The 72,089-nt window shown below is 43.7% G+C and overlaps 1 protein-coding gene across 1 annotated transcript; it reads right to left on the bottom strand.

The window, feature by feature from the left end:
* Window positions 1-35,110: 35,110 nt before the first annotated feature.
* Window positions 35,111-58,589, bottom strand: mpped2 (metallophosphoesterase domain containing 2b). The gene is made up of 7 exons (XM_021575859.3): window positions 58,095-58,589; window positions 56,883-57,142; window positions 55,399-55,580; window positions 52,928-53,153; window positions 37,377-37,492; window positions 36,527-36,640; window positions 35,111-36,313 (listed from the first exon to the last, which is right to left on the bottom strand). Exons 2-7 carry the CDS (start codon window positions 57,062-57,064, stop codon window positions 36,204-36,206), a joined length of 930 nt encoding a protein of 309 aa, XP_021431534.2. The 5' UTR covers window positions 57,065-57,142; window positions 58,095-58,589; the 3' UTR covers window positions 35,111-36,203.
* Between the last annotated feature and the right edge of the window lie 13,500 nt (window positions 58,590-72,089).

Here is a 72,089-nt window from a genome sequence, read left to right as displayed (position 1 = left end):
GTACTTTACACCGCTGATACTAATACTGCTAGCTAAATTGCTAGCCATCAAGTTAAGATAGCTGCTTGGATTTTCCCGATTTGCAACTGCCTCTTTTCATGGAGGCCTCCCCTTTCAGAGGAAGAGGAGAACGTTTCCTGCATTATTGGAGTTGTGTTTACTATGCTCTTTTCGGGGACACTGTGGACAGACTTGATTTTCAATGCAACAACTGCCTGCTAGCGGAGAACTATAGGACCAAGCTGTCACAGCGTTGCATAATTTTCTGGGGAAACCACAGCCACCTACCTTCTCCTTCTCTCTACACCTCAGGCTGGACGTCGTTCCATTCTTTGACTGACTGGCCAGTGCTTCACAGGGACCTTTCACCAGGGAAGTCTCCCCCGCCTGTGGAAAATGGACCAACGCTTCTAGAGGACCTAGCGGATCCCGCTATCAATCAATGGATACATGTCACTTTGAGAAGTCCAATCCAGACAGCTTCAACCCCCTGGCCTTGGAGGTTGCAGCAGCATCATCCTTTACCCTGTTTCCAACCCATGGGGATCCTACCGACCTTCTGAGCTCCTCTCTCATGGGATCGTGAGGGTGTTTGAGACTCCGGCCCCTTCATCAGCCACGATGGTCCATTGGGCCCCATCTCCCATCGGTCCTCAGGGGTCTCCTAAACCACCTCCTCTGCAATTTTACCAGCTGTCATCAATGACAGCTCTATGGTGAGAAACATCTCGGTTCCCAGGGAAAGAACCCTGTGATATCCTGGAGCATGAGTACAGGACATTACAAGGCTGCTTCCTACCGTTCTACGACAGGTGCCATTGGCTTACGTTGTCGTAGTCCATGTGGGGTCAAACGACATTAGGAGGGCTGGCTCGGAACGGCTGAAACTGGATTTGATTCTAGCTCTGAAAGACTACAAAAAACAGCCGATTGCTTCAAGCCCTGTACCATTGAAAGATTCAGCAGGCTACTGGCATTACACATCTGGCTAAAAGTCTACTGTAGTTCTATTGACATAACTTTTATAGATAACTTTAACACCTTTTGGAAACAGAAGAAGATCTATTCTACAGGAATGATGGAGTCTATACAAATCATGTTGTTGCACGCATTTCAAGGCCACGTTGAGACAAAAACTTTTCAGTGACCAAAGTTCTGCTCAGATAATCTCTAACGTTGTGTCGCTGAGTTGTCGTAGTGCTGCTGCAAATGTATATTGTCCCAGGGTCGTTGGCAGTCATAATGTAAATAACCTAATTTATGTTTGTCTAACTCTAACTTTTGTCTAACTCCCCTGAATGCCTCTGTCAATCCAACAGCTATATAAAATAGCCCACATTAACATATGTAGCCAAAGTTTATGAAATCGATGACTTGCTGGTAACAGATAACATTCATATATGGGCTATCTCTGAAACTCACTTAGATAATACCTTTCATGATAAATTGATAGCAATAGATGGTTACAATATCTATAGAAGAAACAGACATGACAATGGGGGTGGTGTTGTTGTTTATATTCATATTGTTTATAGTCATAGTCATATTCCTGTAAAGCTTAGAGAGGATACATATCAAATCATGTTGAAGTAATATGGTTACAGGTTCACTTGCCTCACCTAAAGCCCATTCTGGTGGGAAGCTGCTATAGACCACCAAGTGCTAACAGTCAGTATTTGGATAATGTGTGAATTCTTGATAATGTATGTGATATCAACAGAAAGGTATATTTTCTGGGTGACCTAAATATTAACTGGCTTTCATCAAGCTGTCCACTCAAGAAAAAAATTAAAACTGTAACCAGTGCCTCATTTAACAGGATATTTACAAACATCAGAGGAATTAAATAATCCGTGCATTGACCACATCTTTGCTAATTATGCAGAAATCTGCTCTAAAGCAGTACCCACATCCATCGGATGTAGTGATTATAATATAGTAGCCATATCTATGAAACCCAAAGTTCCAAAGGCTGGGCCTAATATAGTGCACAAGAAATCATACAAGATGTATTGTAGTGATTCCTATGTTGACGATGTAAATAATATTTGCTGGTCTGTGGTGTGAAATGAGGAGCAACCAGACGCTGCACTTGATGCATGAATGAAATAGATTATTCCAGTTACTAATAACCATGAACCTATTAAGAGCGTGACTGTAAAACCGGTTCAATCCCTGTGGTTTGATGAGAAATTTAAAAATTGTATGGTTGAGAGGGATTTTATTTATTTTATTTAACTAGGCAATTCAGTTAAGAACAAATTCTTGTTTACAATGACAGCCTACCGGGGAACAGTGGGTTAACTGCCTTGTTCAGGGGCAGAACTACATATTTTTACCTTGTCAGCTTGGGATTCAATCCAGCAACCTTTCGGTTACTGGCCCAACGCTCGAACCACTAGGCTACCTGCCGCCCCAGAACAAATTATTATTTACAATGACGGCCTACCCCGGCCAAACCCGGATGACACTGAGCCAATTGTACGCCGCCCTATGGGACTCCCAATCACGGCCGGATGTGATGCAGCCTGGATGAGGCCAAGTAAATGGCAAATAGTCTGGCTACACAGCTGATTGGCAAACATACTGCAAATTGAGAAATCATGTGACTAATCTAAACAAAAATAAACTGTACTGTGAAACAAATACAAATGATACAAAGGATAATAGTAAAACACTTTGGAGCACTTTAAATGAAATGTTGGGCTAAAAGCTTCATCATTACTTGAATCATTCACTCATCACAAAACCCACTGATATAACTACTTCAATTACTTTTTAATTAACAAGATTAGCATGACATGGCAACAACAAATGCTGAACCTACACATCCATGCATAACTGACCAAATATGAAAGATTGGCATTGTATTTTTTGTTCTGTAAAGTAAGTGTGTAAGAGGTGAAAAAATGATTACTGTCTATCAACAATGACAAGTCACCTGGGTCTGACAACTTGGATGGAAAATTACTGAGGATGAAAGTGGATTATATTGCCACTCCTATTTGCCATACCTTCATTCTAAGGCTGTCCCGACCCAAAACAATCTTGGTCGACCAAAGCCGTCTTGTGCACTTTATCTAAATATTCTGTACTTTCGACTAATCGATTGATCGACATTTGAAAAGGTGTATTTTTACATATATATGCACACCCTAAGTGTTTTAATGAAATCAACTTCATGCATTGAGCTTGTCTGATGCGTTAAGCCTCTGTTTGATGAAATAAGACACAAATTACTCAAGAGGGAGCCAGAGATCAAGATAACCAGAAGAAAAAAACTTAACCTGACCCAACCATCCTCCTCCCGCTATTGCTGGCTTTTGCAGATTCTGCTGTTACTTTCCTGAAATTGCTGGTAATAGGACCACACGTGGAGTCGCAAACCTTTATCACATTGAATGCCACTTTATCTGACTATTTCTACCAATCCGCGTGGCAGTTATGGTTTTCATATGCACATTTTTGTGGAACAGTTTCATTTAATGTATAATAATGTCTTCGAATCTCAAAATCACATTGGCTACGCTGTCACACCCTCATCTGTTTCACCTGTCCTTGTGATTATCTCCACCCCCTCCAGGTGTCGCTTATTTTCCCCGGTGAATATATCCCTGTGTTTCCTGTCTCTCTGTGCCAGTTTGTCTCGTCTTGTCAAGTCAACCATTGTTTTTTTCCCATGCTCCTGCTTTTTTCTATTCTCTGTTTTGCTAGTCCTCCCGGTTTTGACCCTTAATTGCCCTGACTCTGAACCCGCTTGCCCTGACTCTGAACCTGCTTGCCCTGACTCGGAACCCGCTTGCCCTGACTCGGAACCCGCTTGCTCTGACTCTGAACCTGCTTGCCCTGACTCTGAACCCGCTTGCCCTGACTCTGAACCCGCTTGCCCTGACTCTAAACCCGCTTGCTCTGACTCTGAACCTGCTTGCCCTGACTCTGAATCTGCTTGCCCTGACTCTGAACCCACTTGCCCTGACTCTGAACCCGCTTGCCCTGACTCTGAACCCGCTTTCCCTGACCTTGAACCTGCCTGCCACTCTGTACCTCCTGAACTCTGACCTTGTTATGATCTTTTGCCTGTCCATGACCATTCTCCTGCCTGCCCCTTGGATACTAATAAATATCAGAGACTCGAACCATCTGCCTCCCGTGTCTGCATCTGGGTCTCACCCTGTGCCCGTACATATGCATGGCCTGTCTGCAACAAACTTGAAACATTGCATCAACTATTAACTTGGGTCCAGCCCAAAGCTTACGCTAGCAAACTTGCAATATTGTATAAAATATTCAGGGCCCTCAGAGTTTCCCGTGCCAGTTAGCTTGGGACAGACACAGCTGTAGACTATTTGCGAAAGGGATAAGAAGTAATTAGGTATGATGTTTTCACTGGATCAGAGCATTATATTGTTGTCTTTCTCGCTGAGTGGTTATTGAAAAAGGGAAAGAGCTGGAAAGATTTTTCAAATACATTGAGGAACTATTGTCATTCTCAATGGATGTAAAAACAGACTTTGTTAGCTTGCTGTTTGAGGTGAAGAAAACGTTACTTTGAGAAGCTACACAGCTCATTAGTGGTGGTGCGTTAAGCCAATCAGAAATACTGTCACGTTCTGACCTCTATTTCCTTTGTGTTGTATTTATTTAGTATGGTCAGGGCGTGAGTTGGGTGGGCAGTCTATGTTTGTTTTTCTATGTTGTGGGGCAGTTCTATGTTTTCGGCCTAGTATGGTTCTCAATCAGAGGCAGGTGTCATTAGTTGTCTCTGATTGAGAATCATACTTAGGTAGCCTGGGTTTCACTGTGTGTTGGTGGGTGATTGTTCCTGTCTTGTGTTTGCACCAGATAGGGCTGTTTTGAGTTCTCACGTTTCTTGTTTTCGTTAGTTTGTTCATGTATAGTGTCTTCATTAAAATACAATGAACAACCACCACACTGCGTTTTGGTCCGCCTCCACTTCACAACAAGAGAACCGTTACAAATACTATCAGATCCCCAAATGTGCACATTTATACGCTTATATTTGTGCACAGGCCAGGTAGCCTATAGGCCCACTTCTATGCATAATCAGGTGTGTGTCCTTACTCAACATTGACAGGAGCTTTCCAAACAAAATAAAATGACTAAATTGACAAATAAACCAAAACATATTTACTGTAGCATACAGTAGGTTGTGCACTCTGCAAAACAAGTGTCCACTCTGACAATGAGAACGGTAAAATAATGCAATAATAATATATTGAATTATAGAAATTATAATTATAGGAATTAACAACAAATGTACTACTGGTGATACATGTCATGGGGAATTGATAGACTAACAATCAAATAGAAACAATTCACACAATAAATGTATGAAACAATGAATGTCCACAAATTGCTTGACAAAAAAAATCTTGGTCGACCAACAGCCTATTGACCAAACAATCGACCAGTTGACTAATTGGGGTCAGCCTTAATTCCTTCTAAACCTACAGGAAAGTGTGTGCCCTCAGGCCTGGAGGGAAGCAAAAGTAATTTTGCTACCCAAGAATAGCAACTGGCTCAAACAGCCGACCAATCAGCCTGTTACTAATCCTTAGTAAACTTTAGGAAAAAATTGTGTTTGACCATACTATTTCACAGTAAACAAATTAACAACAGACTTTCAGCACGCTTACAGGGAAGGGTACTCAACTTATACGGCACACAAGTTACTAATTATTGGCCAAAAGAAATTAATAAGAATATTGTGGGAGCTGTTTTGTTAGTCTTCAGTCATAACCATAATCTGCTGATGGAAAAAATCCTGTGTTATGGCTTTACAATTATCGTGGATCGAAAGTTACCCGTCTAAAAGAAAACAGGGGGTGTTCTTTAATGCAACCCCCTCCAACATAATCTAGGTAGCGTCAGGCATTCCCCAGGGCAGCTTTCTAGGCCCTTTACTTTTTTCAATCTTTACTAATGACCTGCCACTGGCACTGAGTAAAACCTGCGTGTCTTTGATCACTCAATAGGATACACATCAGCTATCACAGCAAGTGAAATCACTGCAACACAAAGAGCTGCAGTCAGTTTTAGAAATGGTGGCAAGAAATAAACATACAAAAATGAAGAGCATTGTATTTGGGACAAATCATTCACTAAACCCTAAACCTCAACGGAATCTTGTAATGAATAATGTCGAAATTGAGCAGGTTGAGGAGACTAAACTGCTTGGTGTAACCCTGGATTGTAAACTGTCATGGTCAAAACATATTGGTGCAATGGTAACTAAGATGGGGAGAGGTCTGTCTGTAATAAAGCGCTGCTATGCTTTCCTGACAAGTCCTACAGGCCCGAGTTTTGTCGCACCTGGACTACTGCCCATTCACATGATCAAGTCACGTTTCTTGTTTTCGTTAGTTTGTTCATGTATAGTGTCTTCATTAAAATACAATGAACAACCACCACGCTGCGTTTTGGTCCGCCTCCACTTCACAACAAGAGAACCGTTACAGAATCACCCACCACAACAGGACCAAGCGGTGTGGTAATGGGCAACGGAAAAAGCAGCAGCAGGAGCAGCGCGAGGAGGTATGGACATGGGAGGAGGAATTAGACGGAAGAGGACCCTGGGCTCAGCCAGGAGAATATCGCCGTCCCAAAGAAGAACTGGAGGCGGCGAAAGCGGAGAGGCGCTGGTATGAGGAGGCAGCGCGGCGTCGTGGATGGAAGCCCGGGAGTCAGCCCCAAAAATTTCTTGGGGGGGGGGCTAACAGGGAGTATGGCTACGCCAGGTAGGAGACCTGAGCCAACTTCCTGTGGTTACCGGGGGGCTGGAGAGACCGGGCAGGCACCGTGTTATGCTGTGGAGCGCACGGTGTCCCCAGTGCGGGTGCACAGCCCGGTGCGGTACATTCCAGCTCCGCGTATCGGCGGGCTAGAGTGGGCATCGAGCCAAGTGCCATGAAGCCGGCTCTACGCATCTGGTCTCCAGTGCGTCTCCTTGGGCCGGCTTACATGGCACCAGCCTTGCGCACGGTGTCCCCGGTTCGCCTGCATAGCCCAGTGCGGGCTATTCCACCTCGCCGCACTGGCAGGGCGACCGGGACCATTCAACCGGGTAAGGTTGGGCAGGCTCGGTGCTCAAGAGCTCCAGTGCGCCTGCACGGCCCGGTCTATCCGTCACCACCTCCACGCACCAGCCCTCCGGTGGCAACTCCCCGTACCAGGCTGTCTCTCCGGCCCATCCTTGCAGGGGCTCTCTCCTCTCCAGCGCTGCCGGAGTCTCCCGCCTCTCCGGCGCTACCAGAGCCTTCCTCCTCTCCAGCGCTGCCGGAGTCTCCCGCCTCTCCGGCGCTACCAGAGCCTTCCTCCTCTCCAGCGCTGCCGGAGTCTCCCGCCTGTTCGGCGCTAGGAGAGCTACTCAGCCCAGCGTTGCCGGAGCTTCCCGTCTGCCCAGCGCCGCCAGCGCCGCCCGTCTGCCCAGCGCCGCCAGTGCCGCCCGTCTGCCCAGCGCCACCAGTGCCGCCCGTCTGCCCAGCGCCGCCAGTGCCGCCCGTCTGCCCAGCGCCGCCAGTGCCGCCCGTCTGCCCAGCGCCGCCAGTGCCGCCCGTCTGCCCAGCGCCGCCAGTGCCGCCCGTCTGCCAGGAGCCGCCAGTGCCGCCCGTCTGCCAGGAGCCGCCAGTGCCGCCCGTCTGCCAGGAGCCGCCAGTGCCGCCCGTCAGCCAGGGGCCGCCAGTGCCGCCAGTCAGCCAGGGGCCGCCAGTGCCGCCAGTCAGCCAGGGGCCGCCAGTGCCGCCAGTCAGCCAGGGGCCGCCAGTGCCGCCAGTCAGCCAGGGGCCGCCAGTGCCGCCAGTCAACCAGGGGCCGCCAGTGCCGCCAGTCAGCCAGGGGCCGCCAGTCAGCCAGGGGCCGCCAGTGCCGCCAGTCAGCCAGGGGCCGCCAGTGCCGCCAGTCAGCCAGGGGCCGCTAGAGCCCCTCCGCCCGGAGCAGCTGCCCCTCTGTCCCGAGCAGCTGCCCCTCTGTCCCGAGCAGCTGTCCCTCTGTCCCGAGCAGCTGTCCCTCTGTCCCGAGCAGCTGTCCCTCTGTCCCGAGCAGCTGTCCCTCTGTCCCGAGCAGCTGTCCCTCTGTCCCGAGCAGCTGTCCCTCTGTCCCGAGAAGCTGCCCCTCTGTCCCGAGCAGCCCCTCTGTCCAGTGGGGTCATTGAGAGGGGTGGGCATGGTGAGTAAGCCACGGAGGCGGACAATAAGGCGGACTAAGACAATGGCAAAGTGGGGTCCGCGTCCCGCGCCAGAGCCGCCACCGCGGACAGACGCCCACCCAGACCCTCCCCTATAGGTCAAGATTTTGCGGCCGGAGTCCGCACCTTTGGGGGGGGGTACTGTCACGTTCTGACCTCTATTTCCTTTGTGTTGTATTTATTTAGTATGGTCAGGGCGTGAGTTGGGTGGGCAGTCTATGTTTGTTTTTCTATGTTGTGGGGCAGTTCTATGTTTTCGGCCTAGTATGGTTCTCAATCAGAGGCAGGTGTCATTAGTTGTCTCTGATTGAGAATCATACTTAGGTAGCCTGGGTTTCACTGTGTGTTGGTGGGTGATTGTTCCTGTCTTGTGTTTGCACCAGATAGGGCTGTTTTGAGTTCTCACGTTTCTTGTTTTCGTTAGTTTGTTCATGTATAGTGTCTTCATTAAAATACAATGAACAACCACCACACTGCGTTTTGGTCCGCCTCCACTTCACAACAAGAGAACCGTTACAAATACTATCAGATCCCCAAATGTGCACATTTATACGCTTATATTTGTGCACAGGCCAGGTAGCCTATAGGCCCACTTCTATGCATAATCAGGTGTGTGTCCTTACTCAACATTGACAGGAGCTTTCCAAACAAAATAAAATGACTAAATTGACAAATAAACCAAAACATATTTACTGTAGCATACAGTAGGTTGTGCACTCTGCAAAACAAGTGTCCACTCTGACAATGAGAACGGTAAAATAATGCAATAATAATATATTGAATTATAGAAATTATAATTATAGGAATTAACAACAAATGTACTACTGGTGATACATGTCATGGGGAATTGATAGACTAACAATCAAATAGAAACAATTCACACAATAAATGTATGAAACAATGAATGTCCACAAATTGCTTGACAAAAAAAATCTTGGTCGACCAACAGCCTATTGACCAAACAATCGACCAGTTGACTAATTGGGGTCAGCCTTAATTCCTTCTAAACCTACAGGAAAGTGTGTGCCCTCAGGCCTGGAGGGAAGCAAAAGTAATTTTGCTACCCAAGAATAGCAACTGGCTCAAACAGCCGACCAATCAGCCTGTTACTAATCCTTAGTAAACTTTAGGAAAAAATTGTGTTTGACCATACTATTTCACAGTAAACAAATTAACAACAGACTTTCAGCACGCTTACAGGGAAGGGTACTCAACTTATACGGCACACAAGTTACTAATTATTGGCCAAAAGAAATTAATAAGAATATTGTGGGAGCTGTTTTGTTAGTCTTCAGTCATAACCATAATCTGCTGATGGAAAAAATCCTGTGTTATGGCTTTACAATTATCGTGGATCGAAAGTTACCCGTCTAAAAGAAAACAGGGGGTGTTCTTTAATGCAACCCCCTCCAACATAATCTAGGTAGCGTCAGGCATTCCCCAGGGCAGCTTTCTAGGCCCTTTACTTTTTTCAATCTTTACTAATGACCTGCCACTGGCACTGAGTAAAACCTGCGTGTCTTTGATCACTCAATAGGATACACATCAGCTATCACAGCAAGTGAAATCACTGCAACACAAAGAGCTGCAGTCAGTTTTAGAAATGGTGGCAAGAAATAAACATACAAAAATGAAGAGCATTGTATTTGGGACAAATCATTCACTAAACCCTAAACCTCAACGGAATCTTGTAATGAATAATGTCGAAATTGAGCAGGTTGAGGAGACTAAACTGCTTGGTGTAACCCTGGATTGTAAACTGTCATGGTCAAAACATATTGGTGCAATGGTAACTAAGATGGGGAGAGGTCTGTCTGTAATAAAGCGCTGCTATGCTTTCCTGACAAGTCCTACAGGCCCGAGTTTTGTCGCACCTGGACTACTGCCCATTCACATGATCAAGTCCCACAAAGAGTAACATAGGCAAATCACAGTTGGCACAGAACAGAGCCCTTAAATGTATACAGAGAGCTAAAATCAATAACAGGCATGTCAATCTCTCCTTGCTCAAAGTAGAGGAGTGATTGACTGCATCACTACTTGTCTTTGTGAGAGGTATTGACATGTTGAAAGCACCAAGCTGTCTGTTTAAACAACTAGCACACAGCTCGGACACCATGCATACCCCACAAGACATGCCACCAGAGGTCTCTTCACAGTCCCCAATCCAGAACAGACTATGGTGGAGCACAGTACTACATAGAGCCATGACTACATGGAACTCTATTCCACATAAAGTATGCAAGCAGTAGAATCAAAAAAAAGAGATAAAACTACACCTAATGGAACAGTGTGGACTGTGAAGTGGGTTGAGTCACTGATGTGATCTTCCTGTCCAGGTTGACGCCCCCCCTTGGATTCGTGCCATGGGGGAGATCTTTGCGGGCTATACTCGGCCTTGGATAGTAAGTTGGTGGTTGAAGATATCCCTTTAGTGGTGTGGGGGCTGTGCTTTGGCAAAGTGGGTGGGGTTATATCCTGCCTGTTTGGCCCTGGGTATCATTGATCGGGGCCACAGTGTCTCCTGACCCCTCCTGTCTCAGACTCCAGTATTTATGCTGAAATAGTTTATGTGTCGGGGGGCTAGGGTCAGTCTGTTATATCTGGAGTATTTCTCCTGTCTTATCTGGTGTCCTGTCTGAATTTAAGTATTGAGGACCTGAGCCCTAGGACCATGCCTCAGGACTACCTGGCCGGATGACTTCTTGCTGTCCCCAGTCCCCCTAGTCGTGCTGCTGCTCCAGTTTCAACTGTTCTGTTCTACTATGGAACCCTGACCTGTTCACCGGACGTGCTACCTGTCCCAGACATGCTGTTTTCGACACTCTAGAGACAGCAGGAGCGGTAGAGATACTCTTAATGATCGGCTATGAAAAGCCAACTGACATTTACTCCTGAGGTGCTGAGCTGTTGCACCCTCTACAACCACTGTGGTTATTATTATTTAATCCTGCTGGTCATCTATGAACATTTGAACATCTTGGCCATGTTCTGTTATAATCTCCACCCGGGAACAGCCAGAAGAGGACCCCGCCTCCTCATAGTCTGGTTCCTCTCTAGGTTTCTTCCTTGGTTCTGGCCTTTCTAGTGAGTTTTTCCTAGCCACCGTGCTTCTACACCTGCATTGCTTGCTGTTTGAGTTTTTAGGCTAGGTTTCTGTACAGCACTTTGTGACATCAGCTGATGTAAGAAAGGCTTTATAAATACATTTGATTGATTGATTGATTGATTGAAGAGACACACACACACAGGCACACACACCCATATAGGTCCATTATCATTGTTTTTACTTTTTGTACATAGGAGGCCCGCAAAACACTTCGGCGGACCGTACAATACATTTCGATGCAGAAAAAACCCTGGCAAGACCTCAGTTTCACACACACATTACCTGCGCATGTGCAGGGGACCAAAACAGTGGAGAAGTTGAGCCTCACGCTTCTACGCTCTTAGTTGTTGAGGAAATGTATCCACTATGCCGTTTACTTTCTACATCTACATCAGATTTCTGAGTCTACCTTTATGGTTGAAACATTATCATACACACGCATACACACACTTTCGCATTCTGCCCTTTAGCATTCACCACTACATGTCGCTTTTTTGTTCTTCAGAATCCAAAGTAAGCCATAGCAGAACTAGGACATGTACTGTAGTAGTGGGGTGTAAGGATTACTCCTGCCCTCCCCCAGGTTTCACAGCTCTTCACCACCACCTGTTCTTCAGCCCACGTCCACAGAGAGATGGAGTGAACGAGAGAGGAGAGCAGGAGAGGGACAGATGGTGCTGGGGCCTAGAGGAGGACCGAATTGAAACAAGTGGCCTCCATTCTCCCACCTATCCTCCTCTCCAACCCACAGACAGTACCAGTGGGTCCCTCCCTTCAGTGGCTTGTTAATGGGGTGGCCCTGCTAAGGCATTACTGGGGGTTCCTATTATGAGAAGAGCATGATTTAAGTTCTGTCCAAAATGTTTGAGTGTGTGTGTGTTTGTGTGTGTGTGTGTGTTACCCCTGCAGCATGGTAGGTAAAGATGAAATTGACAGCATCAAGGAGAACACGTCTAATCACATTTACAACCACAGAATCTGAGTGATCCACAGTTCATAGGCAATCATCAGGATGGCTTACAGTCTTCATACACACAATTTCATAATCATACCATTGATCATCTTACAGGCTTTCGTATCTGTAATCTATTTTTTTATTTATTCTTTGGGCAGAAAATCTCCCGAGTGGTGCAGCGGTCTAAGGCTCTGCATTTCAGTACTAGAGGTGTCGCTACAGACACCCCGGTTTGAATCCAGGCTGTATCACAACCGGCTGTGATTGGGTGGCGCACAATTGGCCTAGCATCGTCAGTGTTCGGCTGGGATAGGCCGTTATTGTAAATAATAATTTGTTCTTAACTGACTTGCCTGGTTAAATAAAATGTTTATGCAGCAGACAGAGGATGTATGCACACTCTCTCATTTCTGCAGGAGAGCAATTTTCTCCCTTAAATAGTAGATCAAATTGTTATCCATTAAAGAGTGGAGAATGATATTCATACTCAAAATGCAACGGCATAACTCTCCCCAAATATTTTTTTTTGTCACGTGCCGAATACAACAGGTTCACCTTACAGTGAAATGCAATGCTTACTTACGATCCCCTAACCAACAATACAGTTTAAAAATATATATGGATAAGAATAAGAGATAAAAGTAACAAGTAATTAAAGAGCAGCAGTAAAATAACAATAGTGAAACTATATAGAGGTGGGGTACCAATACAGAGTCAATATGCGGGGGTAGAATGTACATGTAGGTAGAGTTATTAAAGTGACTATGCATAGATGACAACAGAGCGTAGCAGTGGTGTAAATAAGAGGAGAGGGGAGAGGGGGGAGGGGGGCAATGCAAATGGTCTGGGTAGCCATTTGACTAGATGTTCAGGAGACTTATGGCTTGGGGGTAGAATGTGTTTAGAAGTCTCTTAGACCAAGACTTGGCACTCCGGTACCGCTTGCCGTTCGGTAGCAGAGAGAACAGTCTATGACTAGGGTGGCTGGAGTCTTTGAATTTTTAGGGCCTTCCTCTGACACCGGCTGGTATAGAGGTCCTGGATGGCAGGAAGCTTGGCCCCAGTGATGTACTGGTTCGATGGGAGACTGAAACTGTGGTGACAGGGTAACCCAAAACCACTAGATAAGAGGCTAACCACTGAAAAATATGACGAGGGACTGAAATATGATGCACAGATAGATTACGGATTAATATGAATGAAAAGGTTAAACTAATCGGAGTAACCTTCTTGAATAGTACTCCTCATCCTCAATCACATCATCTAACAGCACTCTTAACCTCCTACTTTAGGCTGAACTTTTTCAAACGATCATGAAGTCAAAGTCAAAGCTAAACCTGGCTGTGTGTAGAATCTAACATCTTATGACAGGATCCCTTGATGGCCCTCCATAACTATGGACAATACACCATTCTTTCCTGGACATACACACTCATTAGGGTCAATGTCAATGGCTACGGCTAATGCGCTTGACAGGAACCTAGTTCCGACAGAAGTCCTCTCTTCCCACTCCATTCAGCCATAGTGAGAGTAGGCAGAGGAGGGAGAGCTCTCTCCAACACTACGTAGGATCAGCACGAGACTTCACATCAACTCCATCACACCATCTTAAAAACTTTTACTGCAGTGGGCTAAATCAGGGTCACATAGAGTGCTTCTTGGTAGTCTTAAACAAATCTACTTTGAAACAAAAGTATACAGCTCACACTCATGGTTATGGGCTTTAAAAAAGAAGACACGTGTACCATGTCAGATATTAAGTAGAAATGTATTTCATTTTGAGTTTGCACCCAAATACTATACTTTATATACATCACAGAAGACTGAAATATAACAAAATCTTTGAAATAGAAATAACGGATTTCCAGCGTAAAAAAAAGAAACGTTTATTAATGATGAAATTATTAACTATTTTAATAGCATTCCACCCATAAGGCCACTAGGTCATTTGACTGCATGAGAGGGCTACCCTTCCTTTCCAGAGCTTGCCGAATGAAACAAAATAATCATGAATAGACATGTACCAAAGTTAGAACACACAAAGACAAACAAATGCTAAATGGGAGACTTTATGACAACTTTCAACCACATTGCTATGAAATGTTTGCTTTGTTGGAAAAGTGCCAATAAGACTGCATTTACACAGGCAGTGTCACGGCTGTCGTAAGAAGTGGACCAAGGTACAGGGTGGTGAGCGTACATTTTCCTTTTTATTTTGGAATGACGCCAACAAAACAAGAAACAAAAAGAACAACCATGACGCTTACAGGGCTTTAGTGCCACAAACAACGTTAACTACCCACACTGAAGGAGGGAAAAAGGGCTACCTAAGTATGATTCACAATTAGAGACAACGATAGACAGCTGTCCCTGATTGAGAACCATACCCAGCCAAAACATAGAAATAAAGAAACATAGATCACAAAACATAGAATGCCCACCCCACTGTCACACAGGGCGTGACAGGCCGACACATTCTGATCTTTTGCCCAGTTATTAGTAAAAGAGCTGATCTGATTTGTCAAAAGGACAATTAGTGGAAAAATATCTCAGACTGGGATGCCTGTGGAAACACAGTTGGAGCATAGGTGGGCTGTGAATACAATTGCCTAATTTGACTAACTTTGCAACAAAATTACAAATAATCTAGTTAGAACAATAATCAAGCTTCAGTAGGGGCAGCAGATAGCCTAGTGGGTAGGAGCGTTGGGCCAGTAAGCTGTCGTTCTGCCCCTAAGCAAGGCAGTTAACCCACTGTTCCCTTAATGCAGATGATGTGGATGTGGATTAAGGCAACTCTCTGATTCAGAGGGGTTGGGTTAAATGCGGAAGACACATTTCAGTTGAAGACATTCGGTTGTACAACTGACTAGGTATCCCCCTATCCAGTAGTACTCACTGTAGCTTTGTAGGTAGCCAATGTCATACCAGATGGATTACTAATATGGAAATCAACATGGTGCATTGTAGGAATTATTGGTCTAAAAGATGTTAGAGCAGGTTAGGAGGCCATTAATTAATGATACTACCATCACAATCAGAGATGATTAAAATCACTGCTCCCGAACCTATCAATAATTCAGTAAGGGGATAAACCAAAGCATCAAGTCACAGAAAACAACTCTTTTGACTATTGAAGGACAATGATGAGTTCACAAGCAGCCTTCTTTTACCTGTACCTCTCAAGAACCCAGGAACACTGAATCATAGAAATCACAGGTCTGAACAAATAGAACATGAAATTATCCTAAAATGAAATACACATCTGATGACAAATGAGGGTGGGCTAAATGAGGGCCAACAATGAGGCAAGAGTACAAGGCAATCAGGCTGCCATAAGGCGTGAGAGAGGGGGCTGACATGATAAGACCCAACACTGAGCTTTACATTGTTCAAAAGGAGACTTTCACTTGGGGAGTCATTGAAAGCAATCGCACGTACTTATCAAGGCAAATTACCTAATCTCTACGACAGCCCCACAGTTCAGTGTAGAAGCTTCACCAAAGCCAAAGCATGACCAATATATGCCGCCCCAGCTGCCAGCCATGGGGGGTGGGGGGACAACCTAGCTACCGTAGAGAACCCTCTTATAACATCCTGGTATGAAGCCTGAACAGATGGGGGACGGGATCCCCAATAACTCTCTCATAATAGATACATAAACTACCTAACTCTGCATGCATATTGAATCTAGCCAAGAGTAAACATACTTTTGTTACTGTCATTTTCACCACCGGCATCATGCATCATTTATATTCGTACATACCATTTTTAAAGTTGTCCAACAGATTACAATAAAACTTACTTTTACCACTATGTAGTACATTTTGTTCTGTTCAGTTTCAAAGCATTCCAAAACTGCTGTGACTTGTACACAGAAAGAAACTGTAGCCTCTGATTGGATCAACCACACCAGCAGGATAACAATCACATAACAGTAACGTAAAAACATTTTGGGGTGAATCAAAAAGATGTTCCCCTCAAGCTCCTGTCTGTGAAGCAGTGGTCATAATTGTAAAGAGGTCATTAGCGGACAAACAGAGAGACAGACAGCGATGGGCTCCATTTACCTTTTTCTGCTCCTCCAGTGCATGTCTCACAGGTTTCCTCCTCTGGTGCTGGTGCTGATGCTTGCTCCCCTCAGCTCCCAGTTCCATAGCAGGCTGAATGCCAGATACCCTCTCTCTTCCCTGCTCAGTCCCAACTCCACAATATCCACAACCCAATAATCCCTGAGGGGAAGGGAAATCCCAGATATTTCACATGTGATATCCTACTTCCTTCCCAGGTTGTCAATACGGATACACCACTTCTCCAAAAGAATGATCACATCCGATACCTCCCAAAGGATTCTGGGGCTCTGGCGGAGAAAAGGTCAACAATAGTTCTGCTTCTTCAGTCTCAAACCAGAGGGAATGGGCCACGGGGCTGACCGGAGAGACTGGGTCCCAGGGGCCGCTGGTCTCTGAATCATGGTGGTTAGTTAGGGATGCAGCCTGCAGCAACGATGCACTGCCTTCATTGGAAGTGATAGGATTTAACACAGTGATAATGAAATCTGATAAGCATGGTTCAGTCCAAGGGGTTCCAAGTGTCCCATCATGCTTGATCTGAGCGAAGAGCTTGAGTTACCCACCATGTACCCAGTTACCCACTATATCAAGTTTGGACACACAAACTCAAGGGTTTTTCTTTATTTTCACTATTTTCAACATTGTAGAATAAGAGCAAAGACATCAAACTATGAAATAACACATATAGAACCATGTAGTAACCAAAAAAGTGACCTGGAAAGCTTTTCCAACAGTCTTGAAGGAGTTCCCAAATATGCTGAGAACTTGTTGGCTGCTTTTCCTTCACTCTGCGGTCCAACTCATCCCAAACCATTTCAATTGGGTTGAGGTTGGGTGATTGTGGAGGCCAGGTCATCTGATGCAGCACTCCATCACTCTCCTTCTTGGTAAAATAGCCCTTACATAGCCTGGAGGTGTGTTGGGTCATTGTCCTGTTGTAAAACAAATGATAGTCCCACTAAGAGCAAACCAGATGGGATGGCGTATTGCTACATAATGCTGTGGTAGCCATGCTGGTTATGTGTGCCTTGAATTTGAAATAAATCACCAACAGTGTCACCAGCAAAGCACGTAATGGAGTGCGTAACTCGCTGCAGGGAAATCAGGCGCAGGAGAGCAGAAATGGTTGTAAAACAAATGATAGTCCCACTAAGAGCAAACCAGATGGGATGGCGTATTGCTGCATAATGCTGTGGTAGCCATGCTGGTTATGTGTGCCTTGAATTTGAAATAAATCACCAACAGTGTCACCAGCAAAGCACGTAATGGAGTGCGTAACTCGCTGCAGGGAAATCAGGCGCAGGAGAGCAGAAATGGTTGTAAAACAAATGATAGTCCCACTAAGAGCAAACCAGATGGGATGGCGTATTGCTGCATAATGCTGTGGTAGCCATGCTGGTTATGTGTGCCTTGAATTTGAAATAAATCACCAACAGTGTCACCAGCAAAGCACCCCCAAACCATCACACCGCCTCCTCCATGCTTCACGGTGGGAATTACACATGCGGAGATCATCCGTTCACCTACTCTGCGTGTAATGGCGTGCGTAACTCGCTGCAGGGAAGTCAGGCGCAGGAGAGCAGAAATGGGTAGCAAACTGAGACCTTTATTGAGGCGAACAAAAACACAGCACTCAGAAAACGAAACACACCCGGGTTACAATAACCCGGCGCAAACCAGCCTGGAGTACACATACATTCACATATAACAATTCCACACACAGACATGGGGGGAAACAGAGGGTTATATGCAAGACAAGTAATGAGGGAATGCAAACCAGGTGTGTGGGAAAACAAGACAAAACAAATGGAAATGAAAGTTGGATCGGAGATGGCTAGAAGACCGGTGACGTCGGCCGCCGAACGCCGCCTGAACAAGGAGAGGGACCGACCTCGACGGCAGTCGTGACACTGCGTCTCTCAAAGAAACGGCGGTTGGAACCAGAAATCCAAAATTTTGATTGATTAGACCAAAGCTCAGATCATGTTTCTTGGTCCAAGCAAGTCTCTTCTTCTCATTGGTGTCCTTTAGTAGTGGTTTCTTTGCAGCAATTTGAAGGACTGATTCTCGAAGTCTTCTCTGAACAGTTGATGTTGAGATGTGTCTGTACTTGAACTCTGTGAAGCAATTATTTGGGCAATTTCTCAGGCTGGTAACTCGAATTAACTTGTCCTCTGCAGCAGAGGTAACTCTGGGTCTTCCTTTCCCGTGGCAGTCATCATGAGAGCCAGTTTCATCATAACGCTTGATGATTTTGGCGACTACACTTGAAGAAACTTTCAAAGTTATTGACATTTTCCTGATTGACTGACCTTCATGTCGTTTAGTAATGATGGAATGTCGTTTCTCTTTGCTTATTTGAGCTGTTCTTGCCATAATATGGACTGGGTCTTTTAGGGCCAAATAGGGCTATCTTCTGTATTCCACCCATACCTTGTCACAACACAACTGATTGGCTCAAACACATTAAAAAGGAAAGAAATTCCACAAATTATCTTTTAACAAGGCACACCTGTTAATTGAAATGCATTCCAGGTGACTACCTCATGAAGCTGGTTGAGAGAATGTGCAACGCTTCATCAAGGCAAAGTGTGGCTACTTTGAAGAATCTCAAATATAAAATATATTTTGATTTGTTTAACACTTTTTTGGTTACTACATGATTCCATATGTGTTGTTCAATAGTTTAGACATACATTTCTAGTAAAATAGTCAAATGAAGAAAAACCCTTTAATGAGTATGTGTGTCGGAATATATATATATGCAAGGTTGCATTAAATTGATACATCATTGTCATCATCATTCTCATTATGATCGTTTGGGAACACCGATGATTTTTAAAACTCCACTGTAAAACTATCACTCTCACTTAACTAAAGAAACCCAAATAGGTTACATACTGCAGTAGATATAAACGTATTTCAAGTTTAACCATTAGACTTAGCCTACAATATGAATATAGAATGTGACTGACTGAAACCGGGATGTAGAAAATACAAAATAAAAAATTATACGAATGCATCAAAATTAGCCTAGTCCATCTAACATGATATCATATAACTGTATGGGGGAAAAAAATGGTCAAATATAAAATACTCACCCAAATAAAATGTTTTTTTGTGTGCAGAATATCCATGCACAGAGGCTGCAAATTGGTTACTCCGCGTGCACACCGTACACCAGCACAGACCACACTTTCCATTCCCATCCCCACAGAGAGCGCTTCTTTTCAGTAGCTTTTTTTGGACACTGCTTTCTTGTCCCAGTGTTAAAGCTCATTCTCATTGAAACTTTTAGGAATGAATTTTCTGCCATCTAGTGTGAAAAAATGGAACATCTCTTATTAGTCATTCCACCCATGATCGCAAGAGCATCGAACTTTACGAGGCTACAATTACATGAAAAGGCTCCACTTTTCGGAATTATACATCATTGAACTTTTCATATATTATAATTAGAGGTAGGTTATAATATCATGCAAGAAACAGGTGACAGTCAGTCCATTTAGTGATATACAGTATAGTTACATTGTATTCACCTGGTTATTGCATGATGTTGCCACTATGCCAAACTCTGTATAGAAAAAGCATTACATGTTGTGTTGTCCCTATTCTATCCACTATATCAAAAGCAGATGCCATGTTTACTGTCAGAGAGAAACCACATCAGTCCTAGACCAGGAGGTGGAAACACCAAAGTGACCATCTTGGGTGTGGGTAATGTCAGTATGGCATGTTCCCTCAGTATCTTACAGTGAGTTACACTGTGCATATTCCACTGTGCAGAGCGAGCACCAAAGACTTTAGATTTTTTTTCTGAGCTTGTATACAGTGCCATGCCATTCCAACAAACAAACAACAATTCCTATGAATACTGATGATAAACAGTCTAGTATAGCTTATCACTTACCCCGTGACTTGCTGTGAAGGGTGTGGCTGAAGACCTCAGCCGCCAGAGGTCAGCTATAGCCTGGCTCAGTCCCCGTGTGTGTGTGTGTGTGTGTGTGTGTGTGTGTGTGTGTGTGTGTGTGTGTGCGTGCGCGCGCGCGCGTGCGTGCCTGCGTGTGTGTGTGTGTGTGTGCATGCTTGCGTGTGTGTGTGTGCGTGCGTGCCTGCTTGCGTGTGTGTGTGTGTGTGTGTGTGTGTGTGTGTGCATGCTTGCGCGTGTGTGTGTGCGTGCGTGCCTGCTTGCGTGTGTGTGTGTGTGTGTGTGTGTGTGTGTGTGTGTGCATGCTTGCGTGTGTGTGTGTGTGTGCGTGCCTGCTTGCGTGTGTGTGTGTGTGTGTGTGTGTGTGTGTGTGTGTGTGTGTGTGCATGCTTGCGTGTGTGTGTGTGTGTGTGTGTGTGTGTGTGTGTGTGTGTGTGTGCGTGCCTGCTTGCGTGTGTGTGTGTGTGTGTGTGTGTGTGTGTGTGTGCATGCTTGCTTGCGTGTGTGTGTGTGTGTGTGTGCGTGCCTGCTTGCGTGTGTGTGTGTGTGTGTGTGTGTGTGTGTGTGTGTGTTTGTGTGTGTGTGTGTGTGTGTGCATGCTTGCGTGTGTGTGTGTGTGCATGCTTGCGTGTGTGTGTGTGTGTGTGTGCATGCTTGCGTGTGTGTGTGTGCCTGCTTGCGTGTGTGTGTGTGTGTGTGTGTGTGTGTGTGTGTGTGTGTGTGTGTGTGTGCATGCTTGCGTGTGTGTGTGTGTGTGTGTGTGTGTGTGTGTGTGTGTGTGCGTGCCTGCTTGCGTGTGTGTGTGTGTGTGTGTGTGTGTGTGTGTGTGTGTGTGTGTGTGTGTGTGTGTGTGCATGCTTGCGTGTGTGTGTGTGTGTGTGTGTGTGTGTGTGCATGTACGTGTGCTGACTCCTTTAAAATAATACAGTGATGCAGCAGAACGATGAATGCTTTTTGTATTTCAAACTCTTGTGGGAAAATGTGTCCAGAGTGACAAACTATGAAATCCCTAGATGTAAAAACGTGGAGTTTGGGATATTTTCCCACTTCGTTGTAACATATTGTAATATATCACTCTCTGTTCCTCTTATTCTACTCAGACACAGCCAACTCCAAGCTGTGCGTCATCACTGCAGGCGTGCGTCAGAGGAAGGGGGAGAGTCGTCTGGATCTGGTCCAGAGGAACATTTAGGTGTTGAAGCAGATCCTCCCTCCACTGGCCCAGCACAGTCCTGATGCCATCCCCCTGGTCATATAAACCCCTAGTAACTCACTACACCATGTCCACTTCTTATATTCATATAGGGAGAAGTGAGTAGGATATTATCAGACTGATGAGAAGAGTCAAGTCAAACTTAGTTACATGACTTATTTTCGCTAAGTAAATGTTTCTTCCTAGCGTGGATAAACCCTGTCCAATAGTAATTGAGCATATATATATTTGTTTCTAACCCTGGCTGGTGGCTAACCCGATGGTACTGAACTCTGTGGCACTCTGGTGGATGTGCTGACCTATGTGGCATGGAGGCTGAGTGGGTTCCCTCAGAACAGGGTCAGCAGAACCAATCTGGACTACTTGACAGGGGAGAGACTGCAGATCCACTCTAGCAGTGTCCAGGGACACATCATAGGAGAGCACGGGGACTCCAGTGGTGAGACACTCCCCTGTATTAGGTCAAAAACAGCATCACAATCAATCCATACAAAAAATATACATCACCCGAGACCTAGAGGCTGGGCAGGATTCAGAGGGCTGGGCAGATGTTTGGCAACTCCATTACCCGCAGTATTAGACTTAAAATGAATCATCCAGCGATCATACACTGTTTACCAGGGGGCAGAGCTACCAACGTTAAGGATAATCTGAAGATGATGCTGGCTAAAGCTAAAACTGGTGAGTGTAGAGAGTATAGGGATATTGTTATCCACGTCGGCACCAACGATGTTAGGATGAAACAGTCAGAGGTCACCAAGCGCAACATAGCTTCAGCGTGTAAATCAGCTAGAAAGATGTGTCGGCATCGAGTAATTGTCTCTGGCCCCCTCCCAGTTAGGGGGAGTGATGAGCTCTACAGCAGTCACACACCTCAATCGCTGGTTGAAAACTGTTTTCTGACCCTCCCAAAATATAGAATTTGTAGATAATTGGCTCTCTTTCTGGGACTCGCCCACAAACAGGACCAAGCCTGCCCTGTTGAGGAGTGACAGACTCCATCCTAGCTGGAAGGGGGCTCTCATCTTAGCTACGAACATAGACAGGGCTCTAACTCCCCTAGCTTCACAATGAGATAGGGTGCAGGCCAGGCAGCAGGCTGTTAGCCAGCCTGCCAGCTTAGTGGAGTCTGCCACTAGCACAGTCAGTGTAGTCAGCTCAGCTATCCCCATTGAGACCGTGTCTGTGCCACGACCTAGGTTGGGCAAAACTAAACATGAAGGTGTTCGCCTTAGCAATCTCACTGGAATAAAGACCTCATCCATTCCTGCCATTATTGAAAGAGATTGTGATACCTCACATCTCAAAATAGGGCTACTTAATGTTAGATCCCTCACTTTCAAGGCAGTTATGGTCAATTAACTAATCACTGACCATAATCTTGATGTGATTAGCTTGACTGAAACATGGCTTAAACCTGATGAATTTACTGTGTTAAATGAGGCCTCACCCGCTGGTTACACTAGTGACCATATCCCCTGCGCATCCCGCAAAGGTGTTGCTAACATTTACGATAGCAAATTTAAATTTACAAAAAATCCCCCGGCTTTCACTTCAGCAGTGATAAAATCATGAACTTCTTTGAGGAAAAGATCATGATCATTAGAAAGTAAATTATGGACTCCTCTTTAAATATGTGTATTCCTCCAAAGCTCAGTTGTCCTGAGTCTGCAGGACAACTGAGCTTTTTTTCTGAGTCTGCCAGGACCTAGAATCAAGGGAGACACTCAAGTTTTTTAGTACCATATCTCTTGGCACATTGATGAAAATAATAATGGCCTCTAAACCTTCAAGCTGCATGCTGGACCCTATTCCAACTAAACTACCGAAAGAGCTGCTTCCTGTGCTTGTACTTGTCCTATGTTGATCATAACAAATGGCTCTCTATTTAGCGGATGTGTACCAAACTCACTAAAAGTGGCAGTAATAAAGCCTATCTTGAAAAAGCCCAACCTTGACCCAGAAAATAAAAACTATCGGCCTATATAGAATCTCCCATTCCTCTCAAAAAAAATTGAAAAAGCTGTTGCGCAGCAACTCACTGCCTTCCTGAAGACAAACAATGTATACAAAATGCTTCAGTCTGGTTTTAGACCACATCACAGCACTGAGACTGCACTTGTGAAGGTGGTAAATTACCTTTTAATGGCGTCAGACCGAGGCTCTGCATCTGTCCTCGTGCTCCTAGACCTTAGTGCTGCTTTTGATACCATCGATCACCACATTCTTTTGGAGAGATTGGAAACCCAAATTGGTCTACATGGTCAAGTTCTGGCCTGGTTTAGATTGTAACTGTCGGAAAGATATCAGTTTGTCTCTGTGGATGGTTTGTCCTCTGACAAATCAACTGTAAATTTCGGTGTTTCTCAAGGCTCCGTTTTAGGACCACTATTGTTTTCACTATATATTTTACCGCTTTCATTGCTATGCGGATGACACACAGCTGTACATTTCAATGAAACAGGGTGGAGCCCCAAAATTGCCCTCCCTGGAAGCCTGTGTTTCAGACACAAGGAAGTGGATGGCTGCAAATGTTCTATTTTTAAACTCGGACAAAACAGAGATGCTTGTTCTAGGTCCCAAGAAACAAAGAGATCTTCTGTTGAATCTGACAATTAATGTTGATGGTTGTACGGTCGTCTCAAATAAAACAGTGAAGGACCTCGGCGTTACTCTGGACCCTGATCTCTCTTTTGACGAACATATCAAGACTGTTGCAAGGACAGATTTTTCCCATCTACGTAACGTTGCAAAAATCAGAAACTTTCTGTCCAAAAATGATGCAGAAATATTAATCCATGCTTTTGTTACTTCTAGGTTAGACTACTGCAATGCTCTACTTTCCGGCTACATGGATAAAGCACTAAACTTCAGTTAGTGCTAAACACGGCTGCTAGAATCTTGACTAGAACTAAAAAATGTAATAATTTTACTCCAGTGCTAGCCTCTCTACACTGGCTTCCTGTTAAGGCAAGGGTTGATTTCAAGGTTTTACTGCTAACCTACAAAGCATTACATGGGCTTGCTCCTACCTATCTTTACGATTTGGTCCTGCCGTACATACCTACACATACGCTACAGTCACCAGACGCAGGCCTCCTTATTGTCCCTAGAATTTCTAAGCAAACAGCTGGAGGCAGGGCTTTCTTCTATAGAGCTCCATTTTTATGGAATGGTCTGTCTACCCATGTGAGAGACGCAGACTCGGTCTCAACCTTTAAGTCTTTATTGAAGACTCATCTCTTCCGTAGGTCCTATGATTGATTGTAGGCTGGCTCAGGAGTGTGAAGGTGAACAGAAAGGCCTGGAGCAATGAACCACCCTTGCTGTCTCTGCCTTGCCGGCTCCCCTCTCTCCACTGGAATTCTCTGCCTCTAACCCTATTACAGGTGCTGAGTCACTGGCTTACTGGTGCTCTTCCATGCCGTCCCTAGGAGGGGTGCATCACTTGAGTGGGTTGAGTCACTGACGTGATCTTCCTGTCCGGGATGGCGCCCCCCCTTGGGTTGTGCCGTGGTGGAGATCTTTGTGGGCTATACTCCGGCCTTGTCTCAGGATGGTAAGTTGGTGGTTGAAGATATAGTGGTGTGGGTGCTGTGCTTGGCAAAGTGGGTGGGGTTATATCCTGCCTGTTTGGCTCTGTCTGTCCAGGGGTATCGTCAGACGGGGCCACAGTGTCTCCCGACCCCTCCCGTCTCAGTCTCCAGTATTTATGCTGCAGTAGTTTATGTGTCGGGGGGCTAGGGTCAGTTTGTTATATCTGGAGTACTTCTCCTGTCTTATCCGGTGTCGTGTGTGAATTTAAGTATGCTGTTTCTAATTCTCTCTTTCTCTCTTTCTTTCTTTCTTTCTTTCTTTCTTTCTTTCTTTCTTTCTTTCTTTCTTTCTTTCTTTCTTTCTTTCTTTCTTTCTTTCTCTTTCTCAGAGGACCTGAGCCCTAGGACCATGCCTCGGGACTACCTGGCCTGATGACTCCTTGCTGTCCCCAGTCCACCTAGCCGTGTTGCTGCTCCGGTTTCAACTGTTCTGCCTGCGGCTATGGAACCCTGACCTGTTCACCAGACGTGCTACCTGTCCCAGACCTACTGTTTTCAACTCTCTAGAGACAGCAGGAGCGGTAGAGATACTCTTAATGTTTGGCTAGAAAAGCCGACTGACATTTACTCCTGAGGTGCTGACCTGTTGCTCCCTCGACAACCACTGTTATTATTATTATTTGACTCTGCTGGTCATCTATGAACATTTGAACATCTTGGCCATGTTCTGTTATAATCTCCACCCGGCACAGCCAGAAGAGGACTGGCCACCCCTCATAGCCTGGTTCCTCTCTAGGTTTTTTCCTAGGTTCTGGCCTTTCTAGGGAGAGGATCAGCATTGTCCCTGTCAAAAGTAAATGTGTATCACCAACTAATCTCTAGAAACATGGGCATAGATTACAGTTAGAGTATTATCAGTATTATCTTGAGTCTGTATACACACTCAAGTGTAAAATGTATCTTCAGTGCTTATGAGGTGATTCAGCTGAAGGGGCACACCCCCTGGGTCATTGGTCTGAGTGTGTCCAGCCTAGCACAGGTCAAACTGAAGAACCTCAGCACCATTCACCCTGTGTCCACCCTCGTCAAGGTGGGTAGATCTGCAAAGAGCATACAGAAAAATATTACAGTGTTAATCTTTTTTTATTTTTTACGTTGTGTGTATTGTTATAATGTATTTTCTGTACAGTATGTGTGTTCGTGTGTGTGTGTTTCCCAGGGCATGTGTGGGATAGAGGAGGACGTGTACTCACCCAGCCCCTGAGTGATTTTTTTTCTGAGCTTGTATACAGTGCCATGCCATTCCAACAAACAAACAACAATTCCTATGAATACTGATGATAAACAGTCTAGTATAGCTTATCACTTACCCCGTGACTTGCTGTGAAGGGTGTGGCTGAAGACCTCAGCCGCCAGAGGTCAGCTATAGCCTGGCTCAGTCCCCGTGTGTGTGTGTGTGTGTGTGTGTGTGTGTGTGTGTGTGTGTGTGTGTGTGTGTGCGTGCGCGCGCGCGCGTGCGTGCCTGCGTGTGTGTGTGTGTGTGTGTGTGCATGCTTGCGTGTGTGTGTGTGCGTGCGTGCCTGCTTGCGTGTGTGTGTGTGTGTGTGTGTGTGTGTGCATGCTTGCGCGTGTGTGTGTGCGTGCGTGCCTGCTTGCGTGTGTGTGTGTGTGTGTGTGTGTGTGTGTGTGTGCATGCTTGCGTGTGTGTGTGTGTGTGCGTGCCTGCTTGCGTGTGTGTGTGTGTGTGTGTGTGTGTGTGTGTGTGTGCATGCTTGCGTGTGTGTGTGTGTGTGTGTGTGTGTGTGTGTGTGTGTGTGTGTGCGTGCCTGCTTGCGTGTGTGTGTGTGTGTGTGTGTGTGTGTGTGCATGCTTGCTTGCGTGTGTGTGTGTGTGTGTGTGCGTGCCTGCTTGCGTGTGTGTGTGTGTGTGTGTGTGTGTGTGTGTGTGTTTGTGTGTGTGTGTGTGTGTGTGCATGCTTGCGTGTGTGTGTGTGTGCATGCTTGCGTGTGTGTGTGTGTGTGTGTGCATGCTTGCGTGTGTGTGTGTGCCTGCTTGCGTGTGTGTGTGTGTGTGTGTGTGTGTGTGTGTGTGTGTGTGTGTGTGCATGCTTGCGTGTGTGTGTGTGTGTGTGTGTGTGTGTGTGTGTGTGTGTGTGTGTGTGTGTGCGTGCCTGCTTGCGTGTGTGTGTGTGTGTGTGTGTGTGTGTGTGTGTGTGTGTGTGTGTGTGTGTGTGTGTGTGTGTGTGTGTGTGTGCATGCTTGCGTGTGTGTGTGTGTGTGTGTGTGTGTGTGTGCATGTACGTGTGCTGACTCCTTTAAAATAATACAGTGATGCAGCAGAACGATGAATGCTTTTTGTATTTCAAACTCTTGTGGGAAAATGTGTCCAGAGTGACAAACTATGAAATCCCTAGATGTAAAAACGTGGAGTTTGGGATATTTTCCCACTTCGTTGTAACATATTGTAATATATCACTCTCTGTTCCTCTTATTCTACTCAGACACAGCCAACTCCAAGCTGTGCGTCATCACTGCAGGCGTGCGTCAGAGGAAGGGGGAGAGTCGTCTGGATCTGGTCCAGAGGAACATTTAGGTGTTGAAGCAGATCCTCCCTCCACTGGCCCAGCACAGTCCTGATGCCATCCCCCTGGTCATATAAACCCCTAGTAACTCACTACACCATGTCCACTTCTTATATTCATATAGGGAGAAGTGAGTAGGATATTATCAGACTGATGAGAAGAGTCAAGTCAAACTTAGTTACATGACTTATTTTCGCTAAGTAAATGTTTCTTCCTAGCGTGGATAAACCCTGTCCAATAGTAATTGAGCATATATATATTTGTTTCTAACCCTGGCTGGTGGCTAACCCGATGGTACTGAACTCTGTGGCACTCTGGTGGATGTGCTGACCTATGTGGCATGGAGGCTGAGTGGGTTCCCTCAGAACAGGGTCAGCAGAACCAATCTGGACTACTTGACAGGGGAGAGACTGCAGATCCACTCTAGCAGTGTCCAGGGACACATCATAGGAGAGCACGGGGACTCCAGTGGTGAGACACTCCCCTGTATTAGGTCAAAAACAGCATCACAATCAATCCATACAAAAAATATACATCACCCGAGACCTAGAGGCTGGGCAGGATTCAGAGGGCTGGGCAGATGTTTGGCAACTCCATTACCCGCAGTATTAGACTTAAAATGAATCATCCAGCGATCATACACTGTTTACCAGGGGGCAGAGCTACCAACGTTAAGGATAATCTGAAGATGATGCTGGCTAAAGCTAAAACTGGTGAGTGTAGAGAGTATAGGGATATTGTTATCCACGTCGGCACCAACGATGTTAGGATGAAACAGTCAGAGGTCACCAAGCGCAACATAGCTTCAGCGTGTAAATCAGCTAGAAAGATGTGTCGGCATCGAGTAATTGTCTCTGGCCCCCTCCCAGTTAGGGGGAGTGATGAGCTCTACAGCAGTCACACACCTCAATCGCTGGTTGAAAACTGTTTTCTGACCCTCCCAAAATATAGAATTTGTAGATAATTGGCTCTCTTTCTGGGACTCGCCCACAAACAGGACCAAGCCTGCCCTGTTGAGGAGTGACAGACTCCATCCTAGCTGGAAGGGGGCTCTCATCTTAGCTACGAACATAGACAGGGCTCTAACTCCCCTAGCTTCACAATGAGATAGGGTGCAGGCCAGGCAGCAGGCTGTTAGCCAGCCTGCCAGCTTAGTGGAGTCTGCCACTAGCACAGTCAGTGTAGTCAGCTCAGCTATCCCCATTGAGACCGTGTCTGTGCCACGACCTAGGTTGGGCAAAACTAAACATGAAGGTGTTCGCCTTAGCAATCTCACTGGAATAAAGACCTCATCCATTCCTGCCATTATTGAAAGAGATTGTGATACCTCACATCTCAAAATAGGGCTACTTAATGTTAGATCCCTCACTTTCAAGGCAGTTATGGTCAATTAACTAATCACTGACCATAATCTTGATGTGATTAGCTTGACTGAAACATGGCTTAAACCTGATGAATTTACTGTGTTAAATGAGGCCTCACCCGCTGGTTACACTAGTGACCATATCCCCTGCGCATCCCGCAAAGGTGTTGCTAACATTTACGATAGCAAATTTAAATTTACAAAAAATCCCCCGGCTTTCACTTCAGCAGTGATAAAATCATGAACTTCTTTGAGGAAAAGATCATGATCATTAGAAAGTAAATTATGGACTCCTCTTTAAATATGTGTATTCCTCCAAAGCTCAGTTGTCCTGAGTCTGCAGGACAACTGAGCTTTTTTTCTGAGTCTGCCAGGACCTAGAATCAAGGGAGACACTCAAGTTTTTTAGTACCATATCTCTTGGCACATTGATGAAAATAATAATGGCCTCTAAACCTTCAAGCTGCATGCTGGACCCTATTCCAACTAAACTACCGAAAGAGCTGCTTCCTGTGCTTGTACTTGTCCTATGTTGATCATAACAAATGGCTCTCTATTTAGCGGATGTGTACCAAACTCACTAAAAGTGGCAGTAATAAAGCCTATCTTGAAAAAGCCCAACCTTGACCCAGAAAATAAAAACTATCGGCCTATATAGAATCTCCCATTCCTCTCAAAAAAAATTGAAAAAGCTGTTGCGCAGCAACTCACTGCCTTCCTGAAGACAAACAATGTATACAAAATGCTTCAGTCTGGTTTTAGACCACATCACAGCACTGAGACTGCACTTGTGAAGGTGGTAAATTACCTTTTAATGGCGTCAGACCGAGGCTCTGCATCTGTCCTCGTGCTCCTAGACCTTAGTGCTGCTTTTGATACCATCGATCACCACATTCTTTTGGAGAGATTGGAAACCCAAATTGGTCTACATGGTCAAGTTCTGGCCTGGTTTAGATTGTAACTGTCGGAAAGATATCAGTTTGTCTCTGTGGATGGTTTGTCCTCTGACAAATCAACTGTAAATTTCGGTGTTTCTCAAGGCTCCGTTTTAGGACCACTATTGTTTTCACTATATATTTTACCGCTTTCATTGCTATGCGGATGACACACAGCTGTACATTTCAATGAAACAGGGTGGAGCCCCAAAATTGCCCTCCCTGGAAGCCTGTGTTTCAGACACAAGGAAGTGGATGGCTGCAAATGTTCTATTTTTAAACTCGGACAAAACAGAGATGCTTGTTCTAGGTCCCAAGAAACAAAGAGATCTTCTGTTGAATCTGACAATTAATGTTGATGGTTGTACGGTCGTCTCAAATAAAACAGTGAAGGACCTCGGCGTTACTCTGGACCCTGATCTCTCTTTTGACGAACATATCAAGACTGTTGCAAGGACAGATTTTTCCCATCTACGTAACGTTGCAAAAATCAGAAACTTTCTGTCCAAAAATGATGCAGAAATATTAATCCATGCTTTTGTTACTTCTAGGTTAGACTACTGCAATGCTCTACTTTCCGGCTACATGGATAAAGCACTAAACTTCAGTTAGTGCTAAACACGGCTGCTAGAATCTTGACTAGAACTAAAAAATGTAATAATTTTACTCCAGTGCTAGCCTCTCTACACTGGCTTCCTGTTAAGGCAAGGGTTGATTTCAAGGTTTTACTGCTAACCTACAAAGCATTACATGGGCTTGCTCCTACCTATCTTTACGATTTGGTCCTGCCGTACATACCTACACATACGCTACAGTCACCAGACGCAGGCCTCCTTATTGTCCCTAGAATTTCTAAGCAAACAGCTGGAGGCAGGGCTTTCTTCTATAGAGCTCCATTTTTATGGAATGGTCTGTCTACCCATGTGAGAGACGCAGACTCGGTCTCAACCTTTAAGTCTTTATTGAAGACTCATCTCTTCCGTAGGTCCTATGATTGATTGTAGGCTGGCTCAGGAGTGTGAAGGTGAACAGAAAGGCCTGGAGCAATGAACCACCCTTGCTGTCTCTGCCTTGCCGGCTCCCCTCTCTCCACTGGAATTCTCTGCCTCTAACCCTATTACAGGTGCTGAGTCACTGGCTTACTGGTGCTCTTCCATGCCGTCCCTAGGAGGGGTGCATCACTTGAGTGGGTTGAGTCACTGACGTGATCTTCCTGTCCGGGATGGCGCCCCCCCTTGGGTTGTGCCGTGGTGGAGATCTTTGTGGGCTATACTCCGGCCTTGTCTCAGGATGGTAAGTTGGTGGTTGAAGATATAGTGGTGTGGGTGCTGTGCTTGGCAAAGTGGGTGGGGTTATATCCTGCCTGTTTGGCTCTGTCTGTCCAGGGGTATCGTCAGACGGGGCCACAGTGTCTCCCGACCCCTCCCGTCTCAGTCTCCAGTATTTATGCTGCAGTAGTTTATGTGTCGGGGGGCTAGGGTCAGTTTGTTATATCTGGAGTACTTCTCCTGTCTTATCCGGTGTCGTGTGTGAATTTAAGTATGCTGTTTCTAATTCTCTCTTTCTCTCTTTCTCTCTTTCTTTCTTTCTTTCTTTCTTTCTTTCTTTCTTTCTTTCTTTCTCTTTCTCAGAGGACCTGAGCCCTAGGACCATGCCTCGGGACTACCTGGCCTGATGACTCCTTGCTGTCCCCAGTCCACCTAGCCGTGTTGCTGCTCCGGTTTCAACTGTTCTGCCTGCGGCTATGGAACCCTGACCTGTTCACCAGACGTGCTACCTGTCCCAGACCTACTGTTTTCAACTCTCTAGAGACAGCAGGAGCGGTAGAGATACTCTTAATGTTTGGCTAGAAAAGCCAACTGACATTTACTCCTGAGGTGCTGACCTGTTGCTCCCTCGACAACCACTGTTATTATTATTATTTGACTCTGCTGGTCATCTATGAACATTTGAACATCTTGGCCATGTTCTGTTATAATCTCCACCCGGCACAGCCAGAAGAGGACTGGCCACCCCTCATAGCCTGGTTCCTCTCTAGGTTTTTTCCTAGGTTCTGGCCTTTCTAGGGAGAGGATCAGCATTGTCCCTGTCAAAAGTAAATGTGTATCACCAACTAATCTCTAGAAACATGGGCATAGATTACAGTTAGAGTATTATCAGTATTATCTTGAGTCTGTATACACACTCAAGTGTAAAATGTATCTTCAGTGCTTATGAGGTGATTCAGCTGAAGGGGCACACCCCCTGGGTCATTGGTCTGAGTGTGTCCAGCCTAGCACAGGTCAAACTGAAGAACCTCAGCACCATTCACCCTGTGTCCACCCTCGTCAAGGTGGGTAGATCTGCAAAGAGCATACAGAAAAATATTACAGTGTTAATCTTTTTTTATTTTTTACGTTGTGTGTATTGTTATAATGTATTTTCTGTACAGTATGTGTGTTCGTGTGTGTGTGTTTCCCAGGGCATGTGTGGGATAGAGGAGGACGTGTACTCACCCAGCCCCTGAGGGAGACAGAGGTTCAGGGGCGGCTGGAGAGGGCATGGTTCCTGGGAAAAACCAACAGCGAGCTGAGCCTCTGAGCCACAGAGCTCCAGGACAAAGAATGAATCAAGCTCATACATTAGTTTACACTGAGGGTAACTGATGTTGTCATGTGTACAGTAACAATGTCTAAACACTCAACATGAACCGTCAAGCTCATACATGTGATTTGTATATATTTGTGTTGTATCATCAATAGTGATGTCTGTATCGCAAATCAAATATACAGACTGCGTGTGATGAATAAAGAGAGTTATTGGAAACTGTTTTGCCCCATCTTCAATACATAAAGGAGGGTCATCAAATCATGGTTGTCCTTCTTACACATGAAGTAGCATGTTAGATGTATGTCCAGAAGGGGGCAGGATCCCACTTCCTGAGCAGGATTGGGTAGGTGGCAGCAAAGTGGCTTGAAGACAGACAGGGTGGGTAGGGAAGGTTCAGTAACTCTCTCCCCCTGGTCTCTTCTACTCTTCTTGACTCAGTATTAAATCAGCAAGCTCAGGATTTCTGATGGCTGTCTCTCTCTCATATGGTCCATCTGTTTGTGTAGCAATGTTTTCCATGCATCCTTAAAATCCCCTATTTGTTTTCATTAGTTCACTGTTGATACAGTCCCAAAATGTTTTGCATGTCAGGAGACACGTTTTCAAGAAGCAACATGTCACCGGCCACATCGTCATGATGATGTAAAATGATTCATAGTTGGTGAAACTGCCACGTGTTTGTGATATTACAAAAACAAAGAAGCTACTTCAAACAACAAACAGTTTTGTCCCCAGCGGACATCATTGCACGTGCGATAAATAGCAGTATATGTACTGAGACTTTTACAAACCACGATGCTAGATGCTCCTCTCCTCCACTTCATCAACATAACTTGGGCAAACAGTGGCGCCTATTCCCCCTTTACGGATTTCAACTTTAATCAGGGTGACATAGGGACAAGTAGTGAATGGATGAATACCAGACGTGTTGTGTAGTCCAGGGGTTCTTAAAGTGGGGTCAGCAGAGGGTCCACCACCAGATATGAAATAATTTAAAAATAATAATCTTAATTTTTTTAATGAATATTACTAACAGATGAAATTACTTTGGGCAAGGGATCTGTGGAGTAAGTTTACAGTGTGCAATACAATACAATACAATATTGTTCATCTACCATGTACTGTATGTTCTTAACCCTAGGCAACACGGGCCTGGGATGCTCAAAGGGATATTGTTATTAAAGAACTCCACCAATTATACATTTTTCAACTAAATACTATTCCCACCAAATGTTACTTTATTTTTTACATAAATGCACTTTAATTTACTCTTTAAAACGGCAAAGTTTTCTCTCTGCCTAATGTCATAATGTTTAGAATTATAGGATATTAGCTTTAAAGCCACAACAACAACAAAATATGAAAAAATTATTCAGGGACCCTCTCATAATCAAAACACAACTCGAGTTCACTAAAAATTGTCTACAGGGATTTTGACATCTGCAGCACATGGCTGGATGAACCAAGTCTCAGGTCCGGGAAATAACATTTAAAAGGACTGCCTCTTGGGAATTGGATAGAAAATGTTGCTGTTTTCAAGCAAATTGGGGCAGGACAAAATGTGTAGAATTGCAGGAAATTTTCTCATAGTAAAACGTCATAACAATAAAAATCCATGTAGGCTATTTTTATCACACTCGAGTTGTGTTCTGATTATGAGGGGAGTCCCTGATGAATTTGCTAACACAAAAAGGGTCCCGGCCCCAAAACGTTTGAGAACCCCTTGTGTAGTCAAAGTACTCTATATTACTCCTATAGTAACTGTGATATAATCTCTTTGACAATGCCAAGAGCACATAGGTCTAGGCTTACTAGAGATGGGTCGCCTGGAGTCACCACTAATGAAAATAAATGGACTTGAGATGTCCAGCTGGTTTCAACAACATTAAAACATATCCACAGTGATGAGTGGTAAGTTACAGTATATCTGTAATAGTGAGAGAGGAAACACCAGAAAGACTAACTTCAGAAAGTAGCCGGTGGCCGGTGTGTTAGCGACCAACTACTGGGTGTCTACGAACGGGGGAGAATCGATATGACATCCATCAGGGCCAGGACCAAGGCCAGCCTGACAAGTCTCTCCAATCAATAGGCTGCCAGGACAGCATAGGGCCACAGTCACCCGTATCAAGAGCACCTCAGTCAGGGGATAATTAATGAGTTAATCAGTCTGGCCCAGGGAAGACCGGTGGGGGTGGTGACATATACCTTTACCTCTATCCAAGGGATTATATTATTATTATGTACTGTACTTTCCTTAGTGTGCATGACCACTTCTACAGTAACAACGTGAGGACAATGTACAGGACACGTGTCAAACTCATTCTACGGAGAGCAGAGTGTCTGCAGGTTTTTTGCTCCTCCCTTGTACTTGATTGCTGAATTATGATCACTAATTAGTAAGAAACTCCCAACACCTCGTTGTCTAGGGCTTAACTGAAAACCAGCCTGCAGACACTAGGCCCTCTGTGGAATGAGTTTGACACCCCTGGTGTACAGTATTAGGGACTATTTGTCATTTCCCAGACAAGTGGTAAAGGTTTTAGGTTTTAGAAATCATTTGGCAAATAAGACTTATTGATGATATGAATTCACTAAGGTCAAATACAAAACAATTTATAGCTATTCAACAGGTAAAAATCTTGCAATTTTATTTGCATATAAAGGCAACTAAATTCATCAAGTTAAAAAAGGTTCATAAACCAGGAAACTAAACAGGCATTTACAATGACAGAAGACTACCGTTGGCAACTTGTTTTGTGCTAGCAAGATAGCATTTTCACACAGTGCAAAAATCAGAAAAAAAACAAAACAATTAGCAAAATTGTACTTTAGAGGGCATCCCAAATATTTTACAGCTGTTGAATATCGATACAAATCTTAAAGTGAGATGAAAATGCCTGATTCGGGCATGTTGAAAACTCACACAAGCACCAGCTCACATGTACTCCATGGAAGATGGGGTCATTTGAGAATATGCAGCATCTGTTTTCAATTAACATCAAGTGAAAGTGTTCTTTACAGCTGATTATTCATAAGATGGGAATGAACGGTTTGATGTCAAACGGTACCACAAGACTGGCCAGTCAATCAATGACCTTGACTAGAGAAAAACACGGCCAAGTTCAGTAGCCAAATGTGATTGAACGTTGCAGATAGGTCCACATAGCATATTTCTCTCTGAACATTCCAAAACGTTGCGCCACAGATCAAGGGAGATGATGCACCAGTACACAAAGCTCCTAAACAAGTGTGAGAGCACAAGAGATTCATCTATACTGGGTATAGAATAATTGGACCAATTTCATACAAATGTCAACATACAATTTCATTTCAAAGGCTTCATTTTTAACAATACACAGGCCTTTAACAGAGACCAAATAACTTAAGTTACAATGCCAAATGCATGTTCAATCATCATCATGAGGTCAAGTATTGCTTATGTAAAGAGTCCTGTTACGGTCAGGCAGTGTACTTGCCGGTGAGGCAAGGCGCTTATCCATCTTCATAGAGGAAACAAAAAAAACAACGATACAGAAAACCAGCCACTTCAGCAAATGCAAACGAATGGAAAATATGGAATATTTTACAAAGATCATTTCATTACCAGAATACGATTTTCATGCATTTTTACAAGCAGTTTACAAAAGACAAATATCTTGAAGATTAGCATTTCGTACAACTGAATTAAAAAAATTCTGGTTTATTTTACGATTCTCTATGCATTGGGCAGGTCAAATACGATGGGGGGGTTTGTGGGCTGGAAACTGGCTGTACAGGTGGAGGAGTTGATGAAAGTTGTGCATCCATCCGTCATAATGCCGTACCCTGCAGACAGAGGACAAAGATATTAGACACCAGAGTCAAAACAGAGACAATAACAGACACGGGTTATCCCCAACTGATTCAGGATTAACTGCCATTCTTTAGAACAGTATCCATGTTAAGAAGCGTTTTGCCTGAAATCTGACGACTTCCTAACATGTATGTTCAGTCCTTTATAGAACCAGGACCATGGAGGTCAGTGCACAGAACTCTCACCCTCATGGATGCCCCCAAAGGCGTGGAGCTTGGGTCGGACCCTCTGCTGTACTGTGTTCAGCAGCTCCACACAGCCCACTCTCTGCAGCTCCTTGGGAACCCAGTCCCGGAAACCTGTCCCAAACCACAACAATAGACTGATTAACACACTTGATTAACCTTTGCAAAAGACAAATGAACATAACGGAAATAAATTGAACATTAGCATTTTCATTCATAACATAGTGAGACAGGTCAGACAAACTAAGGGCGACAGTTTCCATATCTTAACGTTTTTGTATAAATGCACAGATAAACGCAAAGTTTTAGACACAATCTGTGAAGTTTGCCATTATCCTCAAGCACTTTATCAGGAAGTGAAACTCTCTGCGAGAGTAAATGGATGGAATATTTGAATAACTAATCTCAATGATTTAATGTAATGAAGGCGTGCTGGAGAAGCCGAATTACACTATAAAACAATGATGCGGTATTACCGTTATATGTGCTGTGAATGTTTGAATGGATCATATAGGTGATCTCAGTGCTGTAAATTAATTAGAATTTGTTGATGGTCACAAAGAAAACCTGTTCAGTTGGACCTGATGTTACTCTCCCATTCCTCAGCTACACCGACACACCATTTTAAACAGACGAAAAATACCAAACTCGTCATTGAACAGTCTTTGTAGTTTGTTGCTCATTTTAACATAAGAAAAATGTCGCCCTATCTCTGCTTCCATTTCTTCCAGTAGTTCAATGAATGAGTGACAGTAACTATACTGGCAAATTCATAAGTGCAAGCTGTTTTAGCAGTCTTTGGGAAAGGCTGTAGAATGGGGTGTTTTGGGGTTCTATGAAGTCAACTCACCGAGGGGAGGTCCGTGGGTCATGAGAACATCTATGCCCTCTGGAACCTGATTCCACTTATCCAATAGAGACTGGCCGCGGGGAAGGTTAAAACCCCAGCCATTAAACCACGGTGTCCTGTAGGAACACACAGTAGAAACAGTTATATAAAGAAATATACATCACACACACCTGCACACAAGAGACAGATCTAGGGGGGAGAGGGGGGGCAGAGAGTGAGGGGGGGAGAGAGAGGGAGAGCAGGGAGGCAGAGTGCCCAGGGGGGGAGACAAGGAGCGCGAGGGGGAGAGAGAGGGAGAGCGCGAGCGGGGAGGCAGAGTGCCCAGGGGGGAGACAAGGAGCGCGAGGGGGAGAGAGAGGGAGAGCGCGAGCGGGGAGGCAGAGCGCCCGGGGAGTGGGGGGGACAGGAGACAGCCAGCCATTGAGGCAGATAGAGGGTTATCATACGACTAGGACATTCATTCTGGCCCGTGCCACAGCATAACAGAGGTCATCCAAACACTGGAAATGGATTAAGCTGTCAGCACCAATGAGAAGAAGCATGTTAATAAGAGTTTCATGTCTCCCCTGGGACCCTGGCCTCCTGACACTCCTCACACAGCAGTATGGGCAGCACTGTCCTGTCTGACTACTGCCTTTATTTACCGACAGCCGGGGCACATGGAGGTAAAGAGATTGTCCCGGCCATAATGGGCAGACAGAAAGGCACACGTCAGGCCAAGGTCACGGCTAATTCTGGCCAGAGCTAACTGGAAGAGGTTGGGGAGATGGGGGGAGGAGGGAGGGGTTGAAGTGGAAGCTATTTGGTCTGGACTAAATGAACGCTGATAGCTGCGGTTATATGACTGATATGGCCCGCAGTGCATTCATCAACCTGTCTGAACAGTCTAGGCTACACCGTGATGCATGGGGGAGATCTCTCTGGAGGGTTCAACACAGGGCTGCTGCTGCCTAGGGGGACATTATTAACCACATACAAACACTGCCGATTGATACTTCCCTTCAGATCAACTATGTATTTCACTCCAAGAGCCATTCCAGTGCAGGTGAGGCTCTGGGCCAAGTTTGAGACTCACACACTGTCTGATTTCCTATTGTATAGCTTTAATCAAGATGAAAACAGAACTCATACCATGCCACTATTGCCAAGTTCATTTCAAATGTGCATAAAGATTTTGATGGTCTTGTGTTACATACAGTATCAGCATTTCTGATACAGCCCCCACTGTGCGGTAGCAAGGGTCTGACACAGCCATGCACGGAGTAGCTCACAAACAGCCCCTTCATATTGACTGCACCTTTAAACACTATATATACACACAAAAGCATGTGGATACCCTTTCAAATATGTGGATTCGGCTATTACAGCCCCACCCGTTGCTGACAGGTATATAAAATTGAGCACACAGCCATGCAATCTCCATAGACAAACATTGGCAGTAGAATGGCTTTACTGAAGAGCTCAGTCTTTCAAAGTGGCACCGCCATAGGATGCCACCTTTCACCAAGCCAGCTCTTCAAATGTCTGCCCTGTTGGAGCTGCCCCAAACAACTATAAGTGCTGTTATTGTGAAGTGGAAACGTCTAGGAGCAACAACGGCTGAGCCGCGAAGTGGTAGGCCACACAAACTCATAGAATGAGATCCCCAAGTGCTGAAGTGCGCAGAAATAAACCGTCTGTCCTTGGTTGCAACACTCACTACGGAGTTCCAAACTGCCTCTGGAAGCAACGTCATCACAAGAACTGTTCGTTGTGAGCTTCATGAAATGGGTTTCCATGGCCGAGCAGCCGTACACAATCCTAAGAACACCATGTGCAATGCCCAGCATCGGCTGGAGTGCTGTAAAGCTCACCACCATTGGACTCTGGAGCAGTGGAAACACGTTCTCTGGAGTGATGAATCATGACGAATAATGGTCCGTGGCTGTTTTTCATGGTTTGGGCAAGACCCCTTAGTTCCAGTGAAGGGAAATCTTAACACTACAGTGAGCCAGGCCTAATCGTCCAACATCAATGTCCGACCTCACTAATGGTCTTGTGGCTGAATGGAAGCAAGTCCCCGCAACAATGTTCCAACATCTAGTGGAAAGCCTTCCCGGAAGAGTGGAGGCTGTTATAGCAGCTAAAGAGGGGAAACCAATTCCATATCAATGCCCATGATTTTGGAATGAGATGTTCGACTAGCAGGTGGTGTCCACATGCTTTTGGTGATGTAGTGTATTTTCCTCCAGGCTGGGCTACACTGCCTTCTCCAACCCTGTGATTCAAAGCAGATCTGTTCTGTGTTAGACCTGGATCCCACTGCTGACACCAGCGGGTAGATAAATCCTGCGTTTCCCCGATGTCTCTCGTCGCTCTCCAACCCAGCAGAGCAGACATAGACGAGATATGAACAATGAGCTGTGCTGCTCAATATGGAAGCCAGTAATAGCCAGGATGTGGTGGGGGGAGGAAAGGGGGAGGGGCATGCTCCCCAGGACCCGAGGGCGCTATTATCTTCCCATGCTGTGAGGGAGGGGGAGTAGGAGAAGAGGGAGCAGGAGAGGGGGGAGTAGGAGCAGAAGGAGCAGGAGGGGGGGAGAAGATGGAGCAGGAGAGGGGGGGGGGGGGAGTAGGAAAAGTGGGAGCAGGAGGGGGGGAAGAGGGAGCATAAAAAAGTGGGATTAGGAGGGGGTGGGGAGGAGAGGGAGCAGGAGAAGGGGGGGAGAAGAGGGAGCGAAGGGGGGGAGAAGAGGGAGCAGGGGGAGAAGAGCAGGAGAAGAGGGAGTGGGAGGGGGGAGGAGAAGGGGGGGAGAAGAGGGAGCGAAGGGGGGAGAAGAGGGAGCAGGGGGAGAAGAGCAGGAGAAGAGGGAGTGGGAGGGGGGAGGAGAAGGGGGGGAGAAGAGGGAGCAGGAGAAAAGGAATAGGAGGGGGGAGGAGAAGATGGAGTAGGGGGGGGAGCAGGGAAAGTGGGAGCAGGGTGGAGGATAAGAGGGAGCAGGAGGGGGAATATTGTGGGTAGGAGATTGTGGTTAGCTTGACCACGTAGACACAAGCTGTGTCTTCTCCCACCCTGGCTGTCATCACTAGGCTAACTGATTGACTACTGCTGTGATCTCCTGCAGGGGAATGATCCATCAGGATGTGGAAGTCTGGACTCCACTGTCTGCCCTGATTGGGGCAGATAAAAAAATCTAACCCAGGGTTCTACACTAACTTTTATGACAACAATTACAGGGTAGCCTACTCTTCTGTGCTGACACTGACAAACAGATCCATAAAAACGACGTTGTCTGATCCATATACAGAGCCATCAGAAAGTATTCAGACCCCTGAACTTTTTCCACATTTTGGTAGGTTACAGCCTTATTCTAAAATTGATGAAATCATTTTTTCCCTCATCTCCTCGTCTTCTCTTAACAGATATTGCCATTTGCTTTCCAAACTATGATGAACTATTGTGATATGCCCGGAAGGACCTCTACTTTTCACTGACAGTCACAACTCAACAATCATGTGGTATTTGCCACGTGCGGCGCCCAAATTGTGGGCCCTTCTGACTGTAGGCATTGTGATTTAAAACATATTTTTTAAAGCTAATGATCCTCTGTGACCAAATCATGCTTTCTGGTGTAGTAGCCTATTCTGAATTATTTTATTTACTTCTGTATAGACAGGAATAGGCTAATTAGGGTATACCATTTTGGCAATTTAATTCAATTTAGGCTACTTTAGGGAAAGCTTAGTTTATGGAGTGCTACCTGTGTTTGTAGAGCAATTGTGGTGGTGTTTTCAAAACAAATGGCAAGAGCCCGACCGATAAATCGGTTGACCGATATTAAAAATGAGCTGCTGTGCTGATTAAACAAGCAATACAACTAGCTTTCTTTAGACTAGTTGAGTAACTGAAGCATCAGCATTTGTGGGTTCGATTACAGGCTCAAAATGTCCAGAAACAAAGAACCTTCTTCTGAAACACGTACAGTGAAACACTATTCTTGTTCTGAGAAATGAAGGCTATTCCATGCATGAAATTGCCAAGAAACTGAATATCTCATCTGTGTGCTACTTCCTTCAAACTGGCTCTAACCAGAATAGAAAGAGTGGGAGGCCCCGGTGCACAACTGAGCAAGAGGACAAGTACACTAGTGTCTAGTTTGAGAAACAGACGCCTCACAAGTCCTCAACTGGCAGCTTAATTAATAGTACCCGCAAAACACCAGTCTCAACGACAACAGTGAAGAGGCGACACCGAGATGCTGGCCTTCTAGGCAGAGTTCCTCTGTCCAGTCGGTGTTATTTTGCCCATCTTAATCTTTTCTTTTTATTGGCCAGTCTGAGTTATGGCTTTTTCTTTGCAACTCTGCCTAGAAGACCAGCATCCCGGAGTCGCCTCTTCACTGTTGATGTTGAGACTGATGTTTTGCGTGTACTATTTAATGAAGCTGCCAGTTGAGGACTTGAGGTGTCTGTTTCTCAAAATTTGCTACATAAGTCAGAATCAAGGAGGTCGGTCACATATCGTCAGATATATTGGTGATCAGTGGAGTTTGCATCCCTAAAATCAGTATCGGACCTAAAAATCCTATATTAGTTGGGCTCTACAAATGGCCACTGGATTGATGCAAATAATGATGGTTTTTCCAGGTAGGCACAGGCTACTTGCATTTCCATATACCCAAATAGGATTAGGCTATCAGTAACATCGCTAACGGCTACGCAAATTGCACGGGCACTGCACACACACACAGGGGTATTCCTCTGCCGTTTTTCCTCTTCAGAAAGTTGGTTCATTTTTGGTCAATTAAACATTACTGTTTGAATAAACAATGATAAACAAAAAATGTGTCGCACTGCCAAGTCAAACAGTCTTGGTCACAGTATCGAACCCTGAAATATTTCTGGGTCCTAATCTGCGTGCCTGGACCTCTTATTTAAGAGGCCAGTGGCAGCTTGAATTGTGATTGATAGCAGAGTAAATAAAGCCCAGTGCCTGCTTTAGCACGCAGCGTGTTGGGTTATACACAGGGGTGCAATCTTTCACCATTGCTAGGCTAACGTTTCTGCTGGCTGACTCCCACCCTGACCCCCGTAGCAGGCAGGCAGCAGACATTAAAGCCCTGAAATAACAGCCACTGTCTGGACCTGCTGCTATATGATCATCACCTCTCTCTCTGTCATTACACAAACACACACACCTGTACGTGTGCACACAACACACACAAGCTAAGCTCTGACAAGGTCCTCTTATTCAATATGGCAACCCTGTCCAATGTACACAACAAGCCAGCAAGTCATCTGTTTGATTTGAGCTATATCAGCACTTGAGCTTGGTGACCTGTCAGCTGAACCTGATACAGAATGCAGACATGGCTCAGACAGTGCCCAGACCTTTTTAACTCAAAAACAGTGCACCGACCGCACCCCTAGCTTCAGGTTATTTATGAAAGCGGCCAGGTCAGCTACTCTAATGCACTGCCCTGCGAGTACCTCAACTTTCTCCAATCTAAAAGGGCTACTGGAATCTTCAAATATGAATCACCTCAGTCAGGACTATGTGGGGGTTGTACTAGCACTAGACTACAAAAGAAGGGCATATGGCTATGTCTGGCTGTAATGTTGAACAACTCAGCTGCAGCAGAGGTAGTACTGAGAGGGAAAAGAAGGGCCTGGGGAATTACCGTCTGTCTAGTCTATCTGTAATCCCATGGGCTGCTACACTACCTAGGAAACATGTGTACTCAGTCACAAATGTTGCAAATGCTGCATTCTGCTGTGCCCTGGCCTGGACAGATGTCCTAGCTTCTGGCAGACACGAGTCACCTTAAACGTCACCGTGCCATGTACTCAGGCAGGCTTGTTGTGACACTGCACTGGTCCAATCACCCATTCAACACTACTGAGAAGCTGCTATTCAAAAGCACCATCCTCAGTGTCATGATCAGTTTTCCTTCCTTCATTCCAGCCTGGCAGTGATCATCAGTAGGCTATACACCAGGGTTCCTTCCTTCATTCCAGCCTGGCAGTGATCATCAGTAGGCTATACACCAGGGTTCCTTCCTTCATTCCAGCCTGGCAGTGATCATCAGTAGGCTATACACCAGGGTTCCTTCCTTCATTCCAGCCTGGGAGTGATCATCAGTAGGCTATACACCAGGGTTCCTTCCTTCATTCCAGCCTGGCAGTGATCATCAGTAGGCTATACACCAGGGTTCCCCAACTGGCGGCCCGCGGGGCAGTGGTTTCATTTGGCCCCAGAGTTTTTTCTATTTCATTGTTGGACACCTGTAAATTATGTAGGCAAGATTTGCAATGATTTTGCTTTAGTCAAACATCATATATATTTGGCTTCTTGCCATCAATTTGCAGTCTACAAATTGTTTGTAATTATGTTCTGTCCTCTTGACCATGCACTCAAAAAAAAAAAAAAAACTTGGCCCGCGTCTGAATCTAGTTGATGATCTCTGCTATACACAGTTCACACTCATCTCATCCAGGGTCTTTTCTCCAGAGATAGATCTGGATGAGTCTGGTTAGTCAAACGAGTCACTTAATATTGGTAAAGGGCATCACTCTGGTTGGTTATTTCACAGGTCATTACATTGTGGTGCTAGACGGAGGCTCATTAAAGCACTTGTGATGTCCTGTAATAAGCTGTATGGATGATGATGATGTTGGGGTAACAAGCTCTTGCTGGCTCCTGGGTGTTGGATGTGGTTGGGTAATAGCGAGGCCTCTTACCCCAACTGACACATACATGGACTGAGGAGGGCAGGCTCACGGAAACTGGTGTAAGCAGTGGGATTTTTACCTGACAAAAGTGATATAGACAAAAATCCAAAAGGAACTGAGTAACATTAAGAAATGCTATAGATGGAAGGGCTGTAGTGTGGAAACCTACCAAAAAAAAACAATTAAGCACAACAAATTCAATCCATTTTAGACAACTTCCTGGACAAAATGTTCCACTGTGATATTGAAGGTGTAAAAGTGGCAGTAGAAAATCTTAACAGTATATTTGACCTCTCAGCTTCCCTATCAAATCTAAAAATTTCAAATAGAAAACCGATAAATAATGACAAATGGTTTGAAGAAGAATGCAAAAACCTAAAAGAAAGTGAGAAACCTATCCAACCAAAAACATAGAGACCCAGAAAACCTGAGTCTACGCCTTCACTATGGTGAATCACTAAAACAATACAGAAATACACTACGGGCAAAGAAGGAACAGCACATCAGAAATCAGCTCAATGAAACTGAAGAATCCATAGACTCCAATCACTTCTGGGAAAATTGTAAAACATTAACAACAAAACAAAGAATTATCAATCCAGATGTATGGGTAAATCACTTCTCCAATCTTTTTGGCTCGTAAAGAACAAACAGCAAAAACATATACATGATCAAATACAAATTTTAGAATCAACTATTAAAGACTATCAGAACCCACTGGATTCTCCAATTACCTTGAATGAACTACAGGACAAAATAAAAACCCTCCAACCCAAAAAGGCCTGTGGTGTTGATGGTATCCTCAATGAAATGATAAAATATAACATCATCCTTAGCTCTGGCATCTTCCCAAATATTTGGAACCAAGGACTGACTGATCACCCCAATCCACAAAAGTGGAGACCAATTTGAATATGCATCAACAGCAACCTTGGGAAAATCCTCTGCATTATCATTAACAGTAGACTCGTACATTTCCTCAGTGAAAACAATGTACTGAGCAAATGTCAAATTGGCTTTTTACCAAATGATTGTACGACAGACCACGTATTCACCCTGCACACCATAATTGACAAACAAACAAACCAAAACAAAGGCAAAGTCTTCTCATGCTTTGTTGATTTCAAAAAAGCCTTCGATTCAATTTGGCATGAGGGTCTGCTATACAAATTGATGGAAAGTGGTGTTGGGGGTAAAACATATGACATTATAAAATCCATGTACACAGGCAACAAGTGTGCGGTTAAAATAGGCAAAAAACACATTCCTTCCCACAGGGCTGTGGGGTAAGACAGAGATGCACCCTCTTCAACATATATATAATCGAATTGGCGAGGGCACTGGAACAGTCTTCAGGACCCGGCCTCACCCTACTAGAATCTGAAGTCAAATGTCTACTGTTTGCTGATGATCTGGTGTTTCTGTCACCAACCAAGGAGGGCCTACAGCAGCACCTAGATCTTATGCACAGATTCTGTCAGACCTGGGCCCTGACAGTAAATCTCAGTAAGACAAAAATAATGGTGTTCCAAAAAAGGTCCAGTCGCCAGGACCACAAATACAAATTCCATCTAGACACCGTTGCCCTAGAGCACACAAAAAACTATACATACATTGGCCTAAACATCAGCACCACAGGTTACTTCCACAAATGGGCGGCAGTGTAGCCTAGTTGTTAGAGCATTGGGCTAGTAACCGAAAGGTTGTAATTTTGAATCCCCCAGCTGACAAGGCACAAATCTGTCGTTCTGCCCCTGAACAAGGCAGTTAACACACTGTTCCTAGGCCGTCATTGAAAATAAGAATTTGTTCTTAACTGACTTGCCTAGTTAAATAAAGGTTAAAGGTCCGACACCCGATAATTATCAAAATCCAGAAAAGAGACGTTAAATTATACAACCACCTAAAAGGAAGTGATTCCCAAACCTTCCTTAACAAAGCCATCACCTACAGAGAGATGAACCTGGAGAAGAGTCCCCTAAGCAAGCTGGTTCACAAACAGACCCCACAGAGCCCCAGGACAGCAACACAATTAGACCCAACCAAATCATAAAAAAAAAACATTACTTGACACATTGGAAAGAATTAACAAAAGAACTGAGCAAACTAGAATGCTATTTGGCCCTAAAAAGAGAGTACAGAGTGGCAGAATGACTGACCCAAACTTAAGGAAAGCTTTGACTACAGTGCCTTGCGAAAGTATTCGGCCCCCTTGAACTTTGCGACCTTTTGCCACATTGCAGGCTTCAAACATAAAGATATAAATATATGTTTTTGTGAAGAATAAACAACAAGTGGGACACTTTAACAAATCAAAAACTGAAAAATTGGGCTTGCAAAATTATTCAGCCCCCTTAAGTTAATACTTTGTAGCGCCACCTTTTGCTGCGATTACAGCTGTAAGTCGCTTGGGGTATGTCTCTATCAGTTTTGCACATCGAGAGACTGAAATTATTTCCCATTCCTCCTTGCAAAACAGCTCGAGCTCAGTGAGGTTGGATGGAGAGCATTTGTGAACATCAGTTTTCAGTTCTTTCCACAGATTCTCGATTGGATTCAGGTCTGGACTTTGACTTGGCCATTCTAACACCTGGATATGTTTATTTTTGAACCATTCCATTGTAGATTTTGCTTTATGTTTTGGATCATTGTCTTGTTGGAAGACAAATCTCCGTCCCAGTCTCAGGTCTTTTGCAGACTCCATCAGGTTCTTCCAGAATGGTCCTGTATTTGGCTCCATCCAACTTCCCATCAATTTTAACCATCTTCCCTGTCCCTGCTGAAGAAAAGCAGGCCCAAACCATGATGCTGCCACCACCATGTTTGACAGTGGGGACGATGTGTTCAGGGTGATGAGCTGTGTTGCTTTTACGCCAAACATAACGTTTTGCATTGTTGCCAAAAAGTTCAATTTTGGTTTCATCTGACCAGAGCACCTTCTTCCACATGTTTGGTGTGTCTCCCAGGTGCCTTGTGGCAAACTTTAAACAACACTTGTTATGGATATCTTTAAGAAATGGCTTTCTTCTTGACACTCTTCCATTAAGGCCAGATTTGTGCAATATACGACTGATTGTTGTCCTATGGACAGAGTCTCCCACCTCAGCTGTAGATCTCTGCAGTTCATCCAGAGTGATCATGGGCCTCTTGGCTGCATCTCTGATCAGTCTTCTCCTTGTATGAGCTGAAAGTTTAGAGGGACGGCCAGGTCTTGGTAGATTTGCAGTGGTCTGATACTCCTTCCATTTCAATATTATCGCTTGCACAGTGCTCCTTGGGATGTTTAAAGCTTGGGAAATCTTTTTGTATCCAAATCCGGCTTTAAACTTCTTCACAACAGTATCTCGGACCTGCCTGGTGTGTTCCTTGTTCTTCATGATGCTCTCTGCGCTTTTAAACGGACCTCTGAGACTATCACAGTGCAGGTGCATTTATACGGAGACTTGATTACACACAGGTGGATTGTATTTATCATCATTAGTCATTTAGGTCAACATTGGATCATTCAGAGATCCTCACTGAACTTCTGGAGAGAGTTTGCTGCACTGAAAGTAAAGGGGCTGAATAATTTTGCACGCCCAATTTTTCAGTTTTTGATTTGTTAAATAAGTTTGAAATATCCAATAAATGTCGTTCCACTTCATGATTGTGTCCCACTTGTTGTTGATTCTTCACAAAAAAAATACAGTTTTATATCTTTATGTTTGAAGCCTGAAATGTGGCAAAAGGTCGCAAAGTTCAAGGGGGCCGAATACTTTCGCAAGGCACTGTATACATAATGACACTTGTAATGTCTTTATTATTTTGGAACTTCTGTGAGTGTAATGTTAACTGTTCATTTTTAATGTTTAGTTCACTTTTGTATATTATTTCCTTCACCTGCTTTGCCAATGTTAACATATGCTTCCCATACCAATGAAGCCCCTTGAATTGATACAGACAGAACCACTGGTGTAGTGGTTGTTATAGCTATTTACTACTGTGTCATAAGCAATTTGATAGGCTTGGCCATTACATTTGACAATTTAATCATCTCGATTGTTAATTATTATTTTTTAATATGAAAGAGGTTTTGCAGATTTTTTTTGGGGGGGGGGCATTGAAACCAGATAAAACCCTGACCATTATTCAACCTGCCAAAGATAGGTCAAAAGGCCTAGCCTTCTGAATCCACTGTGGACTTGTGGTAGGCTGGAGCTCATCCAAAATGGTAATCCCCTGAATAGAGGGCAGGCATCTCCTCCTCTGTGGGTGTTCATCCCACTCCTAATCTCAACCTCTCCCCTCCTCTACCTCTCCCTGGGCTTTGCTTATTGTCTGTCTGACCCGCTCTTCTGTCTGCCTGCCCCCCCCCCCACTTGCCTGCCCCCCTCAGGCAGCCTGGCCTCTCTCCCTGTGCCCCAGTTTGGCCTGCCTGACTGCCTAATGCTGGGTGAGCGTGAAAGCCTCCAGCGCTGCACTGCAGTCAGTCAGAGCTGGGGCCAGAGCAGGGCAGTGCAGAGAGATCTGAGAAGTGTAGCGCTGTCGACATCAGCAGCTAATTAACACTGACGTGCAGTTTGCACCTCCGGGCCAAAGGTCACTTTACAATCAGGGATGTCAGCACTCAGCAGGTAAGGCCTCGCAGGGGCCTGTAGGGCAAGGTAGAGTAGAGCAGGGTAGAGCACGGTAGAGTAGAGCAGGGTAGAGCACAGTAGAGTAGAGCAGAGGGTAGAGCAGAGCAGGGTAGAGTAGAGTAGAGTAGAGCAGGGTAGAGTAGAAAACCGCCGCTAACCAAAAAACAAAGGTAATACACACAGACTAGACAGAAAGGAACATGCACATATATTGCGCTGACTGTTGCAAGACACTGGTTGCCACAGTATCGGTGAATCCTAAACCAAACCCTCCACTCTCGCTCGGAGGGCCCTCCGAGTAAGTGATTTGTGATTCAGCCTATGACTTGAGATCAGTCCCAAGTTGTTGTGACTAGAAAGAGGGTTTTCACACATGAAGCAATAGTAGGAATTTCCACCAAGTAATGCTGAAACTGGAGCCCTTACCTTGGGAGTTACAACCTCATTTCAGAGTCAGATATGGCCTTATTTATTTCCATAAACAGATGGTTTATTTGAGGCTAAGCGCTCACACTGTTGGCAATTAGTCAGGCAGCTTTCCATTCCCGTCTATCTGCTACACAAACAGACAGGAAATCAAAGCTACACATGACAGTGAGACCAGTCTCCCAGTCAATAAAGTACATTACCAGCCCAGCATGGGTGTCCATGTGAGAGATTGGGGGAAATGCAGGCTCAGAGCTATGCTGTCCTCACTGACCCACACACACACAGTGGAAGTGCTTTAATGGCAAACACACACTGAAGTGACACACACAACTCTGCTACGGTTTCCATGGCAACATATATCCACACTTTCTTTGTGGCTCTGCCTGACGGGCTCTCATCCAATGTAAACCCAAAAGGTCACATGACCAGTGTGTGTCTGCGCCATAAGAGGATTAGAGGAAGTCTTTGATTTTCTAAAGCCAGACTCAGACTGCCACCCCGCTCTGAGCTAACCATACTGTCTATAGTATAACACCTCCCCCTGCTCTGAGCTAACCATGCTGTCTATAGTATAACACCTCCCCCTGCTCTGAGCTAACCATGCTGTCTATAGTATAACACCTCCCCCTGCTCTTAACTAGCCATGCTGTCTATAGTATAACACCCCCCCCCCCCGAGCTAACCATGCTGTCTATAGTATAACACCCCCTCCCTGCTCTGAGCTAACCATGCCGTACATCCAGATCCTTGCCATCCAGGACCTCTATACCAGGTGTTGTCAGAGGAAGGCCCAAAAATTGTCAAAGACTCCAGCCACCCAAGTCAAAGACTGTTCTCTCTCCTACCACACAGCATGTGGTACCGATGCACCAAGTCTGGAACAGGACCCAGAACAGCTTCCACCCCTAAGTCATAAAACTACTAAATAGTTAACCAAATAGCTACCCGGACTATCTGCATTGACCCCTTTTTCAAAAACTATTTTGAATCATCACATATGCTGCTGCTACTGTTAATTATCTACTGAATCTTGTTGCCTAGTTACTCTACCACTATCTATATACAAATATTTACCTAAATTACCTCGTAACCCTGCATATCAACTCGGAACTGGTACCCTATGTATATAGCCAACTTATCGTTGCTCCTTGTGTATTTATTCCTTATGTTATTATTTTTTTTAATGTCTCTCTGCATCGTAGGGAAGGTCCTGTAAGTAAGCATTTCACTGTTAGTCTACACCTGTTGTTTACCAAGCATGTGACATAACATTTGATTTGAGATGGCTACTGTGGTCATGGTACTGTATTAGAGGTCGACCGATTAGGATTTTTCAACGCCGATTCCGATACAGACAATTACAACAATACTGAATTAACACTTATTTTAACTTAATATATTACATCAATAAAATCAATTTAGCCTCAATTAAATAATGAAACATGTTCAATTTGGTTTAAATAATGTAAAAACAAAGTGTTGGAGAAGAAAGTAAAAGTGCAATATGTGCCATGTAAGAAAGCTAACGTTTAAGTTCCTTGCTCAGAACATGAGAACATATGAAAGCTGGTGGTTCCTTTTAACATGAGTCTTCAATATTCCCAGGTAAGAAGTTTTAGGTTGTAGTTATTATAGGAATTATAGGACTATTTCCCTCTATACCATTTGTATTTATTAACCTTTGACTATTGGATGTTCTTATAGGAACTTTAGTATTCTACTAGGAGATAAGGAACATTTAATGTAAATGTGAGGCTTAAGTCTGCAGACAGACATGCTATCTGGCTAAAGTCTGTTGCAGTGCTATCAGAAGTATCTAGGGGTCAAGGTCTTGAATTTCTGGCTTTGACAATCACACCCGCCCCCGCCCCCCTACAACATTCATCCAGACTGTGTCAGTCAGTCTTGACTCAGACCTAGAGCAGGCCTGCAGTGTCTGTCAAGCCTAGCTGATCTCTTTGCGGGTGGTGGAAATGACCTCTGATCACTAGGCTCTGAGGTGACAAGGGTTACCGTGGCCTGCTGGGAGTGCATTCCCTAAAGGGGGTCAGGCCCAGGGTTTGATCCATACGCTCCAACAAAAGAACCAGGATGTGTCGGAACAAAAGCCACTTCCTGCTGGAGAGGCTCGGAGATCTGGAAAATAGCCCCTGTAATGACGACCCCAGAGCTCTTCCACAGACCTCCCATCATGCATCTGGGTGGCTGGTTTGCTCCCCTTCCAAGATAATAATTTGATTCAGCACTACTCTGACTGAAACACTATGTTTCTGCCCTCATTGTTGCCCTTTCCTCTCTGCCTGCAATGTGAGAAACATTTATTTATCACCAGGATATCCAGCATCTTTGAAGTGGCAAATATATGATTAAATCATGCTTGAAGAGCTCCCACCTCAAGACGGGAGGGTTAACCCCTGAGAATGAGAGTTGGGCTCAGGACGCTTATATAATATAATAGTGACTTAGCCAGGTTAAGGTATGAAGACCTAAAATACCAATTCTCTCACTGTCACCATCTTTACGCTATACCTGGTCAGACTGTCATTGTCAGGGTAGTCATACCTATTCAGCTGGGACTAAACCCCTCTCTCTTTCTCCCAGAACACACGTCCAGCGACTGATGAAGAACAACACGGGCAGAGGGGGGCGTGTGGTTCACAGAACATTATTAGATCTGGGATTGGGGGAGAGAGAGCCAGTAAAAGGAGGTTGGTGTGTATGTGTCAGCCAGCAGGGAGTTGTGGAGGCCAGACTGGGGTCAGTCAGGCTGACACACAATCGCCTGATTCCACTGCTCTGGCCTCGACCCTCTCCAGACACCCAGGGCCTCGGTACAGCTAGCCAGCCTGCCTGTCCCTGTCCACCCTACTAGGGAGAATACAAAAGAAATACCAGGAATGGAGATAAAGCTTGGTTAGCTCTATACATTACGTTACGCTTTGTAACTATAGCCTCAATATCCCCTTTTGAAAAAGTGTCTCACAGGAATAAATATAGAAAATATGTAGCAGACACAGCATTCTAAAACTTATCAAAGATCATGTCTATCACATGCATCATGCCTACATCAAAACTCTTCACTTGACAAACTCTTAGAAACCCCTCCGTGTGGCTTCCTCATCCAAACAGAGATCAATCATTCAGCAGTGACACCGTAGTACGGAGGGAAACTAGAAAAGCAGTGGGTGAAGGGTTAACTGGGCCTCAGACTCAGCGGTGTGGCTGGCTGAGGATATGGGTGTGTGATGACATAACAGTTTGGAGCCGAGTACATTGTAAGTACATGTCTGTCTCCACGGCAGCCTGTAGCGTGTCAGGACATGCCCCAAGTCTAGGACAGGAGGAGAGGACACGGCTGGCACTGACCCACACCCAACTAACCACAGACGTCTCTCTCTCACGCACTCTGTGTCTAATAAAAGACATGGAGTCCCTGTCAGGACTCAGGACAACACAAGGCAATCCCCTCAATGGGGTATGGAAATGGAAGAAAGCAAAAAGGAATGTAGAACTTAGAAGCAGTATACAGCATGGGCTTGGTCTGCAGTGTTTCATATCAACCATGGACACACACTACTAAGAAAAACTCAACTAGACTAATTCAGGGACTTAATAAGCAAGCAACGAATATTTGAGCAACACGGCAAACTCAGGTACAGTGATCAGTGTCAATGAGGTCATATTATGCAGTAGTCTGTCACTCAGTGATTAGCCTCTATAGTCACTGTATCGTAACACTATCGACTACAAGTAAATAAGTCATGATACTTATCTAAAGACAAGAGAGCAACTTACCATGGTGCCCCGTATATGCGGAATCCCTTGACTGTGACCTCAGAGTCCTGCAGGTAAGTACAGTTAGAGAGAAGGGCCTGAACATCGTCAAAGTCCTCTGGTCTCAGCTTAGAGACGGAGGGAAAGCGATAGTAATCCTGCTTGACCAGCTCAGCCATGAAGTCCTTGTCAAACGTCAGTTCATGGTTCCCTGCAATCACCACCTTGAATTCATAAGGTAGACTCCCTGCAGGAGAGACAGCAGGGAAGATATGTTGAATATGGATGGGATAGATAGCTTTCTGTTACTGTTCAACATAAGGCAAGTGACATGTACAGAATATAAACATTACATAGCTTTGGCCAGTAGCCTGGTTTCTAGGAATACCCCAGTTGGTGAATCAATATTCATTCACTAGAATAGAAAGTTGTCTTTGAGAGGTTAAGGAAATGGTCCATGGAAGTAAAACGCCACAAATGAAAAGGTTAAGGCTTCTTGACCTCCTCAGACCAGGGTGAACTTTTCTCCCCTCTTACAAAAGAGCAATAACTGCAGATAAAGACCTTAGTTACCCAGCCAACGCACATCTCAGTCAACAAAGGGGAATTTCACCATTTTTCATTTGACCTTTTTACTTTCTTGGAGAGAGGTCCTTTGTCCCAGTTACCTCTTATATTACCGCAGCAGCTCTGTATAGGGCTCAAATTCAAAGCTCAACTCAATTTTCTCTCGGCTGTATGCTAAAATGTATTTGAAACTGAGGAGGATGGCAGTGTTTTAATGTGTGGCCGGCCTTCAAAGAAAGTTACTTCTTCCTTTCTGCCGGTTCTTAATTTCAAATGTTTAATTTACAGTAGTAAATATTAAATAACGTCAAAGCAGACATTTTTTATGAGGAGAATAGTTTTTGCTTAAATAAGGAATTCCAAATGATACCAAATACCGTTGGTATAGTAACTTACAGCTAATAACCTTTTTAGTCAAGATAGAGGTTACTGTACAGTATGCTGAGCACGGCCGGCACGCTCATAAGGCAGGATTAGGCCACCGGCTATGACGGCAGATTGACGAGGGAGACATTTTCTGAGCTAAACTGACCAAGACATCCAACAACAACACATAAAACCTCACATAATTCTGCCCAAAACCAATATATCTCAACCAGTGGCAAAATAGGCTTTTAAGGTGAGCACTGATGCCGCCCTGTGATAAACAGTGCCCACTTTGTCAAAGGCAGGGTGCTCCTCCACGTTATGTCAAAAAAATGATCAAACATCAATCATGTAGCAAATACAGGATACAGTAGAAAGAGTATGGGGCCTTTTCTGTAGTCTACAGGATGGAGATAAAATCTATGACAATGTAATGAGACGGACACTTTTTACATCATGCAGGTTTCTCTGATCAAATAGCCTAACCTAAATAAAAAATGTGCTGTCACGTTAACAAACATATCCTTAAAACAGGCCAGGTCAAAGTAAAATGGATAATATGGAATAGACGATCAACTGTTGTCCAGGAGTTTCACCCCATTGTCATGATCAGTTGCATTTTACCTTTATTTAACTAGGCAAGTCAGTTAAGAACAAATTCTTATTTTCAATGACAGCCTAGGAACAGTGGCTCAACTGCCTTGTTCACGGGCAAAACGACACATTTGTACCTTGTCAGCTCGGGGATTCGAACTTGCAACCTTTCGATTACTAGTCCAATGCTCTAACCACTAGGCTACCTGCCCCCGCATCAAGCTTGTATCTGTACATTTTTGGACAAGCATAGCGATAAAAAAAAATACTTCTGCATTTCCCGCTGTGGAAACACATTGCGGCAGGGTAGCCTAATGGTTAAAAAAAGGTAAAATCATTTTTTTTAATCGCAAATAGGCTCACGATAACTCCTGATAAAGTTGGGCAGCTGATATTCAGAGCTTAAGTAGCCAAATTGATTAGTCACATGAATCAGGACTAAAAAGCCTGTTTTAATGGTGGGCCTACCATTGCAGCTGACAAAATTAAATTTCAGGCAAAACTGTAGGCTACACCTCATTAAGCACGGAGCAACGCCGATGTCTTTTGGCCTACTTTTTTTGGTCCTGTTCGGACATCTTTTAAAAAATGTTTTACAAATGGTAGGCTGACCACATAGATGGGCATTCCTAAAAAAAATTATTTCAGGCAAAACTGTAGGCTACACCTCAGTAAGCACGGGCCGATGCCTTTTGGACGTCTCTTTTGGGTTCAGATTTGGTGGTCTAGACCGGTCTTAATTTGAACGTCCAGGGACATTCATTGATTTTTGGTCCATAAAATACATATTTTCACCTTTCATTCAGAACCTACATTTAACCTAATTTCAACATCTGGAAAATACATATTTTACACGTCTTTTCAACATCATTTTTGGTCTGGCCTAGGGCGGCAGAACGGCAAGGTCCGTCCCTGATGCTGAGGGTTGAGAGCAAAAAAACAGCAGTGTGTGTGACTCTCTTTACCTAGCCAGTCATTGAACTTCTTGACCTCAGAGGGTAGGCCCAGTTCAGTGAAGTCCCCAGTATGAAGCAGGACGTCCCCGTATGGCATCTGGATCCCATCCGTCCTGGAGTGTGTGTCCGACACGCAGACGAAACGTGTATGACCGGAGGGCTTAGGGGCGTCATAGGGAATGGGCTCCACCCTGTCATCGAAGAGGGACAGCAGAATCAGTGTACGAGTTTGTGTCAAATTATTAAAGCAGCCCTCCATTTGAAAATGTAACCTAGGTTGTCAATGTGACACATGCAGCAACCTCCAATATAAAATAACATTACAAATAAAACAGCCTTCTCTAAAGATGTCTAAGGAATCCCAAACTGGAATTGGCCGTCCAACCTTTAAGCTAGTGCAGGTCCCTCATAAAGTCTCACAGTTGCCTCGTCATTGGGAGCCAGACTGTGGGAGCCAGGCTGTGATTGTGAACTCATGTGGAATTTTGGGCTGCCAGGGCTGGCCAACTGCAATGCATGGAATCATGCTGGAAAATTATAGATTAAGCTGCTAGTTTGAATGAGTCGACCAAGGTGTTTTAATGCAAATCATCACAAAATCCAGGAGGTTTTTCATTACTCTTGCCATGTGTACCTATATCTCTATCACTGTTGACTTTGGCTTCTTCTGTTAATTACACTCTACACTGTCCTGTTCTAAAATGCTCCATCCGATTTGATTACTATAGCTTCAATAAACAATTTAACTGATACAAGGTCCATCTCGCTGTTGTACTGAGACATCTGTCCATGGTCTAAGACAAATAGACAAAGAGAGCGCAGATGTGATTTAAAAACTGAAATTTAAAAAAAGGTTAATCGTGGACTAAACGAAAAACACTGGTTAACAGAAGTCCTGACTTCAATAAAGACGACATCTGTCTTACACCTTTGTTTTGTCTCTGCTGGAAAAGCTAGTTTTGTGTGTCAGTCAGTCAGTCAGTCAGTCAGCCAGCCAGCCAGTCAGGAGCACCTGCCTCCCACTCTGACCAACCCGGGCCCACCCATCCCATCCACAGCAACACTCATTACATCCTAATGATTAGAAGTCAATAGGGAAGTTACTTAGAATTGAGCTGTGACCCAGAGGTCAAAGGAGCATTGTTAAATAGCTTATAAACCCACCTCACCTCTGACCTCAGTTACATTAATAACATGAAAGGTGGCTTCCACCTCACACACTTTAACCTCACACACTGTAGGTTATTTGACAGGGCACTGAGGATAACCAAACATGTTTAAGTCATACTCCATCTATTCAAGACAAGCTAATGTGTGCTGAGAATAGAGCACACAGAAGGTATGGTGGTGGATGTTATGAGGCCAGATGTCCATATATTTAGTCTTTTGTTTGAACACATTCATCAATCAACCAATCCTCTGTGCACTGTAATGGCCCATCAGATGAAAAAGAGATAGATACAGTGCAGGTCTGCGGCTAGATAGATACTCACATGTGGACATGGGGTGGTTGGAAGCGGCTCTGGTTAATGTTGTAGTGGGTGAAGGCCTGTGTGGGGTTGGAGCTGTACTCGTCCACAGTGATGGTCACCTTGCCCTGAGATGGGGGGTTTCTGTGAGCCATGGCTCTGCTGCTTGGGACATGGGCAGTTAGTTTACCAGGATCCAGAACCATTTTAGGGAGTTGGCATCATTCAGAACAGCCCCGTTCACTAACTCAGACCCACCGGCCCTCTGGACAACTGGCCACAATCTGTACCACCGCAAACAAAAAGAGAGGAGCACACCTCAAAATACAGTAATTGTGTAGCAGACATGATTAAAAATAATGTGTTGCTGTAAATGACAGCTTTAAATGAACCACTTGTGTTGTACAAAAGCAACATCAGGAAGACACCCAGAATTAAGAATTATTCAACCACTAATATCAGAAGAGGTGATACACTTTCATATTTCTCGCTAATGTCTTCTGAAGTGCTGATAGATTTTACCTACAGTAGTTAGGATACAAAACAAGCTTGAACATTAAACCTTTAACAATACTGTAACGTCAGTAGGAAATATATAATATCAAACTACTGTACGCATTGAGTTCCAATCAAAAGGCTTGAAATAACCCAGGCCTACATTTTTTTTTTACAAATGTAAAAGTGACAGAGTGAATTGATACAATGTAACCAAACGAATTGTAGTTGCTGTATTGGCCAGATGACAAAACAGTGAACTTAAACCACACCACTTTCGTTCAAGACATTGGAAACTGAAAATTAAAACATAAAAACTACCCAGACGAATTTAACATTAGCAGGTTAGCAGCGGTGCAGAGTGCAGACAGACATTTACTATCAGTCAACTGTAACAAGCTGATTATCTACAAGCTGAACTGTAAGATATTTTACATAAAAACATGTTCCCTCTAATTTTGGTTTCACCGCTGCAACATTTGGAAAAGGGGATTTTTAAATATATGCACCATTTCTACCAATCAGCCTAAATACACAGAAGAGACTAAATTGAACCTCTCACCCGATATTACAAGATCGTGTTCTTCCTCATTTATTGTAGGCCTATTGTGCATTACAGAACAAATTACAAACATAAACCAAGCTCTCTCATCTACAATATTACGAACAGCAACATTTACAGCCTCGACGGAAACCTCTGTATCCGAATGGCTCGTAAATGACAAATCACCCCTAACCCACCGCTTTGTGCCTCGTTATTTTTTCCCAGCGATGTTCTTGCCAAACGGGTGGCGAGTTCCGTTCATCCGGTAGATATGTTCTCAGGGTTAGCTCTGTCTATGTTGTCAAAAACGCCGTCCCATTGATAACGCAGACAACTTGGAGGTCTTGAGAGGTGGAGGTCGTGGCTAGCAGGGCAGAACCTTCGACCCTGGGAGACCCTCGGCTGGCTCTTGAGGAAATGCGACAGAAAGGCAACGGGCGAGATAGGAGCCTCGATGTGAGAAGAGAAGGGGGAGCCCGAGAGAGCGGAGCAGCGCGAGTCTGCGAGAGGACTGCCACCGGGGTCAGAGAGCACACAGTAGGCTACAGAAGCTCAGAGCCAAGGAGGCGACTGCACTGGGACAACTGTTAGTAGAATTGTAAATAGGATTAAAAGCAAGCTATTTTTGAACGATTTATATTTTTAGATAGCCTACAAATGGGCTCATTTAGCCATAGACGACTTTGTTGCCTAAGAAGTTTGAGGGTATTATTCCACGTCTGTTTAAAGAAATAGTCGGTGTTGTATTGCACTATATTTTAATTGTTAAAACGTATTATACAAAATACGACAATAATTAACATTATACAGAATAAAATACACATTTGAACTGTTAAATGTAAGGTCGTACATATCAGGGTAAATTAAAACAATGATGTTCACTTGGAAATGATAAGAAAACAGGCTATACATTTGTGAATAAACTATTATGACCGTTGTACTGCATGTTGCCTTCTTAATGCATGCAGTATCCTCAATCTCAATAGCAACAAAGGAGAAAAGAAAAAGTAACACTATTCTTCAACTAGTTTAAATGTATACATGAACAACAGTGCATAACATTCAGTATGTTGGTGTGCTGTATGCAGTCTTGCGATCCTATGCAGTAACAGTTGAAGTGGTCTAATCTCCCAGAGGAAGTGATTAGGTCTAAGTGCTGTTATGTGGCCCTGTTCCTTAATGTAAGGCCCCTTCAGCAAACAACATATGCATTATTTTGCTTTTCTACTGACACGGGTGCATAACCTGACTCCATGCAATTACCTCATACTTAGGATATTTTCATTTAGTTGTAACGTATTACAGAGGAAAAAATGACCTTTCCTTAGTGTTGATTCACACTTCAGCACTTCCTAGATAACAATATCTGGTGCTTTTCGATGTAGGTGTGTGTATGTGACGGTTTGTGTGTGACAGTGTGTGTTGGTGGGAGTCATGCAGTATGTACAAGGATTGGGTATTTCTCTAAGCCTTCATATTCTCTCCTTCTTTTTTCCCTCTTTAACTGTTGTCTTAGTGTGTGAGGATAGGCTGAAGGGCTTCAGTTCTATGGCAACCAGACTGGTGAGTATTTCATGACGTCTGTCCATGTCAAGTGATGGTATGCCACCGTCGATGCTCTTTTGAGTAAGTTGTGGTTTCGCCGAGGGGTTGCATGGTTCAGTTTAATCTGTTGATGGCAAAAATGCTCCTGAAAATGGACAGTACAGTAATTTGGGTGGCAGGATCCTATTGGTTAGAGTGTTGGACTAGTAACCGAAAGGTTGCAAGATCGAATCCCCGAGCCGACAAGGTAAAAATCTGTCGTTCTGCCCCTGAACCAGGCAGTTAACCCACTGTTCCTAGGCTGCCATTGAAAATAAGAATTTGTTCTTAACTGACTTGCCTGGTAAAATAAAAATAAATCTAGAAAATAAGGAACAAAACCTGCGATAAACCAGTTTAGCAGAAAAGCCAATCTTAGCCTTGAGACCATGCTGCTTACCATTCTACTCCACATTATATTTATTCAAAGATATCTACATCAGTGACAGTACAATCTCCTGTATGGAAAAAGATGACCCTCAGTTGACCTCAAAAATAATAATTAAGTGGACTTATCCATAATGCTAGGTAGAGAAATCAATAGGGTTGCTGGCTGCTCACACAATGCAGTGTGGCTCTTTCAAGCAGCAGTGGTCAATGGGTTAAGGAAAGCCCTGGTGGATCCCAGTGAATGCAGCAGCTTGAGTTGAGCCCACCCTCTGGAGCCATATTGACTGATTCAGCAACTGAGGTAATCAGTGGAAGGAGATACAAATATCTCCCCACCCACCCCTACCACACATACAAGCACACACCAACCAACTCCCCATTTCTCTGCCAGCCCCATATGCTCTCCTCCATTGTCTACCCCACCCCAGTTGTGAAAATCCCAAGGTTCAAATAGATGGCAGTATATGAACTCTAGTTTCTTGGCTAAAAACAGCCTGTGGATATTGGTTTACTATTGGCAAATGGTCAGACATTCTAGTTTCTTTGCGGAAATTACTTCTACTTTGGGAATGATGTCACATCTTAGGAGTGAGGCAGCAGTGCTTTTTCCTTGGCCTTTGTGACCTCATCATCACCTTTTGACCCCTAAGTAGAAAACATTTTTGTCAATTGTGACTTGTTCAATAATTAAAGAGGACAGTCCAATACAGTGGCATCATATACTGTACAACCCCACCTTCAGAGGAGGATGCAGGAAAAGACTAGCTAGCATCACTTTGAAAAAATTGCATTGTTTTGAAAAGTCAAAACAGTACACCAAATTAAACAATTGAGTCCAATGTCATGGGTCTCTAGAGACTTTGCCTGAGCAGAGTTTGTCATTTCAAACCCAGACTATATATTTTCTTACCTGATCAAGGAACCTCAACAATATACACAGTATATACATTATATATGCTGTTACCAATTTAGCGCAGGTGGAATTTGTAATCACCCTGTGGCACACTCTGTCATTTTATATTTGTTCAAAGACATAGCCTTTCTAAGTGGGTGTTACTTGATATTTAGTGGCACCAGGCTTGTTTCCCATGTTAGCTTTGTTTCTATCCAGTCTGGGTAAATAGGGCTTTTGATTCGAAATAGACATCGAGGAATGCTGACACATTCCCCACACCAAATCATAGTCCATAAAACAGTATTACTTGTCCTATTACTTTTCACTGCAATGCTACACATTTACTCTTGCTAGGGACTCTCACAATTGTTGCATGTTTGTACTAGTGGTAATTGTTACGAACAGGGACGTCATGAACCCCAAAAATCGGAGGGGTCACAAAGTACATTAGGATTGCTGGGCGGGTGGTCTGGGGGGGGTCTATGCCCCCCCCCCCCCCCCCCCCCTCGCAAAGTTGAAGAATTTTTCAAACACCTGAAACAGCTTTTTCCTTCAATCAAGAGACATACTCATTATGCTTAATTAAAGGTTAACTTTTTTTTAAATGCGTATCTAAGCATAACCCCTTGAGCTATCTGTATCCGGAGGCCAGGTAATATATCTCTGTGAAGATAAAAGGAGGCCAGGTAATATATCTTCGTGAAGATAAAAGGAGGCCAGGTAATATATCTCTGTGAAGATAAATGAAGGCCAGGTAATATATCTCTGTGAAGATAAAAGGAGGCCAGCTAATATATCTCTGTGAAGATAAAAGGAGGCCAGGTAATATATCTCTGTGAAGATAAAAGGAGGCCAGGTAATATATCTTCGTGAAGATAAAAGGAGGCCAGGTAATATATCTCTGTGAAGATAAATGAAGGCCAGGTAATATATCTCTGTGAAGATAAAAGGAGGCCAGGTAATATATCTTCGTGAAGATAAAAGGAGGCCAGGTAATATATCTCTGTGAAGATAAATGAAGGCCAGGTAATATATCTCTGTGAAGATAAAAGGAGGCCAGCTAATATATCTCTGTGAAGATAAAAGGAGGCCAGGTAATATATCTCTGTGAAGATAAAAGGAGGCCAGGTAATATATCTTTGTGAAGATAAAAGGAGGCCAGGTAATATATCTCTGTGAAGATAAAAGGAGGCCAGGTAATATATCTTCTTGAAGATATCATGTAGGATTCAATGTCCAATGCCTGTCTTCATTTTCCCCATGTCTCTCTCAATCCTGGTTCAATTATTTCTCCTTCCATTTACCATTAGTGTTGTCAGGGGATGTTTATCAAAGGTAGAAGGTTAGAAGGGCTACGCATGGTCTCAATTTACCCATGGAAGGAAAGGAGAAAAAGGTCTGTCATGAGAGATTTGGTAATGATTTGTCTTTATGATGTATATGGCTGTCAGTTTAGGTAGGTTAAGGCAGAAGGTTCTGTCATAGACAGTGGAATTGGCAGTTTGTTGTACAGTGTGAGCCTACATGTACCAATTGTGATGAAGGTCACAGAGGATGGTCGATGGTTGAACAAAGGTTTGTGGATGCAGTATGTGTCACTGTGAGTGAATGCACATTATTTCCAGATAGCCCACTCACTGGCCTAGTGTAAATACACATGTTCCTCTCTGGAAAGAGCATTAATTAAATATTTACTTTGGGAATAATAAACAATTAACTTGGTCCCAGCATGATTTACGTTGTACATACCTGTATCAAAGAACAGACGCTGACTGGACGTTAATCATTTTAATCTGATGTAATTATATTATAATTAGAGTGTGCTACACATCCAAAGCAAGCTAAAATAAGTCAAATGTATTTTTAAGGAAATTATTAAATCCATGGAATATGTATACGACTAAATGGCCAGATAATGGGAACTGAGAAAGGGATGTTTTTTAATGGATTAGGCTGAAAGTATTTACATACAATACTGGTTAAAAGTTTGGACACCTACTCATTCAAGTTTTTAAAGAAATAATGTTTTTACATTGTAGAATAATAGTGAAGACATCAAACTATTAAATAACACATATGGAATCATGTAGTAAGCCAAAAAGTGTGAAACAAAATATACATTTTTGATTTTTCAAAGTAGCCACCCTTTGCCTTGATGACAGCTTTGTACACTCTTGGCATTCTCTCAACCAGCTTCATGAGGTAGTCACCTGGAATGCTTTTCCAACAGTCTTGAAGGAGTTCCCACATATGCTGAGCACTTATTGGCTGCTTTTCTTTCACTCTGCAGTCCAACTCATCCCAAACCATCTTAATTGGGTTGAGGTCTGGTGACTGTGGAGGCCAGATCATATGATGCAGCATTCCTTCACTCTCCTTCTTAGTCAAATAGCCCTTACATAGCCTGGAGGTGTGTTGGGTGATTGTCCTGTTGAAAAACAAATCATAGTCCCACTAAGCACAAACCAGATGGGATGGCGTTGTGCTGCAGAATGCTGTGGTAGCCATGCTGGTTGTGTGCCTTGAGTTCTAAATAAATCACTGACAGTAGAAAAGCACCCCCACACCAGCACACCTCCTCCTCCATGCTTCGCGGTGGGAATCACACATGCGGAGATCATTTAAGAACAAATTCTTATTTTCAATGATGGCCTAAGAACAATGGGATTTTGGCCTTGTCAACTCGGGATCCCTGAGTTGCAACCTTCTGGTTACTAGTCCAATGCTCTAAACACTAGGCTACCTGGTGCCCCAGGTGTCCTTTAGTAGTGGTTTCTTTGCAGTAATTCGACCATGAAGGTCTGATTCACGCAGTCTCCTCTGAACAGTTGATGTTGAGATGTGTCTCTTACTTGAACTCTGTGAAGCATTTATTTGGGCTACAATCTGAGGTGCAGTTAATTGCCAATTTCTGAGGCTGGTTACTCTAATGAACTTATCCTCTGTAGCAGAGGTAACTCTGGGTCTTCCTTTCCTGTGGCAGTCCTCATGAGAGCCAGTTTCATCATAGTGCTTGATGGTTTTTGCGACTGCACTTGAAGAAACTTTCAAAGTTATTGAAATCTTGACTGACCTTCATGTCGTAAAGTAATGATGGACTGTCATTTATCTTTGCTTATTTGAGCTGTTCTTGCCATAATATGGACTTGGGCTTTTACCAAATAGGGCTATCTTCTGTATACCACCCCTACCCTACCTTGTCACAATATAACTGATTGTCTCAAATGTATGATTCCATATGTGCTATGTCATAGTTTTGATGTTTTCACTACTATTCTACAATGTAGAAAATAGTAAAAATAAAGAAAAACCCTTGAATGAGTAGGTGTATCCAAACTTTTGACTGGTACAGTATACACAAAAGCTCTCTAGAGAGCACACAGCACACACTAGTTTCCTACTAATTTAAATGACATTGCATTGAACCAACATGGAATAGATGTTGAATTGACGTCTGTGCCCAGTGGGCAGGTTCATAAATTGTAGAAGACATCCAATCAAATATCCCCTGCACTCTATGAAATCAATTTCTCTGAGTCTCCTAGTTAAATCCTCATTATGTGTTACCTCTCTGTGTCCCAACTCACACCCGGATGCTTTATAAACACTGAAGCATGTAAATATACCGCTCCAGGACACAATGCATGAATTAATCCCAGCTCTCACTCAAGGATTTTTGTTTTCTAATGTACTTCCAAGATGCATCCCATATAGCTGGGGGCACTTATTGCAGGGATATCCATCTTTTGTAACAAAGACGGGGGCCTGAGACTGTAAATTATCATGCAGGGCTGACAACTGTTAAAACTATTACAATATTGCATTGGCAGAGCGTAGAATGAGTCCTGTAGTGAAGAGGGGGGTGTTGTTTGTTGTACATTAGGTCTGGTGGGCCAAAATAAATAAATAGAGTAACTACATTAACTGAGAGGAATGCTGATTGACACACAACTCCCAAAAAGGAGTTTATAAACTTTATCTCCACTATAAAAAGTATCTAGACATGATCTCACATTTCTTTTAGCCTAACATTTTGTTTTCAACAGCAGAGATTTGTATAAACCTTACTGTTTGTCTCTGACATTTGCAACATTGTTTCAATATTACAATTCAAACTCCAGCTGTCCTACAGTAACGAACATGTCGGGAGTCGGGACGAGAGACGGGCAGGCAGGCAGCTTTTCTCAACCAGTCGAAATCATGAATCAGCAAGCATATTTTTTATGGATATTTTCAAAGAAATGTCAATTGAAAAAAGGTCAAACAAAATTAAGTGCAGCTAGTTTGCAGTGTTGGCTAGCAGCTCTGAACAAGTGTCCTGATGAGTGAGCACATTTTCTATGCCAGGCGAAATCGCGCCTCATTAGCTCATTGTTATGGATGTGTCCAAATAAATGTCTCTATAAAACAGCTTAAACAAATGCAAATGTAGCTACTTTGCTGTTATTCTGCATGCTCTTTTTGACGTGATTGTAAATTGGCTGTAGTTGGCTAGCTAGCAAGCATAGATACAGAGCAAATAGACTGAACGACTGGGTTGCATCTCTAGCAACCAAACCGATAGAATGAACAACCAGTAATTTAAATATATTGGTAAGCCGTTGTATAAAAGTCCTCGAAACGGATGTTTGGAGGATATATTGGCACGGGTTTCCGTCTTTCCGCAAGATATAGTCCTAAAAACACCCGTGCCAATATATCCTCCAAACACCTGCTTCTCTGGCATTATCAGTTAATTAAGATAAGATACCAATTATTGGTGGACCAAAAAAAGCCAATACCGATTAATCGGCTGATTTTTTAAAATATATATTTATAGTAATGACAATTACAACAATACTGAATGAACAATGAACTATTTTATTTTAACTTAATATAGTACCTAAATAAAATCTATTTAGTCTCAAATAAGTAATGAAACATGTTCAATTTGGTTTAAATAATGCAAAAACACAGTGTTGGAGAAGAAAGTAAAAGTGCAATATGTGTCATGTAAAAAAGCTAACATTTAAGTTCCTTGCTCAGAACATGAGAACATATGAAAGCTGGTGGTTTAATATTCCCAGTTTTTCAATATTCCCAGTTAAGATGTTTTAGGTTGTAGTTATTGCTTGGACTATTTCTCTCTATACCATTTGTATTTCATATACAGTGCCTTGCGAAAGTATTTGGCCCCCTTGAACTTTGCGACCTTTTGCCACATTTCAGGCTTCAAACATAAAGATATAAAACTGTATTTTTTTGTGAAGAATCAACAACAAGTGGGACACAATCATGAAGTGGAACGACATTTATTGGATATTTCAAACTTTTTTAACAAATCAAAAACTGAAAAATTGGGTGTGCAAAATTATTCAGCCCCCTTAAGTTAATACTTTGTAGCGACACCTTTTGCTGCGATTACAGCTGTACGTCGCTTGGGGTATGTCTCTATCAGTTTTGCACATCGAGAGACTGAAATTGTTTCCCATTCCTCCTTGCAAAACAGCTCGAGCTCAGTGAGGTTGGATGGAGAGCATTTGTGAACTTCAGTTTTCAGTTCTTTCCACAGATTCTCGATTGGATTCAGGTCTGGACTTTGACTTGGCCATTCTAACACCTGGATATGTTTATTTTTGAACCATTCCATTGTAGATTTTACTTTATGTTTTGGATCATTGTCTTGTTGGAAGACAAATCTCCGTCCCAGTCTCAGGTCTTTTGCAGACTCCATCAGGTTTTCTTCCAGAATGGTCCTGTATTTGGCTCCATCCATCTTCCCATCAATTTTAACCATCTTCCCTGTCCCTGCTGAAGAAAAGCAGGCCCAAACCATGATGCTGCCACCACCATGTTTGACAGTGGGGATGGTGTGTTCAGCTGTGTTGCTTTTACGCCAAACATAACATTTTGCATTGTTGCCAAAAAGTTCAATTTTGGTTTCATCTGACCAGAGCACCTTCTTCCACATGTTTGGTGTGTCTCCCAGGTGGCTTGTGGCAAACTTTAAACAACACTTTTTATGGATATCTTTAAGAAATGGCTTTCTTCTTGCCACTCTTCCATAAAGGCCAGATTTGTGCAATATACGACTGATTGTTGTCCTATGGACAGAGTCTCCCACCTCAGCTGTAGATCTCTGCAGTTCATCCAGAGTGATCATGGGCCTCTTGGCTGCATCTCTGATCAGTCTTCTCCTTGTATGAGCTGAAAGTTTAGAGGGACGGTCAGGTCTTGGTAGATTTGCAGTGGTCTGATACTCCTTCCATTTCAATATTATCGCTTGCACAGTGCTCCTTGGGATGTTTAAAGCTTGGGAAATTATTTTGTATCCAAATCCGGCTTTAAACTTCTTCACAACAGTATCTCGGACCTGCCTGGTGTGTTCCTTGTTCTTCATGATGCTCTCTGCGCTTTTAACGGACCTCTGAGACTATCACAGTGCAGGTGCATTTATACGGAGACTTGATTACACACAGGTGGATTGTATTTATCACCTTTAGTCATTTAGGTCAGCATTGGATCATTCAGAGATCCTCACTGAACTTCTGGAGAGAGTTTGCTGCACTGAAAGTAAAGGGGCTGAATAATTTTGCACGCCCAATTTTTCAGTTTTTGATTTGTTAAAAAAGTTTGAAATATCCAATAAATGTCGTTCCACTTCATGATTGTGTCCCACTTGTTGTTGATTCTTCACAAAAAAATATAGTTTTATATCTTTATGTTTGAAGCCTGAAATGTGGCAAAAGGTCGCAAAGTTCAAGGGGGCCGAATACTTTCGCAAGGCACTGTACCTTTGACTATTGAATGTTCTTATAAGCACTTTAGTATTGCCAGCCTAATCTCGGGAGTTGATAGGTTTGAAGTCATAAACAGCGCTGTGCTTAAAGCATTGCTAAGAGCTGCTCGCAAATGCAGTAAAGTACTGTTTGAATGAACGTTTACGAGCCTGCTGCTGCCTACCACCTCTGTCAGACTGCTCTATCAAACATCAAATCATAGACGTAATTATAATAAACACACAGAAATACGAGCCTTTGGTCATTAATATGGTGAAATCCGGAAACTATCATTTCAAAAACAAAACGTTTATTCTTTCAGTGAAATACGGAACCATTCTGTATTTTGTAGAACGGGTTGCAACCCTAAGTCTAATAATTGCTGTTACATTGCACAACCTTCAATGTTATGTCATAATTATGTAAAATTCTAGCAAATTAATTCCGGTCTTTGTTAGGAAGAAACACAGGTCGCAACGAGCCAGGCGGCCCAAATTGTTGCATATACCCTGACTCTGCTTCAACTGAACACAAGAGAAGTGACACAATTTCCCTAGTTAATATTGCCTGCTAACATGCATTTATTTTAACTAAATAGGCAGGTTTAAAAACAATATACTTCTGTGTATTGATTTTAAGAAAGGCATTGATGTTTATGGTTAGGTACATTTGTGAATCGAATGTGCTTTTTTGCGAATACCTTTTGTTAAATCATCACCCGTTTAGAAAAGTTGAAGTAGGCTGTGATTGGATGATAAATGAACAGGCACCGCATTGATTATATGCAACGCAGAACAAGCTAGTTAACCTAGTAATATCATCAACCATGTGTAGTTAACTAGTGATTATGTGAAGATTGATTGTTTTTTGTAAGATAAGTTTAATGCTAGCTAGCAACTTACTTGGCTCATTGCAGCCACAAGGTCCTTCTGATGCTGCACTCGCGTAACAGGTGGTCAGCCTGTTTCCTCATGGATTCAATGTAATCGTCCATAATCAGCGTCCAAAAAGGCTGATTACCGATTGTTATGAAAACTTGAAATCGGCCCTAATTCATTGGCCATGCCGATTAATCGGTCAACCTCTAATTTTTACCCGTCAAGGCTATTGTAAGAAAGTGCAGACACATGAAGCTCTTTTGCTGGTATGCATTTTAAATCCTTTTGCATTAACACCATGGTCATTTCTCTCCAACTAAGCAATTAAAATTAAATTAAATCACATTTTGTCACATGCTTCATAGACAACAGGTGTATACTAACAGTGACATGCTTACTTACGGGTTATTTTCCAACAATACAGAGTTTAAGATGAAATATAGAAATAGTGACACAAGGAAAAACTGAGAAACTAGATTCTAGAGACATCCTACATTTTATTGATCTCCAATTGATTCCAACATTTCTATTGATCATGAAGTTTCTAGTGGTGTAAATTAAGTAAAAAGTACTACTTAAGAAGTTTTTGGGGGTATATGTACCTTACTATTTATATTTTTGACAACTTTTACTTCACTACATTCTTAAAGAAATTAATGTACTTTTTACTCCGTACATTTTCCCTGACACCCAAAAGTACTCGTTACATGCTTATAAGGTCAGGAAAATGGTCCAATTCACACACTTATCAAGAGAACTGTCACGTCCTGACCTTAGTTCCTTGTTTATGTCTCTGTTTTAGTTTGGTCAGGGCGTGAGTTGGGGTGTGCATTCTAAGTTTTGTATTTCTATGTTTTGTATTTCTGTGTTTGGCCTGATATGGTTCCCAGTCAGAGGCAGCTGTCGATCGTTGTCTCTGATTGAGAACCATACTTAGGCAGCCTGTTTTCACCCTTGAGTTGTGGGTAGTTGTTTTCTGACTCTGTCTTAGACAGGACTGTTTTGTTTGTTCCGTTTTGTTTGTTCCGTTTTGTTTGTTCCGTTTTGTTTGTTCCGTTTTGTTTGTTCCGTTTTGTTTGTTCCGTTTTGTTTGTTCCGTTTTGTTTGTTCCGTTTTGTTTGTTCCGTTTTGTTTGTTCCGTTTTGTTTGTTCCGTTTTGTTTGTTCCGTTTTGTTTGTTCCGTTTTGTTTGTTCCGTTTTGTTTGTTCCGTTTTGTTTGTTCCGTTTTGTTTGTTCCGTTTTGTTTGTTCCGTTTTGTTTGTTCCGTTTTGTTTGTTCCGTTTTGTTTGTTCCGTTTTTGTTTGTTCCGTTTTTGTTTGTTCCGTTTTTGTTTGTTCCGTTTTTGTTTGTTCCGTTTTGTTTGTTCCGTTTTGTTTGTTCCTTCCGTTTTGTTTGTTTGTTCCGTTTTGTTCTAGTGGTCAGTGTAATTAAAATATCATGAACACGTACCATGCTGTACCCTGGTCCTCTCCTTCTTCCACCAACGACAACCGTTACAAGAACATCTCTGGTCATCCCTTTTGCCTCTGATGTGGCAGACTAACTAAACACACATGCTTAGTTTGTAAATTATGTCTGAGTGTTGGATTGTGCCCTTGGCTGATCGTACATAAATAAAAAAGCTCAAACATTCGCTTTCTGGTTTGCTTAATAAGGAGTTTTAAATGATTTATACTATTGATACTTAAGGATATTTTAGCAATTACATTTACTTTTGATACTTAAGTATATTTGAAACCAAATACTTTAAGACTTTTACTCATATTTTACTGGGTGACTTTCACTTTTACTTGAGTCATTTTCTATTAAGGTATCTTTACTTTTATTCAAGTATGACAATTGGGTACTTTTTCCACCACAGGCAGTTTCTGTCCCAACACTGTGATAAATTGTCACATGGACACGTGGTAAGCCAGTCAATGTCCATGGCCAGGACCTCAAAGCCGATAGCCCACAACAGAGCCCAGAGGCAATAGAAAGGAAAGTGGTGAAAACAAGCCAATAGAATCCTTAAAAGTCATGGAAGGCAGGCCACCAGAGTGGTAAAGGCCTAATGTCCTGTCTATATTAATTAGGCTGTGTCGAGTCAGTCTAAGGTGCAGCAAGGCAGGTAGTTGTGCAGCATAGCCAGGCTATCTCACTATGGAGCAGCCAGCTGCTCTCCTTAGGCCTTTCCTGGCTGGACTTCTCCATCTACATTCAGCTTCATTAGAATTGATTACATTAACATAGGGGCTAATTAGGTGGGGATCCCTTCCTTAACGTCACACAGGTGTATTGTAGATGTAAAGCATTTCCCCAGGGAAGAACCAGGACAAGGATGAAAGTCTTCTCTGTGTTTTCACCTAGCCAGGTCCCAGATATGTTTGTACTGTTTTGGTAAGCCTTATGGCTCCCAGAGTGGCAGCCCCCCAAAATCTCTATATATGCCTTTTGGAGTGGTTGGGTTAAAAGCAGAAGTCACATTTCGGTTGGACCTTGTGTGCAATTGACCAATAAAGTGATCTTAATCTTGATTGTAATGAGTCGGCAAGACAGCACCAACAGATCTGAGACCAGGCTACCATTCACCTGCTTGCAAGTCTGAAGTATGCCAGTTTGGAGGGGATCAACTGACTTGACAGTGTATGTACAGTACCCTCTCTGCTTTCATTGGTTGGTGGGATTAAAGGTTTGGACAGCAGCACACCACCCCTGTATCCCACTACTGGCTTGCTTTTGAAGCTAAGCAGGGTTGGTCCTGGTCAATCCCTGGATGGGAGAGCAGATGTTACTGGAAGTGGTGTTAGATGGCCAGTAGGAGGCACCTTTTCCTCTGGTCTAAAAAAATATCTCAATGCCTCCAGGGCAATGATTGCCCTGTGTAGGGGGACGTTAAACGAGTGTCTGACTCTCTGTGGTCACTAAAGATCCCATTACACTTTTTAAATGTATTTTTCAATTTCACCTTTATTTAACCTGGTAGGCCAGTTGAGAACAAGTTCTCATTTACAACTGCCACCTGACCAAGATAAAGCAAAGCAGTGTGACACAAACAACACAGAGTTACACATAGGATAAACAAACGTACAGTCAATAACACAATAGAAAAATATATATACAGTGTGTGCAAATGTAGTAAGATGAGACAGGTAAGGCAATAAGTAGGCAATAGTGGCGAAATAATGACAATTTAGCAATTTACACTGGAATAATAGATGTGCAGGAGATGAATGTGCAAGTAGAGATACCTGGGTGCAAAGGAGCAAAAAATAAATAACAATATGGGGATGAGGTAGTTGGGTGGGCTATTTACAGATGCAATGATCGGTAAGCTGCTCTGACAGCTGATGCTTAAAGTTAGTGAGGGAGATATAAGACTCCAGCTTCAGTAATTTTTGCAATTCGTTCCAGTCATTGGCAGCAGAGAACTGGAAGGAAAGGAGGCCAAAGGAAGTGTTGGCTTTGGGGATGACCAGTGAAATATACCTGCTGGAGCGCGTGCTACGGGTGGGTGCTGCTATGGTGACCAGTGAGCTGAGATAAGTCAGGGTTTTACCTAGCAAAGACTTATAGATGACCTGGAGCCAGTGGGTTTGGCGATGAATATGAAGCGAGGGCCAGCCAACGAGAGCATACAGGTAGCAGTGGTGGGTAGTATATGGGGCTGGTTACAAAACATATGGCACTGTGACTACATCAAATTAG

Source organism: Oncorhynchus mykiss, chromosome 2 (genome assembly GCF_057628025.1).
Source record: "Oncorhynchus mykiss isolate SJ-2025 chromosome 2, ASM5762802v1, whole genome shotgun sequence".
In the NCBI taxonomy this organism is placed as follows: domain Eukaryota; kingdom Metazoa; phylum Chordata; class Actinopteri; order Salmoniformes; family Salmonidae; genus Oncorhynchus; species Oncorhynchus mykiss.
Note: the sequence above shows the minus strand (reverse complement) of the source record. Positions and strands in the feature narration are given on the sequence as shown.

What these genes read in the sequence shown, in the direction of transcription:
- mpped2 (XM_021575859.3), bottom strand. Translation starts at nt 57,064, where the DNA reads ATGGTTCTGGATCCTGGTAAACTAACTGCCCATGTCCCAAGCAGCAGA. An exon ending in GACCCACGGACCTCCCCTCG is followed by an intron (nt 36,641 to 37,376) that starts GTGAGTTGACTT and finishes GGTTTGGGACAG; the next exon opens with GTTTCCGGGACTGGGTTCCC. An exon ending in CTTTGGGGGCATCCATGAGG is followed by an intron (nt 36,314 to 36,526) that starts GTGAGAGTTCTG and finishes CTCTGTCTGCAG; the next exon opens with GGTACGGCATTATGACGGAT.